At 41.8% G+C, this 72,089-nt stretch overlaps 1 protein-coding gene across 1 annotated transcript; it reads left to right on the forward strand.

Annotated features, from left to right (window-relative positions):
- Positions 1-12,022: 12,022 nt before the first annotated feature.
- Positions 12,023-48,511, forward strand: LOC124613067 (leucine-rich repeat extensin-like protein 2). Its single transcript, XM_047141651.1, has 2 exons — positions 12,023-12,108; positions 46,900-48,511. Exons 1-2 carry the CDS (start codon positions 12,030-12,032, stop codon positions 48,135-48,137), a joined length of 1,317 nt encoding a protein of 438 aa, XP_046997607.1. The 5' UTR covers positions 12,023-12,029; the 3' UTR covers positions 48,138-48,511.
- Positions 48,512-72,089: the final 23,578 nt, after the last annotated feature.

Genomic DNA, 72,089 nt, shown 5'->3' on the forward strand with positions numbered 1-72,089 from the left:
AAATTTACGGTTTTCAGCCCAGGAAAGTCGCTGCACGTGAAAATCGCATCTAATCTCGTCCTTTAAATACCTGTTTACAAGTTCTAGCCACCATTGATCTCGTAAGAGGAAACCTAGACGCATACCTCTTCCCTAGCTCAGTGGAAACGTGCCAACCTGTAAGAAAGCGTCTGCTATGGTTTTGCGGTTCCAGACTTGCTGACTGTAACGTTTTTATCCCTTCTGTGAAAGAGCTACAAGCAGTCAGATCACACATCGATAAGAAAATCACAAGAAAATAATTCCGGCTCATACTGCAATGGTGAAAAACTTACAATGCTGCACAACAGGTAACGCCTCTTTCCGCTACTGGCAAGCAAATTTTGGGTTTCTAGGAATACATAACTTTATTTATGAAATGCCACATCTGCATACCACTTGAGTATGACACAGCACACTAATCAAACAAAGATCCAATCGAAATCTAAGTGATTAGTATTTTACTAATTCATGCCGATAGAGGCACGCTTGTGAATAGTTTTATTGAAACAGACTTTCGCCGTAAGGTTATCGTGGGTACTTTTATTTCATTTCTTATAATACAGTGCACAATCTTCGAAAGGTTTCTTTTAGTGTTGTTAAAACATTAGTTAACATGAGAGAGAAATTAGTCATCAACGATGTAAGTGAATTTTCTGATGTTATAACAGTCTGACAATGCACACGCAGTTTATTGGTTGGTTGGTTGTTGGGATGTTTAAGGGGGACTATGCAGTTTATTGATTACATGCATGTAGAAAACTTGTTCTGCGTTAAAGCTGTCAAACAAGGTTTGATGAAGAATAAAATGCCACTGACACACGACAGCTAATGTAGAAAATACTTTTCTGACGTATTTTGTCACGATGCGCTCTCCCCATACATAATACAGGAGTTTCGAGATGCATCTGCAGCCTGGCCGTCTATTAAACCTGAAAAGAACAAAATGTCGCAGAAGTTAGGCCTTTTTCCACATGCGACAATTTTGGGTTGAGAAGTGAAGGGAATTATGTTCAAAGTTCCATTAGATCGATAACTTCAGCAGACAGCAGTATTGCGTTTTAAAAAGTGTAGCAGTGAATGCACCGAAACTCGTGATGTCTTATCAACAGCGCTATACGCTTACCGTTATGCTACTAACTGACGTGAAGCTAGAGCCCCTCCAGAAGTCAACAACTCCTCCAGAACTTCCGCATTGAACAGTGCTGTGAGATAATGCATGTGGCCGGATCTAGATTTTTCTTTTGCACTGCACAACGTTTTCAACAAACAGCTAATGCAATAAAGTAGCTCAAGTCGAAAGGAACACTTCCTGTTTAAATTTCTGCATCCTACCCTGTTGGCATTTCTGTACAGGTGTCAGTTGCGTGATTTTATTTCGGTGATTACAAAATAGAGTCGAATGTATGCACTGGGTATCCGAAGCAGCTAGTTCATGGCGATTTGGTCAACCAAGTAACTGAATGTACTGAACATGCTGCAAACCACTACAGGGAGCCTGTGTGTCAGAATTCTCATCCAGTGCGGGGCAACATTGTTATGATAGAAAAATGAGGGCTTGTGCAGAGAATTTGGTTTTCTCTTGGATTGATGTGGGGTTCATATACTTATGGTCAGGGTTCGATTCCAACTTCTGCTGGTGATTTTTGGTAAGGAGAGACATTTTCTGTTCTGTTCTGCCAATGCCAAGTGAAGAAGGTTGTAACCTCCCAATAATAAATAATAGGAATAGTATTCACATTTAGTGTAACCTCCCAACAGCAATAGTTCCGAAACCTCCCAACAGTAAAAAATATAACTATAACATTAACATTTAGTGTAACCTCCCAACAGAAAATTGGGTAACCTATCAATGATAAAAAAAGGACTAATCTCTCAATAAAAAATTGTGGCTCACTTATAACCTTTCAACAACTGACTGTGAATTTAAACTGGTAAATTTTGGTCGTCAGCAGTGCTGCGTCATGGGCCTGAAAGAACATTAAGAAAAAATTGAAAATTCTTACCTGAATAAGGTCGCCGGATAACGCATCTATATCTGCTCCTATAAGAAATAATTCTGGCACAGCCGAGTAGAAAGCTGGCCGATAGATTTGTCATGTATAAAAGGAAACAACTGATTTTTCTTTTCAATAATCGGAATGACCAAGGATTGGAGAAATTAGTAAATTCTTTAAATTGAAATGAATGATTGTCAAAAGTTACTTTTTATGAGAAAGATTATTATTAAGAGATTTTTTTAAAACATTTACATGGGACTTGATATAACAATACTACATATGCGCGAGGCTGCTTTTACCTTATATTATACCGCTCAGGCTCCGCCATCGTTCCGCACGACCGGCCCAGTCAACCGACACCCCCGGGATAACAAGGCCGTCCAGCAGTGTTAGTGACGTTACACTAAGCGGCCCATAGCCGACGCAGCAGTCCACGGACACCTCCGTACAGACGCGCCTGATGCTAACGATCTTCTGTCCGTCATACAGAAAGGAGCGAACTAATCGATAATTCGAACCAAAGACCAAATTATATATATTCTTGTAAACAGCATAAAGGTTCATAACGAAATACCGATTACATATACGGGCAGGAATAGGTTCTAGAACTCCTCTGAAATGTGTATCTTCAGTACCAGAATGAACATCAAATTGTCAGGTTTTCTAAATAGAAAAGCACTTTGTTAGTAACAGACAGCAATAATGAGACTTGCAGTTGGTGATTTCTACGTGGAAAATCTGTAGAGAGATTGAAAATGGTAAGTAAAGAGAGCCTCAGCCTTTTGCTCACATTCTTACATGTAATGCACTTGGTTGTTTTTCATTTCCTTACCTTTCATAACATTTTTAATATTGTTTCAAGAAGTGTATCTTCAATAGCAGAGTGAACTTCAAATTGTAAGGCTTTTCTTAAAGGAAAGAGCAGTCCCTTAGTATCACAGTGCGAGACAGAATCTTGTGTTCAGTGATGTCTATGTTAAAAGGAGAATATTTGATATCTATCTTTTGTTTCCATTCTTTATTACTGGGGATACATTTGTAAAAATTCTTGAAAAGAGCTGTCACCATGAACATGAGTAAATTCACAATACTCATGTGTTTTATGAGATAAAGCGAACTCTTGTTACCTTATTGTAAACGAAAGTTGTGCGGGTTTTGCTATGTATGACAGTGTTTAAGATAATTTACTTTCGGTGTAATAGCTTGAAAATGTTAAGTCCTGCTGTCAGTTGGCATTTGTCACCACCTGTATGCGAGTTTTAAAGCTAAATAGTGGCAAAGTTCCTCAATCGATTAAACTTATTCCTGCCCGTATATGTAATCGGTATTTCGTTATGAACCTTTATGCTGTTTACAAGAATATATATAATTTGGTCTTTGGTTCGAATTATAGTTCGCTCCTTTCTGTATGACGGAGAGAAGATCGTTAGCATCAGACGCGTCTGTTCGGAGGTGTCCGTGGACTGCTGCGTCGGCTATGGGCCGCTTAGTGTGACGTCACTAACACTGCTGGGCGGCCTTGTTATCCCGGGGGTGTCGAGTCAACTCCATACACACGACTGCTCGCTACTACTTACTGCTACTAACACAGTTCCTACTGCAAACAACACTGTTCTCTGGCCTGAGATTCTCTTACAGCTTACATATCGCAGGCATCGCGTGAGCAATCCATCGAAATTACATCTGCTCGAGTGCGGTAGCAAGAAATCCTTAATCATGGACCTCTTACAAGGTATAATAGCATTGTGGTCTGACATTCAAGTTGTTGTTGTTGTTGTGGTCTTCAGTCCTGAGACTGGTTTGATGCAGCTCTCCATGCTACTCTATCCTGTGCAAGCATCTTCACCTCCCAGTACTTACTGCAACCAACATCCTTCTGAATCTGCTTAGTGTATTCATCTCTTGGTCTCCCTCTACGATTTGTACCCTCCACGCTGCCCTCCAATGCTAAATTTGTGATCCCTTGATGCCTCAAAACATGTTCTACCCACCGGTCCCTTCTTTTTGTCAAGTTGTGCCACAAACTCCTCTTCTCCCCAATCCTATTCAATACCCCCTCATTAGTTATGTGATCTACACATCTAATCTTCAGCATTCTTCTGTAGCACCACATTTCGAAAGCTTCTATTCTCTTCTTGTCCAAACTATTTATCGTCCATGTTTCACTTCCATACATGGCTACACTCCATACAAATACTTCAGAAACGACTTCCTGACACTTAAATCTATACTCGATGTTAACAAATTTCTCTTCTTCAGAAACGATTTCCTTGCCATTGCCAGTCTACATTTTATATCCTCTCTACTTCGAACATCATCAGTTATTTTACTCCCTAAATAGCAAAACTCCTTTACTACTTTAAGTGTCTCATTTCCTAATCTAATTCCCTCAGCCGGCCGCGGTGGTCTCGCGGTTCTAGGCGCGCAGTCCGGAACCGTGTGACTGCTACGGTCGCAGGTTCGAATCCTGCCTCGGGCATGGATGTGTGTGATGTCCTTAGGTTAGATAGGTTTAAGTAGTTCTAAGTTCTAGGGGACTGATGACCACAGCTGTTAAGTCCCATAGTGCTCAGAGCCATTTGAACCATTTTAATTCCCTCAGCATCACCCGATTTAATTTGACTACATTCCATTATCCTCGTTTTGCTTTTGTTGATGTTCATCTTATATCCTCCTTTCAAGACACTGTCCATTCCGTTCAACTGCTCTTCCAAGTCCTTTGCTGTCTCTGACAGAATTACAATCTCATCGGCGAACCTCAAAGTTTTATTTCTTCTCCATGAATTTTAATACCTACTCCGAATTTTTGTTTTGTTTCCTTTACTGCTTGCTCAATATACAGATTGAATAACATTGGGGAGAGGCTACAACCCTGCCTCACTCCCTTCCCAACCACTGCTTCCCTTTCACGCCCCTCGACTCTTATAACTGCCATCTGGTTTCTGTACAAATTGTAAATAGCTTAACGCTCCCTGTATTTTACCCCTGTCACCTTCAGAATTTGAAAGAGAGTATTCCAGTTCACACTGTCAAAAGCTTTCTCTAAGTCTACAAATGCTAGAAACGTAGGTTTGCCTTTTCTTCATCTTTCATCTAAGATATGTCGTAAGGTAAGTATTGCCTCACGTGTTCCAACATTTCTAGGGAATCCAAACTGATCTTCCCCGTGGTCCGCTTCTACCAGTTTTTCCATTCGTCTGTAAATAATTCGCGTTAGTATTTTGCAGCTGTGACTTATTAAACTGATAGTTGGGTAGTTTTCACATCTGTCAACACCTGCTTTCTTTGGGATTGCAATTATTATATTCTTCTTGAAGTCTGAGGGTATTTCGCCTATTTCATACATCTTGCTCACCAGATGGTAGAGTTTTGTTATGACTGGCTCTGCCAAGGCCGTCAGTAGTTCTAATGAAATGGTGTCTACTCCCGGCGCCTTATTTCTACTCAGGTCTTTCAGTGCTCCGTCAAACTCTTCACGCAGTATCTTATCTCCCATTTCGTCTTCATCTACATCCTCTTCCATTTCCATAATATTGTCCTCAAGTACATCGCCCTTGTATAAGCCCTCTATATACTCCTTCCACCTTTCCGCCATCCCTTCTTTGCTTAGAACTGGGTTTCCATCTGAGCTCTTGATATTCATACAAGTGGTTCTCTTCTCTCCAAAGGTCTCTTTGAATTTCCTGTAGGCAGTATCTATCTTACCCCTAGTGAGATAAGCCTCTACATCCTTACATTTGTCCTCTAGCCATCCCTGCTTAGCCATTTTGCACTTCCTGTCGATCTCATTTTTAGGTTTGTATTCTTTTTTGCCTGCTTCATTTACTGCATTTTTATATTTTCTCCTTTCATCAATTAAATTCAATATTTCTTCTGTTACCCAAGGATTTCTATTAGCCCTCGTGTTTTTACCTACTTGTTCGTCTGCTGCCTTCACTACTTCATCCCTCAGAGCTACGCATTCTTCTTCTACTGTATTTCTTTCCCCCATTCTTGTCAATCGTTCCCTAATGCTCTCCCTGAAGCTCTCTACAACCTCTGGTCCTTTCAGTTTATCCAGGTCCCCTCTCCTTAAATTAGCACCTTTTTGTAGTTTCTTCAGTTTTAATCTACAGTAGATAACTAATAGATTGTTGTCAGAGTCCACATCCGCCCCTGGAAATGTCTTACAATTTAAAACCTGGTTCCTAAATCTCTGTCTTACCATTATATAATCTATCTGATACCTTTTAGTATCTCCAGGATTCTTCCATGTATACAACCTTCTTTTATGATTCTTGAACCAAGTATTGGCTATGATTAAGTTATGCTCTGCGCAAAATTCTACCAGACGGCTTCCTCTTTCATTTCTTCCCCCCAATCCATATTCACCTACTATGCTTCCTTCTCTCCCTTCTCCTACTGACGAATTCCAGTCACCCATGACTATTAAATTTTCGTCTCCCTTCACTACTTGAATAATTTCTTTTATCTCATCATACGTTTCATCAATTTCTTCATCATCTGCAGAGCTAGTTGGCATATAAACTTGTACTACTGTAGTAGGTGTGGGCTTCGTGTCTATCTTGGCCACAATAATGCGTTCACTATGCTGTTTGTAGTAGCTTACCCGCACTACTATTTTTTTATTCATTATTAAACCTACTCCTGCATTACCCCTATTTCATTTTGTATTTATAACCCTGTATTCACCTGACCAAAAGTCTTGTTCCTCCTGCCACCGAACGTCACTACTTCCCACTATATCTAACTTTAACCTATCCATTTCCCTTTTTAAATTTTCTAACCTACCTGCCCGATTAAGGGATCTGACATTCCACACTCCGATCCGTAGAACGCCAGTTTTCTTTCTCCTGATAACGACGTCCTCTTGAGTAGTCCCCGCCCGGAGACCGAATGGGGGACTATTTCACCTCCGGAATATTTTACCCAAGAGGACGCCATCATCATTTAATCATACAGTAAAGCTGTATGCCCTCGAAAAAAATTACGGCTGTAGTTTCCCCTTGCTTTCAGCTGTTCGCAGTACCAGCACAGCAAGGCCGTTTTGGTTAATGTTACAAGGCCAGATCGGTCAATCATCCAGACTGTTGCCCCTGCAACTACTGATAAGGCTGCTGCCCCTCTTCAGGAACCACACGTTTGTCTGGCCTCTTAACAGATACCCCTCCGTTGTGGCTGCACCTACGGTACGGCCATCTGTATCGCTGAGGCACGCAAGCCTCCCCACCAACGGCAAGGTCCATGGTTCATGGGTGGGGGGGGGGGGGGGAGGGGCATTCAAGTTAAGCATGATATTCCTTCTCTACCAAGTAGACGTTAGGACGCAACACGTAGAAACTCTAACAAATGGTTCAAATGGTTCAAACGGTTCTGAGCACTATGCGACTTAACTTCTCAGGTCATCAGTCGCCTAGAACTTAGAACTAATTAAACCTAACTAACCTAAGGACATCACACACATCCATGCCCGAGGAAGGATTCGAACCTGCGACCGTAGCGGTCGCCCGGTTCCGGACTGAAGCGCCCAGAACCACACGGCCACCGCAGCGGGCAAACTCTAACAACAGTAACCTTTCTCATACTAGTTATTTATTTCTAGTGACGAAACAAACGCTATGTAGTGCCTCAGGACACTTATTACATCTTTTATTTGAGCTTCTATATGTCGATAAAATTGATTCTGAACTGGGAATGAAACGCAGACCGCCCTTAACGCGGAATTTGATCCCTCCATGATAATAGAGCCCGACTGTATTTTTTTGTTTGTTCAAAACTGCAGATTCCTCAACATCGTCACATACTGCGCGTGAAAAGGTTCGAATCCTGACCCGGCACTAAAGCTTTCATTATGTATTATCAAGGTCTAGCATGGGAACACCTATCTGCTGGTGGATAATAATTTTGATTTTTAATGTATTTTCATTCGTTGTCAATGCTAACGGTATCTGACGTTTTTGAGTCCTAGTGCGACAGATCTGTTTGCGAGATCACTGTAAGTTCAAGCACGTTATTCCGAGCTGCTGGTGGAGAAAAATTCGGTAGCTGACGTCTCTTTGTGTGCAGTCAATAACGATATGTGTGGGGTTCGATTACCAGTCAGCACTGAACTCTTCGTCATATTATTTATAGTTCAAATATGCTCACATGTCGCTGCTGGTGTAACAAACCCATTTTTAACGTTCGTTTTCTCTAGAATATAACAGCGGTAGGTGCCAGGTTGGAGTTCTGGAAAAGAAAATATTAATGTTTCGTCTCGTCATTTCAGTTAAAACATCTAGCTACTGCCGAAAAATCCGATATGTCACAGTTGATTGTGCTTCGATGACAATCTAATCAGGTTCTGGGTTCGAATCCCCGTCCAACTCAAAGCTATACCTCACGGCATTTCAAGTAAGTTGCTTGTTAAGAAGCAATATGTAACATCTCTCGTAGTTCGTTAACAAGGACAATAGATGCTTGGTAGGAATTCGCGTCCGTTAAAAATGTTTACGTTATGTAATTTAAAGTTGATATTTGCTAACCGATACTGTCTAAAATCGAGTTATATCATTCTCTGTATGCCTAGTCAGGAATGACTGTTAGTTTCCGTCAGTCACGAGGTCTTTGCTTAGTCTGCTTGACCTGGGTTTGAATCCATATGCAGAACGAGACTGTTCGACGTGTAATTTGAAGTTCATACATATTCTCAACTAGCTGCTCGTGAATAACTTAAATTTTTAATGTCATTTTGTGATAAATAATAAGTACGGTATGTTACTTTGAAGAGAAAATCATGAATACGACGAACTAAGTGAATTACTTATCTGGCGTAGTAGTGAGAGTGGTAACATTTCAAGTATGTTATTTATTGTAATAAATGTGAGCTTACAAGCCTTAAGGACCGTCTTATCTGTGATAAGATGTCCCCTGATATTTGTAGTACCTTGGTATTACTTTACATCTTTAGTTATTGTCATACAGAACAGTGTTTTCTAGTGGAGACTTGTTCGAACCATTTTCAATAGTCAAACGACTGTACCGAGGAGCGATTAGAGGACCTGCTAGACAGCTGCGCTATGTGGGTTGCACTCGAATTAGGCGAAATGCAATTCAGGTCGTTCGGATACTTTTGAGCACGACTGTACATTCTGTGAAACTGTGGATAGTATCTGCAAGAGAAGTAGTAAGTTATACGTCATGTCTGATGTTGAAATTTTACTGTATGAACAGGGGAAATGTGATAAACGATAAACGTTTTCCCTTGCGTTGCGGGGGAGGGAGGCGGGGGTTCAGCGAGAAGAAGTTTCGAAAAGATTTGAACTTACGGGTAAAATTTGCTGGTAGTAGCTACATGCTTCCATTCTAAATTACAGAATGATTGTAGCGTCGATAATTTGTGCACGTGTCCATATATCAACGCCTGATCTGCTGCCCAGGGAGAAATAAACATTTATGGCTTGCCCTCTCCGCATGTACTTGCAGATACTAACAAACCTAGAAATATGATACTCATAATTGCTACAGTTTTTAGTTTACAAATGAAGAAAATACTGATGTAATGTAGTATAGTACCCGTCCTCAGTCACCAATAGAAATATCTGCACTACCCTTTACACTCGTTACATATAGTCTCCAACTGCAATAGTCGGCTTGTACGCGTACATACATGCATATGCCGTATGGTGTGTTTCTGAGGGTGCCCTGTACCACTGCTAGAGTCCGCAGCTCGTGGTCGTGCGGTAGCGTTCTCGCTTCCCACGCCCGGGTTCGATTCCCGGCGGGTTCAGGGATTTTCTCTGCCTCGTGATGACTCGGTGTTGTGTAATGTCCTTAGGTTAGTTAGGTTTAAGTAGTTCTAAGTTCTAGGGGACTGATGACCATAGATGTTAAGTCCCATAGTGCTCAGAGCCATTTGATCCATTTTTGCACCACTACTAGACATTTCCTTTTCTGTTCCACTCGCAAACTGAGAAATGGAAAAAAAAGCTGTCTGTATGTCTCCATACGAGCCGTAATCGCTGTGAACATATCTTCGTGGTCCATAAACGAGATGTACATTGGTGGCATTGAAATCACTCTACAGACAGCCTCAGACGTCTGTTCTTTAATTTTCTCAATAGTGCTCTTCGTAAAGAACGTCGTCTTCCTTTCACTGATTCCCAACTGAGGTCCTGAAGCATATTTGTAATACTTGCAAATTGTTCGAACCTACAATAATAAATCTAGTAGCTCGCCCCTGAATTGCTTCCATGTCTTCCTTTAATACGACTTGTTGCTGATCCCAAACACCCGGACGGTACTCAACATTGGGTGGAACCAGTGTCCTATATGCGATCTCCTTTATAGATGAAACACACTTTTCTAAATTTCTCTCAGTAAACCGAATTCGACCATTCACCTTCTGTACTATAGTTCTTACATGCTCACTGCATTTCATACTGCCTTGTAGCAGCGGTGCGCCTAGATATTTAAAAGACGTGACTGTGTCAAGCAACACACTATGAGTATCATATCCGAACATTATGGATTTGTTTCTCGTACTCACCTGCATGAATTTACATTTTTCTACATTTTGAGCTAGGTGCCATTTATCGCATCAACTAGAAGTTTTATCTAAGTCATCTTGTATCTTTGTATCTTGTATCTTTCCCGTGGACAGCATTATCATCAGAAACGAAAGCAGATTGCTGCCCATCATGTCTGACAGATCATTTATGTATACAGAAAATAGTAACAATACTATGATACTTTCCTGGGGCACTCCTGACGGTATCCTTGTATCTGATGAACACTCGCCGGTCCTTGTGGCCCAGCGGTTCTAGGCGCTTCAGTCTGGAACTACGCGACAGAAAATAGTAACAATACTATGATACTTTCCTGGGGCACTCCTGACGGTATCCTTGTTTCTGATGAACACTCGCCGGTCCTTGTGGCCCAGCGCTTCTAGGCGCTTCAGTCTGGAACTACGCGACTGCTACGGACGCAGGTTCGAATCGTACCTCGGGCGTGGATGTGTGTGACGTCCTTAGTTTAGTTAGGTCTAAGTAGTTCTATTTTCTAGGGGCTGATGACCAACAGATGTTAAGTCCCATAGTGGTCAGAGCCATTTGAACCATCTGATAAACAATCGCTTTCGAGGACAAAAAGAAACGGCTCTGAGCACTATGCGACTTAACTTCAGAGGTCATCAGTCGCCTAGAACTTAGAACTAATTAAACCTAACCAACCTAAGGACATCACACACATCCATGCCCGAGGCAGGATTCGAACCTGCGACCGTAGCGGTCGCTCGGTTCCAGACTGTAGTGCCTAGAACCGCACGGCTACTCTGGCCGGCTTTCGAGGAGAAAATACTGGGCTCTGTCACTCAAGAAATCTTCGAGCCGCTCAGATATCTGTGTGGGCGTACCTTCGGTACCAGTGTGCAGTGTGGCACTGTGTCAAATGCTTTCGGAAATCCGGGAATATGGACTCCGCCTGTTGCCCTTCACCCACAGTTCGCCGTATATCACGCGAGAAAAGGGCAAGCTGAGTTTTGCACGAGCGGCGCTTTCTAAAACCGTGCTGATTTGTAGACAGAAGCTATTCCCTTTCAAGAAAAAATTTTATATTAATTATTGAGTTAAACCTTTAGGTAAAATTACATCTCTTAATGAGTAGATTATGACACCACGTTACATTGTTAAATTCGGTCAGTAATTACATGAAATACTGAAATTCCATGTTTTGTTGCCCCTGACGTCCGTTAGATAGGCAACCCGCAGCTGTTTTTGAGTACCGTTTAGTAAAGTAGGTGGAGATGTTAAGTGCTGAATGTAGAGCGTGTCTGATGGAACAGTTACTAACGCTGTACTTGTACTTTGGAAGAAAAACCAAATAATGAAAAGAATCGTTCGATGGTGTCGATTGAGATGCGGGCCTGCAGCCTATCTGTGTCGAGATAGGCAGAGCAAACAGCGGCCAGAGGCGCGGCTGTCGGTGATCGCTTTATCAGCGCCAAGTCGGCCTCTCAGTCCGCCAGACGCCGCCATGGCCGCCGCCGTCGCGACGCGCGTCGTCCTTGCTTGCTGTCTGTGCGCCGTCCTCTTCAGCTGCTCTCTGCCCACAGGTGAGCCAGAGGCCCCGTTATGTCCAGTCGCAAGCCGCTTCATCGTCCGTTCATTCGTAACGCATTTGTTGAAATAGTCTACGATAGCTACGATGGCTACGATAGTTTTGCATTGCTCTGTACAGCATGATACCAGCTTCTCAATCCCGGGACATTTTCTTCCGTATCAGATTAACGCACTTCGTAATCTTTTCTACTTGTAAGGGAAGACCGAGGAGTATGGGACATGTAAACTATTTCGAAGCTATGTTTTCCTGTAGTTTGCGGTGGAATATTCTTCCCACTAACAATGCAGAGATACGTTACTTCTTAAACTAAACTACTGTTTAAAGACAAACTGTTGGTTAACATTGTTACCAAATATTTTCAAAAGTTCAAAATGGTTCAAATGGCTCTGAGCACTATGGTACTCAACTTCTGAGGTCATCAGTCCCATAGAACTTAGAACTACTTAAAACTAACTAACCTAAGGACATCACACACATCCATGCCCAAGGTAGGATTCGAACCTGCGACCGTAGCGGTCACGCAAATCCAGACTGTAGCGCCTAGAACCGCTCGGCCACTTCGGCCGGCTTTCCAAAAGTACTTGCTCAATTTACATAAAATTTTTACATGATACTCTAGTGAACATTTGGGTGGACTTAGGCTAATGGCTCGCCGCTGTGGCCGAGTGGTTCTAGGTGCTTCAGTCCGGAGCCGCGCTGCTGCTACGGTCGCAGGTTCGAATCCTGACTCGGGCATGGATGTGTGTGATGTCCTTAGGTTAGTTAGGTGTAAGTAGTTCTTCGTTCTAGTGGACTGATGACCTCAGATGTTAAGTCTCATAGTGCTTAGAGCCATTTGAACCATTTAGGCTAATGTTGCGAATGCATATAATAAATAAATATACGTCTAACATACACTGGTGTCCAAAATTAAAGCAACAAACCACTGTTTCCCCGTCCTGTGTCTAATTCACAATATAACAAAGTTCATTGCATCTGTACTTCGTCCTTAACCTTCAAGTTCAAACGCTTCAGTTACGTGTCCTGATGTACAGATGCAAAGACAGCTCGCGCTAAAATCTCCGCTCTTTTCAAAGTTTCCTAAATTAAACAATATATCAGAGTGTGCTCTATAAAAATTTAGCTGTACGCAAATCTGAAAAATCACAAGTCCAAAAACGTGGCGGACGGAATCTGTGCACATACCGATATTGTTGTTGGCTTCAAACACAGCCGACAAAGTACCCTTCTTGACCATTCCCGCCACTCCTTAAATACGCACGGCAGTCCCCTTCTCGCAGTGTCTTAAATATCACATACCTTACTGCAGTCAGTTCATGAAATGTAAATTAATTAAGCTACAGATAATATAGAAACAAAATCGGAAGCTTCTTCTGGGTCGGCACCACAGTCTCGACAAATCTGAAGAAAGACGTCGTTCTACCAGGCTGTACGTGGAAATTGTACCTCTTGAAGCACTATTAGTTCCCAGGATGACTCATTCTCAAGGGCAAAAAATGGCTCTGAACACTATGGGACTTAACTTCTGAGGTCATCAGTCCCTTAGAACTTAGAACTACTTAAACCTAACTAACCTAAGGACATCACAAACATCCATGCCCAAGGCAGGATTCGAACCTGCGACCCTAGCGGTCGCGCAGTTCCAGACTGTAGCGCCTAGAACCGCTCGGCCACTCCGGCCGGCATTCTCAAGGGCATCTAAAGTAGATGTTGATATAGCACCTCTGTCAAACAGGAATCGCTAGCCATGCACATCTGAGGAAAGCATGACCATCCGAGTGTCCCATATAAAATACTAAATGGATCATGTAACTGATGTCCGTACTATCCTGTTCTGCACCAAAGATGGTATTCCCGTCAACGGACAATCACGGCAACGATGACGTCAGGACACCTATCAAACAGGGTTATGTTTCCGGAGGAGCCCCACATCCACAATCGCTGCTACAATCACAGGCAGTGCAGTACGGTACTGGGAAGACACCTACCAGACTCTCTGTGATGGAAGAACATAGACAGAAAGGAAGGAGGACAGTAGGAAATTATTTGGCCCCGATGGCTTAATGTGAATAGTTCCGTTGTTTCTAGGAGGTTTCGACACTGTATCCCGAAGACCAAGGCAGGGTTGACACTTGTGACACCGGAAAGAGAGGACCGTTGGTTGCCTGTAAGGGCACGACAGAACCATCTTAGTACGGCATGGCAGTTGGCATATGACCTCGCAGTATCCACTGGACGTGTTGTATCGAGACAAACGGCGTACAGAAAGCTTCTGCAGAGTGGCCTTTATTGTCGGAGACCTTCTGTGTGTGTACCTCTGACGCGTCCTCACAGCAGGATATGTCTAGAGTCGAGTCGTTGACATGCCACCTGGACGACCGAACAGTGGGACAATTTTCTTTTCACAGATGAGACCCAATTTGGTGTGAAGAGTGATCCTCCAAGGATTCGCCTCTGGAGCGAAAAACCGATATCGAGGAAGATCCCTAATGGTGTGGGCAGGCATTGTGTGGGACACTTGAACACCTCTCCAAGAAATTATATGGATGACACAGCAAGGTTTAATTGCTGTCAGGTACTGTGATGAAATCTTGGGACCTCATCTGCACTTGTTGCTAGATGCTGTAGGACCAGATTTCGTACTGATGGACGATAATTCTCGACCTCGTAGGTCACAAGTGGTTGATGTTTTCTTGGAAACGGAGGATATTGCACGTGTGGCGTGGTCTGCTCGCTCTAACATGTCTGGGACGCACTAGGGTGACGGGCTGCATCACGTCAATATCCACAACCACTCTCCAAGACTTTCGAGCAGCTCTGCAGTAAGTATGGCCATTATTGTCTCAACATGAGATTGATGACATCATTCACAGCGTCCCCCGTCGTTGTCTGCCCTGTTTTGCTGCCACAGGTGGGCACACCCCATACTGAGTGAAAAAGACGAAGATCGTTATTGTCTACTGTTATGTGTGTTGCTGTTCTTTAAGTTCTGTGTCCTTTACTATGTTTCCACTTTACTATCACGTGTTTATATTATTTTGTTGCAAAATAAACGCAAACTTGCACAAATTCTGTTTGTTGCTTTAATTTTAGACACCAGTGTATAAGGGTGAAACGTCGTTAGCAAAAACCCTGAAAAGTTCTTGACCAGTTTACTTCTAATTTATACGCGATACTCTAACACAAACATTCGAACGGACGAAGGTTACAACAACGTACAGGTTTTCTGTTAAAACCGACTCGACAAAGAAAGTTCTATGATGTGCTCTGATTGAAAATGTGCTTTTTTAATGTTTTCTTTCTTACAGTCACTTTTAGCGACGATAGCAGGGCATTTCAACCATTAGAGAAATTGTTTCTTCCATAGAAATCCTTTCTTGCTATACATACTTCTAAAGGAAAATTGTACACACAGTAATGTGCTGTTTTGTTTTCTTGCTCGCAGTTGGTTTTCGCAAAAAAGGAAAGTTTATTTATGGCTCATCGACTTATGGTTAGAAATGAACTACGGAATTTTAATTTGAAATAGCAAGAAGCAAGGCTCAAGGTCAGGGAGAGGGAGTAAGCGGAGGAAAAGAGAGAGGAAAGGGACAGAGAGGAAACGAGGAGATGGTCAGCGAGTCAGGGGAGGAGGTGGTGGAGAGAGAGTGGGGAGAAAGAGAGGGGAAGCAGGTACCCACAGAGAGAGGGGGAGGACATGATGGACAGAGACAGGGGAGGAGGAGGAGGAGATGGATGAAGAGAGGGAGTCGGGGTGATAGGCAGAGAGAGGGGGTCGAAAGAAGTAGATGGGGGGTATCCAATTCCTGTACATATTTAACAATTGCGATGCAGGTACCCACAGAGAGAGGGGGAGGACATGATGGACAGAGACAGGGGAGGAGGAGGAGGAGATGGATGAAGAGAGGGAGTCGGGGTGATAGGCAGAGAGAGGGGGTAGAAAGAAGTAGATGGGGGGTATCCAATTCCTGTAAATATTTAACAATTGCGATGCATTGCCAGGTTCACTAATAGAATTATAAAATAAGTTTGTTAAATTTTTAAATATTTTTTTCATCCCTACCACCTTAAAGGTTTAAATTTTTGGAGGTTTGCATTGGACATAGAACTATTCGGTTTCAAAAAATTTTAATTGGACCTTATATACATCTTAGTACTAAATTTCCGTGATGGGAGGTAGCTCACTCAGGTACGTAAACATTATAACAAAGTTATTAAAGTTATGAACACAATACTCCGAAATCCAGGTATTGGTTTAACCCTTAGTGAGACATAATTCACGTGTAGTTCATAACCAAGTTATTAACGTTTTGAACAAATGTTGATTTGTTTCCTAGATTAAAAAAGGCCTTTCCTTGCGTCGAGTGGGACAGTTACGGCATGTGCTAACAGCTAGCGTCAGTACTTCAAAATGGTTCAACAGACTCTGAGCGCTATGGGACTTAACATCTGAGGTCATCAGTCCCCTAGAACTTAGAACTACTTAAACCTAACTAACCTAATGACATCACACACATCCATGCTCGAGGCAGGATTCGAACCTGCGACCGTAGCGGTCACGCGGTTCCAGACTGAAGTGCCTAGAACCGCACGGCCACACCGGCCGGCTCGTTTAGAACAAAATAGGCCTGATTCCGTATATTATTTTAACCTACAGTGAAACATTTATCACACGTACGATAAATAATGTTTAAGCTCTGTATGGGCAGAATTTTCATGGGCCCAACGGTCACAAATTTGACATTGGATCCTTCATCGTTCGTAGTATATTGTTCCCTGTGCATCACTGAGTGTTCTCGGAAAAAAATTGTTATTTTATAAAAGATGTTCAGTGACGACATCGGTCTTTTACCTTATAGGTCTAAGAGTGTCACCTAATGTACTTCTTGGAAATGAGTACTTCTACTCGCTTCCCTGAAAAGTAATTTTTAGAAGTCTGACATTTTTACGATCTCCTTCATCACATTCTTGTAGTGACTTCTACGTACGTACTTGTTCAAGAAAAAATGTCAACATTCAAGGATTTGTCATATATGTTCCGTACAGTCAACTCGGAATTGCTTTTATGATAAATTTAGATCACACCGCTGTGGTAGTTCCCATGGTTACTACTTGCACTAGACTTTGTCACTTCTCACAATATATAGAATATAAATTGCATCTAAACATAAAATAAAAGTGTAATATAACCTAGCTGTAAACAAAACGCAACACTCCAGAGTTCGTGCATGGAGAAACTTTGGAAAAGCATGTAAGTTGTCGCTCCGAAACGCACTATTGTTTTGATTCAAAATCGCGTAAGTGATCTTCTTCCTCTATAATTCACACTGCTGTGGCGCTTTCGGTTCTTTCGCTAGCGTTGAAGTTTAGAAACAGTTCTTGTCCGATACAAACCGCTGACCTATACTGTCCGAACTTTCCCCACTGAAAGATTTCGGAAAGTCTCTGGAGAGACTATTGCTGTGTAGTCCGATACCTTAGAGACTCCAGAGGAAGTGAAAGGACAGGTATGTCCTCACGGTATCACCACGGCTTGGATGTACATTTTACATGTTGCATTACCCAGCGACCCACACATATACTTACGGAAATGGGAAACATTATACCACAATGCACCAGTTTTCTTGTGCTGTTGTCTTGGGTAGCCATGAGAGACTGATCAAGTATGGCTGCCGGTAATGCAGTTGAACATATTGTTAGAGACTGTCCTCAGAGGATGTATCCTGGACCATATAGTGACTTTATTAATGCTATTCGCTCTGCTGCTAGTTGGCTTCAATCATTATATATTGAATTATGATTAAATGTATTTGAATTTTTCTTAACTTGCAATTATATCGGTTAAAGTAGTCAGTAATATTAAGTTAGTAATTTTCAAAATTTAGAAATGTGCCAAAATGTAAAACTAAACTATATGTAAATACTTAACTAGATATAAATGTGAAATTAAACTTGTCAATTTTTGGTGTTGTTGCCGTAAGATAAATCAAATAAATGAAAAACAATGCCTCAGTCTGATACTATCATTGTTAAGATGCTAATGACATAACAGGTGTTACATGATTAAACTTTCGTCCCATTCAGAACCGATATCGATCATCAACTTTTATATGAGGTTCATCCCCACTAGCACAAATACTCTCTTGCATTTGACTGTGAAGTGGAACCAAACAGCTGTCACTCCCCCCCCCCCCCCCCCCGCCCCCTTTTCCAGCTCAATGCAAATCGGAGAAATTTCTCGTCATAGCTAAATGTCATAAGGGAGCCTGGTGGTATCGCGTCTCAGACACGCTGTATCCGTATTGATTAAGCCGTTTGTGGTGTGGTATCTTGCATTATTCTGCTGGAATATGCGATTTGATAGTCTGGTAATGAAAGGTACAACAGGTTTTACCACTCTTCCCACTAACTGGTGAGTATCCAGCTACAGTCAGCAAATCGATCTTGCTATCATATCCAGTTGCTCGTCACATAGTGATCCCAGGAATTCGAGAGGTATGGGCCAAATTTTCAGCAGGTCGACCACGTTCGCGTAGACCGCTCAATGTTCAGTTGACTTAGTCTCTACTTCGAGTAAATATCTGTTGTTTTTGGAATGGTATCAGCGGTAAACACGATAGACCTCAATCTAGCATCCAGTAATCTGTTCCCCACGGTATACAGTGACTCATTACCTATATTCCATTCGTCAGAGCTATTCAAACAATCCTACGTATTTCTCATGGTCTAGTCCTTCTGAAAGTACACTTGGCTCCATATTGTTGTCCAGCAGTCTTGGCATTACAGATAACTGTGTGTGCGTGCGAAAGACGGCAATAATCCTCGCATGCTGTCGACTATGCATGCTGTGTGGTGATCTCCACCTGAGAAGCTTCAGGAGCATTAGAAACACCCGATAGTGAGATGCTGATAGTGTAAAACTTTCCATTTATGTCAGAGGAATTGTTGATAGAAAAGCTTACGTTTGTACGTATTACGCTTGTAAACGGAAAAATGAATTGTTCTCAGTAAGAAAACAGAATGTTAACTCCAAAGCCACAAAGTTTCTCCACTGAGATGTGACAATACGTAGCCTATAAAATTTCTTGGCTATGATGTAATTGTAGGGAAAGGAACACACCACAGTAATGTGTCTTAACTAAACTGGCCAATCAGCTACGCCGCAGAAAGTTAGTTAAATAGAATCTTCAATGACTGAAACATCCACGTACTTACGTGTATTGACCTTCATGTGATTGAACGATTTACTCCTCAACTCCTTCAGGAAGCTAAAATTACGAAGTTGTACGTGACCAAGTAAGCAATGAACGGCTTAGAGTACTCATAAATTCAAGCATTTAAACATGCAATAATGTTTTGTCAAATCACAATTAAGTACGAAACGGCACCAAAGTTCATTGCATCTGTACTTCGCCGTTAACCTTCAAGTACAAACGCTTCAGTTACGTGTCCTGATGTTCAAATGCAAAGACAGCTCGCGCTAAAATCTCCGCTCTTTTCAAACTTTCCTAAATTAAAACAATATATCAGAGTGTGCACTATGAAAATTCAGCTGATCGCAACTCTAAAAAAATCACAAGTCCAAAAACGTGGCGGAAGAAATCTGTGCACATACCGACATAGGTATTGCCTTCAAACACCGCCGACAGACTATCCTTCTTGACCATCTACGCCCCTCTTTAAATACGCAATGCAGTCCCCTTCTCGCAGTGTCTTTAATGTCACATACCTGACAGCAATCAGTTCATTAAATGTAAATTAATTAAGCTGCAGAAAATCTGGAAACAGTTTTGGTAGCTTCTTCTGGATCGGCACCACACTCTCGATAAATCTGAAGAAAGACGTCGTTGTACCAGGCTATATTTGGAAATTGTACCTCATCAAGCACTATTAGTTCCCAGGGTGACTCATTCTCAAGTGCATCTACAGAAGATGTTGATAGAGCATCTCTGTCAAACAGGAATCGTGAGCCTTGCAAATCTGTGCAAAGCACGACCATCCGAGCGTCCCATATAAAGTACCAAATGGATCATCTAACCGAACATGACTTCAAACTGCGCATCGAATAAACTTGGCACTGCTTGACAACAGCAACTTACATTTCACTCGCAGGTCGTTCAGAAGGGACACTGAGTCGTGTATTCAGGAAAATGGGCACTCATCTGAACACCTCTCTCAAATGAACATCCCATCACCAGTAGATCGATCTGAATACAACCAATTATGCATAGCATGCTGCATTTACTTCTAAAACTTTGAACGTTTCTACTTCCATAACTAAGCCGATTTTGGAGGTGACGACTTTGGGTTCGATGAAATGTAGCAACACGAGAGGCGATACTGTTTCTAAGACGTGTCTTAGATCATAGGTTAGAGGAAGGCAAGCCCGTATTTATTGTACTAGTAGATTTAAAGAAAACATCAGTGCTGACTGTAATACAGTCTTTGAAATATTGAATGTACCCTTCAGCAGGAATACAACAACGCGAGCTAAAAGTTACATACAACTTGTATAGAAATCAAACTGCAGTTACAAGAGTCGACGGATATGAAACGGAAGCAGCTGTTGAAAAAATATTGAAACAGGGTTGGAATGCTCCCCGGTGTCATTCAGTGTGTATAGTGAGCAAGCAGTAAAGAAAACCAAGGAGAAATTTGGAGACGGAATTAAACTTCAAGGAGAAGAAATAAAACCTTTGAGGCTTTCCGATGTCATTTTAATTCTGTGAGAGACAGCAAAGGACTTGGAATAACAGTGGAGTGGAATCAATAATGTCTTGTAAAGTAAGACAACGATAATAAAATGTATTCGAACTGAATCACGTGATGCTGAGGGGATTAGAATAGGGAATGAGATGCTAGAACTAGTAAACACGTTGCTATATTTGGGCAGCAAAATAACTGGTGACAGGCGAAGTATAGTGCATATGAAATGCACAATGGATATGGCATGTAAATCATTTTTGAAAAAGTTGAATGTGTCATATCTAACGTAAATTTAAGTGTAAGTAGTCTTCTCTGAAGGCATTTGTCTAGCGTGTAGACTTCGACGGAAGTGATAGATAGATTATACGTTGTGTTGACAAGAAGGGGCTAGAATCTTTTGGAATGTGGTGTTACAGAAACATTCTGAGGATTTGACTGATAGATCGAATAACTAACGGGGAAGTAATTAAAGGAATTGGTGAAAAGAGTACGAATAACGAACGGGGAAGTAATTAAAGGAATTGATGAAAAGAGAAATTTCTGGCACAACTTGACTAAACGAAGGGATCGGTCGACAGGACACATCCTGAAGCACCAAGGAATAGTCAGTTTCGTAGTGAAGGTTGGGGGATAAAATCTGTAGAGGGACATCAAGGAATGAATACAGTCTTCGGGCTCAAATGGATGGAGGTTGCAATGACGCATACTGTAGAGCGGTGAGCTACGCGAGACCAGTTTTGAGGCTGAAGACCACAATAACTACAAAAACTAAAATTATAAAAATGTGCATTAAATTGTTTGTATACAGTTGGTTTAAATTCGTCAACTACAAAATAGAAAAATAATACTCTTTTTAAATAAAACACAATTCGTTGTTGTAACTCGCTGGAAAATAAATAAGCCGTGTTCACAACTCTGCAGAGAGAGTAACATTCAGGCTGCTGAAGATCCTTCACAAATAAACTAGGCGAAACACGTATGGCTGAAAAAGAATTGCCTTTGATTTAAATGAAATATACCTCCACGAACGTTTCTTACGTTTGCTCAAGCAAATGCATATTTCTCTCACTTATTATTTTGCAAGCTAGAGAGACAAACGCTTTATCCGAATATCTCTGTGTAAATTATTTCCTACATAAGCGATAATCTATGAGCAGACAGAAGTATTTGTTCGAAATAGGGTAGATGAAATTATTCAGCTTCTCGAAAAACTGATGGCTTGAAAAAGTCATGAGAGGAAACATAATGTTGTGGAGAAGTATCATTCTGAGTTTCCATTTTAACGACAAATGCTGTCTTCACAAGGCACGGAAGTCATTCGATCGGCGACCGTTAACCTAATTCTAAACAACGTTGTATTCCTTGAGACCCGTTATAAAATTACCGACTCGCGAAACTGCAACGTAATTCAATAGTTATAGCGTTATGGCGAGGACTAACATACAGAAGTGGTTTACTAGATAGTTTATAATGAAAAAATCGCTTTTGATTTTGTTTCAAAGTGGACCTAGAGGCAAGTCTACACTGCAGCAAGCGTAATATCTCGCGATACGATCGGCCATCGTAATTCGGCAACAGCTCACGTATCTGCCTGGGGCTTTTGCGTTATCTACTTTGCAATCACCATTTGAAGGTCCATCACGTCACTGTCTACATTCTCCATTAGCAAACAAGAAACTTTTTGTCTGATGTCGTCTCATCTGGTCCAGCACATTCAGGTTTGCATTAAACACAGCACAGTGTATTGTCACTGTATATGGCAGGTGAAATAGAGTACACGTTAAACGGAAATCTACTAAGCAGCCAAGGAAGTTCCCCCCCCCGTTTGGAACAGACAGAACAGTTATGATTTCAGTGCTCACACAGTAGATTTGTGATCGCCCTGTATGTGTCCGTAGAGGCGACACGGTGTCAGCAAGTCACACATTTGTAGACATCCTGTGGGGCGGCTTACGCGTGTGTAAACATTTTCTCCGCGAACTTAAAGATCCACCCCAGAATCGATGATTTCGAAAACCCGAATTCTCGTGTAATTTTAAGATATTCTGTGATTCATGCGTCTTGTACCGATTATCACCCCACGTTCAAAGTCGTTTAACACGCAACGAGCGCTCTTGTTCACTACTCACCTGCTATAACTGACTGCTCAGATATCGTGTCACCCCTCGGGATGTACGCCGAGTCTATACTCTGTTCATCATAAGAATAAACCTGATGTACACATAACGCGGGACAACAGCTTCACAGGCGTATTAAATTTTGACACTACTGGCCAGCCGGCGGTCCAACTATCCTGCAATGGTGTGAGCAGTTGCAGTTTAGATGTAAAAAGAGATTAGCAAAGAAACAGTATAGCTTCGAATGTCATTTAAATTTTAAAGAGAATGAAATAATATTAGGCAAAACTCCAGCAATACCGCGCGCTTCTTAGGTGACCAGACGGAAAGCATAAAATGCTCTCCTTCTCCTCTTATGTAGTATTCTAATTAGAAACAAGTGCGACGAAATTTTCTACCTTAAATACAGGGTAATATTTCTGAGCGAGCTATGTGTGATGCAAATGCGTACTGCAGGTATTTCACCGTACTTTTGAATACTGAAGCCAGTGAAGGTATTAATTACAGTCAGTCGTCAGCTAATCTCTTAGCTCCTTCCTTACCCGAAACCGAGAAATAGGTTTCAGTTCTGGAACTGTCAAAAATGTTAAAATGTGTGTGAAATCTTAGTGGACTTAACTGCTAAGGTCATCAGTCCCTAAGCTTACATACTACTTAACCTAAATTACCCTAAGGACAAATACATACACCCATGCCCGAGGGAGGACTCGAACCTCCGCCGGGACCAGCCGTACAGTCCATGACTGCAGCGCCTTGGACCGCTCTGCTAATCGCACGCGGCCTGGAATTGTCATCTGCTACGTTGATAACGAGTCTATCAACAACAGAATCCACGAAGCCATCCAGCGCCGTGTTTTCTCCTCTTCTTTCATGACGTGCCGTTTTTTATCCCGCCAGTGTTCGGCTGTGGCATGTGAAAAAGCTACGGTTGTTAGTTCCAGGATGTCCGGTATCTTAACTGTTTTGTTATTTCTCGGGCCGGACCCCTTAACTTCGCTCCAGATCAGTTCTGTTGGGTTCATATTGTAATGGTACAGTGGCAAATGTAAAAATTCAGCAATAGTATGGTGCGCTCGACGCAGAGAAAATGAGTGTTTTCCATGTTTCTACGACACTTATCTACATCTGTGTATAAAATAATGGACGTAGTCCAAATAAAGAGTATTTGGTTTTTCATTTTTGCCTTCAAAAATTAAACTGTAATGTTTTCTTAATTTAAGCAAGCTTTATTAATAGTCTTCCATAAAAATGATGATTAGTTGTCAACTACGAGATGTAGGTACTTCAAAATGAAGAAGGAAAAAAATGACTCTGGTAAGACTTGAACCAGCGACCTGCCAGTTACAGTTAATTACCATTCTACGACACTGCCGACACTTCTGTATATCCTGCATGAGCTGCTCCCTCAACTGTATGTAATACAGACCCTAGAAAAACTTCAAAGCCGGTTATCTCTGTGAATTTATGATAAACCTCGAGAACAACCGATTTCTCTGCACTTTTTAACCGTGTTCCACTCGCGTGTTTCGCTGCAGAACAGAAAGCAGCCTCAGCCACTTTCATACTGCGTTTTAACAGCGCGACAATCAGAGCACGACAGTGCAGAGACTGCGACTACACACGGTTTTCTGAACAAAAGCTACGCAGCTCAAGTGTGATTAAGGAATACGTTGATGACTGTTAATACATTTGAATATCTTAATGTTTCATTTAACATAACTTTTAATATATCTTGTACATAAGTAGGACGTACTTCCAAGAACGTAACAATAACATTGTACGTGTGCTACAGCTTCTGACCAATCATCGCGTTTGTGTTGTATACATCAGGTTTACTCTTATGATGAACGGAGTCTAGCTGCGACGTTTGGGCGTCATAACACGTCATAGCGACGCCCACGAGAAAGACAGGCCGCGGCGCGTACATCACGGAGGTAGTCCTGAACTCGCTCGATCGCTCAGACCAGCACACAAAACGCTTTCCTAAGCCTGTTAACTCGCAGCTGGGCGTGTAAGTACTAACGAGAATTGCATCTTCCACTGGAATCTGCTGTTATAAAGTCTTACTGATTAACAGTACTACATCAAAATTTAATTTAAGATCTATACTCGACATAAATGGTATAACTCCTTGTTTATAGCATTTAGTCTCTTCTGCTTAAAAGTACTCATTACATGCAGGAAGTGGTGCCTTATGCAACTTATAATAACTTTAGTATGATTTTATTTTATTGTATGCCAGTACATCCGTAATAAATTATAAGTAGGCCCATGGGCTTCCCATCATTATAGGACTAATAACAGTAAGATTCCATAATAGCGGATTCCAGTAGAAGATTCAGTTTTCGTTTGTACGGACACGCCTAGTTACGAGTTAACAGGTGTAGAAACGTAGTTTCTTTGCCTTCGTAACGTACGCATCGCGGCCTATCTTTCTCGTAGGCCTCGACGATATCGATATTGGCAAGATATCGGTCCTGGGAATTCAAAGACCGTGTCCAAATCTCTACAGCAGTTCCAACAAGTAGCCCGGATATACAAAAGGAAGCGAGCGGGGGCTGTCAGTTTATGTATGGAGAGACAGAAGATTTAATGAAATATTTTTTATTTTCTTACTGAAACATGACTACTATTTACAGTTCATGTTTTCCTGCAGTAATATTTGCTATTATCTTTTAAGGACGAATAATGCAATGTATGTTGTAATGGCAAAAAATATTTTTAATATAGTATAATAATCGTTTCACGATTTTCGAATTTTTCACCTTTACTTTTGCTGTGAAGCCTTGCTTCTTCTCAGTTTCGTGATTCAAGGTTAATGGGATATACCCTACAGGATTTGATGGGTGAGTTTGACGGGTATCGAAACATGTGACATATATGGCTTCATCTTAATTGCATTCTCTTATAAGCTTAAACTTTTGACACCACTAAGGGGCGATAGACATTAATATGGGACACAAATATGAACCTGATACGCCTACCTATGCCAGAGAAAAAGCAATCTTGAAATGGACAAATATTATTTTCGTGTGATGTAATTGCAAATTAACATTCTCGGATTTTTTCCTTTACTTGTACTGTGAAATCTTACTTCCTGCCAAATTTCATGACTGGGCGACAGAAAGTACCCCACAGATTTTGATGACTCTGTATGCATATATCAAAATATATGACGGACGTGGCCTTCGCACATCACTGCATTGACTTATATATGGTACATAATTAAATTTTCATTGAGACGTATGAGTCTCAAATTTACCTACGATAACGATGGAAGCTGAATAAATGAATTAAAATTTACGCCACTGCCGGGACTTGAACCCGGTTTTAATTCCTGGCCATGGCAGAAATTGTAATTAATTTATTCAGCTTCCACCGATTCTATATGGATTCCTTTTTACTGACTGAGGCACATTATTCTAAAAAGGATTCAAAATCAACTTAACAGCGATTTATCCTGTTAAATCAGTCAGTTGAAAACAATGCCATAACTTATAAAAAGTCGAGATGGAGAGTATTCCTAGTATTGATATAAGAAACTAACTTTCACCATAATACTCCCAAAACAGAGACGTTTGCACCTACATATAAATGCTCATAATGGGTGGTTGAGCAAAAGTATGGTGCATAGGCGCTTGGCGTCATATGGAGTCGTAACGTGATGAGAAATGACATCCGTCAACTTCGACCAGGAGCTTCGAATGTGGTTGATCCTAAACGTCCCTGTGTCAGACATAGCTCTTGGAGACAAAGTCAAATACTGTCAAGTATGATCGTCTGGTAGACACAGAGAGGCTGCATTTATAATGAAGCCTGGACCGTACACAGCCCTCACAAAATTAAGTGGGGGGGGTTTGGCTCTCCTTCCCCTCCATGTACAATGTACACTGAATTTTAAAATAGAAAGCGTTATCAGCGACTAGTTTTTCAGATCCCTCAGGCGCGGAAGCCACATAATTTTATAGCGAAATATTTAAAACTTTCCATGTTGCTTCTGTTTCTACGTTCAAAGACTCTGAACCACGTTGGGAACGGCTTAAAGGAACACGCGTGGAATTTTCTGTGACACCGTAAAACCAAGTTTTATTGTCCTCTGTTCCAGCGTACTTTGTGGTCTGCATCTCAGGTGTGCGTTCAACGCTGCGGGTAAAGAGTTAAAAATGGAAAACCGCAATAACATAGAGTAGTGAATGGTGCCACACACACAGAAGGCTACAGCGCCACTCACTTGCAAAATGTAAATAGTGAAACTGAGATAAAGTTAGAAATGATGAAGAGCAACTAATGCTACTCCGTTTCCTTCCACACTTATTTTACAAATTGTAACAATAAGCTACAAGATTTCCGGATTCCATAAACGGGAAATCTGTCTTGTTTCACAAATCTCATAAACGTAGTTTTCTACAGAGGCAAAGGCATTGCAGTCTGTATGCACGTACTTGCCACAGAAAGTGCACTTCAGTAATTTTAGACGCGAAATCCAACATACAAGCAGGGTCACTATAGAGAGAGAAAGTCGTATTGAACTATTAAGCTTCATAAATGGCAGCAACACAGTCCTACTATGATTCTCACGCATTAACTCACCTGGAACGAGTACTATCTGTGCGAGTCGAGAAGGTTAAACATCTATCGAGGCCGTCCAGTCCAGATCGATATCATTGTTCACGGAAGAAACACATCTTTGTTAAGCCTCAGTATTATAGTGTTGTTCATAGATGATGTTTTTAAGAGTTACAATGAGAGATCAAAACTTTATTACCACCACGTTAATAGCGTACCGTTCCACAACTAGAACGCAGTACAGTAGCGGTTGAGAGTGCTATGTATTCAAAAAGTCCTCGGTATGTTATCAGAGGAATGTGGCAACATGTCCATGCTAAGGTCGCGCCAATTACGTAAATTGTGGGATGCTGGCCGTGGGCTCGGGTGTGGTGCCCGATAGGGTCACAAGTGTGCTCCATATCATGCGAATCTGGTCGCCAAGAGCCCAACGTGCATCTCGAATAACTGTAGCACAGTTCTGGCCTTGTGAAAAAGTTATACTACTGTAAGATGCAGTCGGCGTGGGAGAATACATCAGGCATGAAAGGATGCAGGGTGCCCGCAGTTACGTTCAAGTAGTTCACGTGTGTCACGGTATCTTCAATTATTAGTACAGGTTCAAAGGAATCCAGGTGAATGTTCTCTTACTACTTTTACTTTTTATGGGCTTCTCCATTATTAAACAGTTGCCTTGTATTCCTATTCGCCAGCTTTCACAATCGTGGTAGTCTTTCTCTCTCTTTTCGCCATTCCCTTTACTCTCGCTCTGCTTGTTAATCTCGGCCATCGGCGCGTCTTGCTCCCTGCTGACGACGATTCCAGGGTTGCTTTTATCCATCGTCGTTGCTCCATTCTACGTATCTGGGCACTGAAGAACTCTATCCTCAATCCTTTGCCCGACTGGTCCCTCCGTATAAATTATCTCCGTAATTCCCTTTCCTCCGCTCTGTCGTGTATATCCTGGTTGCCCTCCTTATTCCATCCAATCTTACCACCTATATTGTGCTTCTCTGCCGCTCCACCAGGATCCATCGTTCTACGCTATATATTACTATACGATCCAATACTGTTTGAAGAATCTTCTTCTTCGTTTCTTTTGATATTGCCCACCTCCACAAAACTCCGTTTAGTGTTTTAATTGCTCCTCTTTCCTGCTGGATCTGCTTCACAGCTTCCCGAGGAATGCATAGTCGACCTAAGTATTTAAAATGTTTTGCTCATATTTATTCTAAGCCCGCCTCGCACAGATGCTTCCGTTAACTTCTTTGTCATAAATTTGACACCCTCTCCACTTTGTGCTGTCAGTACCCGACCGTCGGCAAATAATAATGAGTAGATATCACCACGCTGGAAATAAAATCCCATACCAGTTCCAATATATAAAGCATATATATTTTAAACAGGGTCATCTCCCTGTAGACCTGTCTAAGTTCTTTGGATGTTCGGAACATCTCACTGAACTTTCCCCCTACTTTGCGTACAATTGGAGATTCTTTGAATTTAGGATACCCTCTATGCTTCTACGCCCTAATATTCCATCGCTTCTGGTAGTCCGTTGAGGGGAAAAGAATCGTACGCTTTTTCTAAATCCACAAATATTAGGTATACCTTGTGGTACTTAGAACATACCTTCTCACTTATTTGTCTAAGGCTGAAAATATTATCCATACAAGATAGCCCAACTATAAAACGTACTTGTTTCTCTCGCATCTTTCCTTCAATCTTATCCTCCAATCTTTTATTCAGTTCAGTTCTCCACAGGTTAATACTGGACCAACCGACCTGCGACCGTGGTGCAGTGGATGATTCGATCACCTGTTAGCCTAGACGTCGGTGTAAACGGAGAGGACTATGGGCCAAGCATACACCAGAAACATTATTTATCCAACCAGGTGACAGGTTTCCATGATTAACTGTCCAATGCACTTGATCCCGTGGCAACTACAGTCTCAAGTGCAGAGCTGCATGTTCAGTAATGTGGTCTGAACAGTAGACTCCGAAATACCTTCACAAGCACAGGCACTAACAGATTGCCGCCCGTCCAGCCTTCGACATCGGGCAAGCCTCCGATGTCCACGGCCTGTGATGGGGCGTGAGCGTCCAACACGTTGTCGCTCGCTCGTGATTTAACCGTCTTTCAAACACTTTCCATAGATGCTCACAAGAGTACCTGGCGAACATCTGACCAGTTTTGGATTACATGATCCTCATTCATACGCACCGATGCCATAAAAATCTGCACTTTGTCAAACTCGCTGATATCAATGGATTACCCTAGTTTTGACCCTTATTGTCGCTAGAATAATACCCTATTCGTACCTGCACCGATAATTTACATTCCTTACCACGTCCAGTGCCCGCAGCACTAATCCGCAGCATTCAGTCTGGCGTGGCGAGTTGTCATTATGGTTTCTTTCACCAGAATATTTGGAGATTTGTTTTACGAAGTGCTTGACTGCCACAGTTCTCTTTTGGAAACCACATTTTAACCGCGTAGTAAGACCATCTGTGCGTATAGCACAAAAGTACGTTCACCGCTTCCACAGTAAGTCATATGTAGCAAGGAACATAAAGCGATCACGTCCGGGCTGTGGAAGCGTTTTCCTACTGCAGTCACCTCTTCTTATCACAAATGCGTGGGTTTTGGAGGCAGGTCATATGTTGCAAATGGAGTATTATTTTGCTCATCATATTTTTTTCATGATTGTTTGTAAGTGTTGATTACGATAACAGTACTTTTTGTCATGTCAAATTAATTTTCATGGGTACAACGGACACAAATCCTCATTAGTAGATCGGAGTAAAATTTGAAACAGCTCAAAAATTTTTGCTGCAGTAATTGAAAATTTGTTTTTTTTTCTTACAGTTTGGATGTATAGTCCGTTATGTAAGAGCATGGTCGGAATTACAAGATACCGCCTCAGTTCTTTCACAGCCCAACAGACAGAGTCTTTGTCCTCCATGCAATGTCCATAAACCATTAATTTGTTTTCATTCTTGACTGAAACACACAAGAAGAGACATGAGTGCAGCTTATGCGTCGCTGTGTTCTTCTGTAGACATCCCAAAGATCCGAAAATAAGTAATGCCGTGGCGTCTAAATATATGGGGAATTCAGTAATTTGTACAAAAATGGGTAACATGCTATAAATTGGTTAAAAACGTGAATGACTTTGAAAACATGGATCAATCGGTAAAGTGACGACAAAAGTGGAAAGAATTATTACCACCCTTTTTCGGGAAACCCATTCTTAACACTGCGTCAAGCGCAATTCACTTTGAAACAGCTGTTAACGTAAATTCGGCTCATTTGGAGGTCTCTTCCACGTGAATACGCGGAAAGCTTGGTTTCAAGGATTCCCCTGCGATGGCAAGCAAATATCGGCGCTTTGGGTAGCTGCGTTTTTCTTTTGTCCATATATGATGTATGAATATGTTTTAGTTTATTTTCTAATACATTTTTCTACGGATTAACTCTACCGCGATGTTACTCAACAGACTGTAAATGAATAGTATTAAAAGGAAAAAAATTTCAAAAATAAATTGGTAGATACGGCTGGCATTTCAGTTTAGTCATTAAATCGTGCTGATTTTCAATATCTTAACGGGATTAACAGCTATATGTCTCACATCTGTGACTATTCCAGGGGATGTAACAACCCCAGAAGTGGCCTCCCTGGCAATAATGCCATACAAGCGTTTCATTTCGTTCATGTGGAACAACATGACATAGAAATCTAAATCGCTACTGGCCTCGACTTGAAAAGAGTGACACAAAAAATAAGCAGCATATTACCGGAAATCTTACACTAAAGGTTAATAACGGCTATCAGTTAACAAAGAAAATTAGAAAACAGCATTTTATGCAATAGTTGATGCAATAGTTGACGCACTGCCTTAATGAAAACCTGACCATTTTATGCAATAGTTGACGCACTGCCTTAATGAAAACCTGACCAATCTGTGACAGGTTGTGCTGCCTGACTCGTTAGAGCGCAAGCCTAATCACTGTCTCCCCAAGAGCTAAAATTTGTTGTTTACGTTGAGACTCCCATATGGCACCTTACCTCCGTTCTCACTTACTTTGAGAAGTTCAGTTCTGCTGTATACAACGATCATCTACGATAGTACTGCCTCGATATTCAATGTAACAAAGCGCGAAAGAATACACTTAAAAAAAAAAGGCCAGTGAGAAAGCCCGATGAGTAAGGCTGTCCAACCGTATTACTTCTTCAAGTAGTATTATGAGCCTTCTTAAGGTAAAAAAATACTAATTAAGGGGTGCCTACATCGGAACGCCCATTGTGGAGTTGCATTCGTAAAGTCCAGGTTATCGTTAACAGATTTGTATCCACTAAACCCACAGCGAAAGCAGCTAATGAACGTCTGGATCCTAAAATTAAGACAAGACTTCAGTTGACTCTCCACTCCAAGTTCTTGCATACGCGGTAGTGAGGGAAATCCTAAACAGTTCTTCGATCATCGCTAACTCTAAAGAGGGGAATCAAATACACTACTGGCCATTAAAATTGCTACACCAGGAAGATGACGTGCTACAGACGCGAAATTTAACCGACAGGAAGAAGATGCTGTGATATGCAAATGATTAGCTTTTCAGAGCATTCACATAAGGTTGGCGCCGGTGGCGACACCTACGATGTGCTGACATGAGGAAAGTTTCCAACAGATTTCTCATACACAAACAGCAGCTGACCGGCGTTGCCTGGTGAAACGTTGTTGTGATGCCAAGTGTAAGGAGGAGAAATGCGTACCACACGTTTCCGACTTTGATAAAGGTCAGATTGTAGCCTATCCCGATTGCGGCTTATCGTATCGCGACATTGCTGCTCGCGTTGGTCGAGATCCAATAGCTGTTAGCAGACTATGGAATCGGTGGGTTCAGGAGGGTAATACGGGACACCCTGCTGGATCCCAACGACCTCGTATCACTACCAGTCGAGAAGATAGGTATCTCATCCGCATGGCTGTAACGGATCGTGCAGCCACATCTCGATCCCTGAGTCAACAGATGGGGACGTTTGCAAGACAACAACCCTCTGCACAAACAGTTCGACGACGTTTGCAGCAGCATGGACTATCAGCTCGGAGACCTTGGCTGCGGTTACCCTTGACGCTGCATCACAGACAGGAGCGACTGCGATGGTGTACTCAACGACGAACCTGGGTGCACGAATGGCAAAACGTCATTTTTTCGGATGAACCCAGGTTCTGTTTACAGAATCATGATGGTCGCATCCGTGTTTGGTGACATTGCGTTGAACGCACATTGGAACCGTGTATTCGTCATCGCCATAATGGCGTATCACTAGGCGTGATGGTATGGGGTGCCATTGGTTACACGTCTCGGTCACCTCTTGTTTGCACTGACGGCACGTTGAACAGTGGACGTTACATTACAGATGTGTTATGACCCGTGGTTCTGCCCGTCATTCGACCCCTGCGAAACCCTACATTTCAGCGGGATAATGCACGACCGCATGTTGCAGGTCCTGTACGGTCCTTTCTGGATACAGAAAATGTTCGACTGCTGCCCTGGCCAGCACATTCCCCAGATCTCTCACCAATTGAAAACGTCTGATCAATGGTGGCCGAGCAACTGGCTCGTAACAATACGCCAGTCACTACTCTTGATGAACTGTGGTATCGTGTTTAAGCTGCATGGGCAGCTGTACCTGTACACGGCATCCAAGTTCTGTTTGACTCAATGTCCAGGAGTATAAAGGCCGTTATTACGGCCAGAGGTCGTTGTTCTGGTTACTGATTTCTTAGGATCCATGTACCCAAATTGCGTGAAAATGTAATCACATGTCAGTTCTAGTATAATATATTTGTCCAATGAATACCCGTTTATCATCTTCATTTCTTCTTGGTGTAGCAATTTTAATGGCCAGTAGTGTAGCTTCCGTAATTAGTAGGTTAATTTTCTTGGTTTCTAAGTAATACCATTAGGTTCCCTTAAAATTCCTAGTGAGTAGCAACAGCACTCCCTTACGAATTTTGTTTTTTCACGTCATTTCACGTGCCCCAGAGGCAACGAAACAAGGTTCCACATAGAAAAGAAAGTTTCATCTTCCATTGTTGATGGAAATTAAAGCCCTAACGCGGCTGTGGAAATCATAATTCTGACCTTTTGTTCTAGTAATTAGATCCAGCGTGACGTGGCCAATATCTCCTCTGCTTTTAAGAAGACTAGCATTCCTCTGTGCAGCATGCCCCTTATTGTAGCCTGGCATCCATAATTCCACGAGAGGACAGGCTGATCATGCCGCTTTTCCGGTTAAGATAAGAATAGGAAGCTTTGTTTTTGGAGTTATGTATATTTTGATAGATTTTTACATGTTTCCTATACGGTAAGTTGAGTGTGATACTTGTAACAGGTAATACAAGTATTTTTGAGTGTTTTTGAAGTTTACACACACACACACACACACACACACACATATATATATATATATATATATATATATATATATATATATATATATATATACACTCCTGGAAATTGAAATAAGAACACGGTGAATTCATTGTCCCAGGAAGGGGAAACTTTATTGACACATTCCTGGGGTCAGATACATCACATGATCACACTGACAGAACCACAGGCACATAGACACAGGTAACAGAGCATGCACAATGTCGGCACTAGTACAGTGTATATCCACCTTTCGCAGCAATGCAGGCTGCTATTCGCCCTTGGAGACGATCGTAGAGATGCTGGATGTAGTCCTGTGGAACGGCTTGCCATGCCATTTCCACCTGGCGCCTCAGTTGGACCAGCGTTCGTGCTGGACGTGCAGACCGCGTGAGACGACGCTTCATCCAGTCCCAAACATGCTCAATGGGGGACAGATCCGGAGATCTTGCTGGCCAGGGTAGTTGACTTACACCTTCTAGAGCACGTTGGGTGGCACGGGATACATGCGGACGTGCATTGTCCTGTTGAAACAGCAAGTTCCCTTGCCGGTCTAGGAATGGTAGAACGATGGGTTCGATGACGGTTTGGATGTACCGTGCACTATTCAGTGTCCCCTCGACGATCACCAGTGGTGTACGGCCAGTGTAGGAGATCGCTCCCCACACCATGATGCCGGGTGTTGGCCCTGTGTGCCTCGGTCGTATGCAGTCCTGATTGTGGCGCTCACCTGCACGGCGCCAAACACGCATACGACCATCATTGGCACCAAGGCAGAAGCGACTCTCATCGCTGAAGACGACACGTCTCCATTTGTCCCTCCATTCACGCCTGTCGCGACACCACTGGAGGCGGGCTGCACGATGTTGGGGCGTGAGCGGAAGACGGCCTAACGGTGTGCGGGACCGTAGCCCAGCTTCATGGAGACGGTTGCGAATGGTCCTCGCCGATACCCCAGGAGCAACAGTGTCCCTAATTTGCTGGGAAGTGGCGGTGCGGTCCCCTACGGCACTGCGTAGGATCCTACGGTCTTGGCGTGCATCCGTGCGTCGCTGCGGTCCGGTCCCAGGTCGACGGGCACGTGCACCTTCCGCCGACCACTGGCGACAACATCGATGTACTGTGGAGACCTCACGCCCCACGTGTTGAGCAATTCGGCGGTACGTCCACCCGGCCTCCCGCATGCCCACTATACGCCCTCGCTCAAAGTCCGTCAACTGCACAAACGGTTCACGTCCACGCTGTCGCGGCATGCTACCAGTGTTAAAGACTACGATGGAGCTCCGTATGCCACGGCAAACTGGCTGACACTGACGGCGGCGGTGCACAAATGCTGCGCAGCTAGCGCCATTCGACGGCCAACACCGCGGTTCCTGGTGTGTCCGCTGTGCCGTGCGTGTGATCATTGCTTGTACAGCCCTCTCGCAGTGTCCGGAGCAAGTATGGTGGGTCTGACACACCGGTGTCAATGTGTTCTTTTTTCCATTTCCAGGAGTGTATATAAAGGGATGGAGAAACAGTTACTTTAATTAATATTTTGTAAGTGAAGGCGGGCAGTATAAGACTAATTAACGTAATATTTTTATTAGTTAGGTGCTACGATGTGATTGTATTATTATTCGTAATTTTTCACAATGCACAGATGACAAAGCTATGAGCGACGGAGCATTGGTTTGGACTGGGGAGTATGGGTAAGAAAATCGGACGATGTTTTTTGAAGGAAGGATCCCACCTTTCACCGCAAACGATTTCAGAAAACTATACTCTACATGGATCAATAAGTTTTTACGAAAATTTGTACTGACCTGTTCCCAGATGCACTTGTAGTGACTTCATCACTGTTCCGTACAAATAACTGTACGTGTTGGTGGTATCGGTATGTAGAACATAGGAAATATGCTGAATTACTTGAAAGGGAAAAAAAACTAACTAAACGAAGTCTCAGTTTACACATTTAAAGTTCTGAAAGTTTAATGTCCCAGATGAATATTGCACATTCCTAAATCTATTTGGTTAAAATACAAGGCTACAGTAGTTAACAGGAAAAGCAGTTTGTTAATGCTTGGTTCATATTTCCACTGAAGCATAGGAAATAACTTCCATTTGAAAAGATTTCTGAAAAAGTAAATAGTGGCAGCACACTATTACAGTTCTCCAAACGTGTTTATGTGTCTTAAATATTTACCTCAGTCTCTATTTCCAACTTTTTACTGCTCTTTGTGGAACACGAGTATTCTCATATATGTTTTCAGGTTCTTTTTGGTGCTAAATGTTCGCTGCTCACTGCATCGTCCAAGACGTCTAAGGACACAGTCCGATAACAGAACTGTAAATCGTTTAATCGCGACCCACATACTTATCTTCTATCTCTCGAAACCGTGCGTCATGACACAGGCATCAAAGAGAAATAAAAATTATTCAACTGCGAAATTTCATTACGATGTTGAACACCGAGGACGAGAGTATATTGCCATTTATTTTGGTAATTCTTGCTGCAGTAGGCCATTGTTAAAATTTATTTAGGACCTAACAATTCTCAATTTCTTCAGGCTTTTATTGATGTCATTGTATTCAGGCCATGTGACGACTACTTCAGGTCATGTAAGCTACTGATTTGTTGTTGGCTCTAATTAGACATATGTCTCATACTGGTTTTGTGTTGTAATAATACGCTGACGAGCCGAAACAATTCAACCAGCTGGTGTTGCCAGTACATGACACGGCAAGGAAAGCTTAGAAGCGGAGCAGAGGCAAGTGAGATTCTTTCTAGCGATGATAGAATGTCGGAAGGAACTTCGACAAAAGGCCTGTTGTTATGGCTTGATAACTGTGAACGAGAATTTCGAAAACGGTGTAGACGATCGGCTGCGCGCGTGCCGCTTACACGAGCTTTTGTGGAAAGTGACTGAAAGAGGGTGAAATGACGTCACAGAATGTGGAGAGCGGAGGAATAACCCGCTCCATAACGCATCGTAGGCAGCGGGGCGGGTGGCAGGCACGGAAGTTTCGGAGCAAACCGTTCAGCGCACTTTGATGAACATAGTCCTCCACAGTAGACGACCCCTATGTCTGCCCTCATTGACCCGAGGACATCGCCAGTTATTATTTCAGTGGACATGAAGTGATCGAGATTGGACTGCGGATCAATGGAAACGTGTCGCCTGGTTGAACGAATCTAGTTTGTTGTTGGTGGTCGCTCCTGAAAAGCTGTCATTCATGCGTGCGCTTGCTCTAGAGACGTACTGCACATCGGAGGGACGCTGGTGGGGGCATCTGAGCTTCCATGAGGCTTATGTTAGCTATGAACTATGTGAAATTTATTGCGGACCTCTCTTACCCATTCATCTTAGATCTGTTGCCCGATCGCGATGGTATCTTCCAGCAGTAAGGTTACCAGTGTTACAAGACCAGAATACTGTTGACCTCTAGGCTTGATATGAACCCGATGGAAGACATCTAGATCGATGTCGGGAGCCAGATCAGCGCCCACAAGCTATCGGCCTGAATTTTTTGGGAATTAAGAGACCAGTACGTAGACATCTGATGCCACCTGCTCCTAGAAACCTAACCACTATTTTTCGGATCCGTTGCACCCAGAATGGCTGCTGTATTACGTTACAAAGCAAGCTATTTAAGTAGATGGTAATAGTAATTTGATCGATGAGTGTGTATTTCTTTTTCTGTTTACGTTACTTTTCTATAAAATCAACCCAGTATGGAGCTACTCTGATCTTGTCTCACGAGTTGCGATATACTCGAAATAATGTTGCACAGCGATCCAGGAAATATTTATTTCGTAATTAATGCAGTCGCGGACCACAAAAATTTTTTAATCGATTAATTTCGGTCAGTGATGACCGTACTAAACATGACAACGTGGCTTGATGTACAATGTCTCCAAATTACATAAGACACAGACTCAAAAATTGTTATAAACGAGAATGTCATGTCTAAATGTCAACGTGTAGGGCGCAATGATGTCAATGGTAGTGAATTTTTTATTTTTTATTTTTTTATTTTGTGACTAACCTTGCACGTCTGATTACTGTGACTGTACCGCCTACATGCACAATGACACGAATTATGTAGTAAACTGGATTTATTCAGATACGGATATGTCATCATTTTTGCTAATAATGATTTTTGATTCTGTATTTTATGTTATCTGGAGAAATTGAGAAATTGTACATCGAACTACCTCTCTATGTTTATTTTTTTGGTTTGGGGATGGTCATCGTTGACAGTAATTGATTACCTAATTAATAAACTATTGTGACCGAATTTCTAATAAAATGAACCTTCTTTGTTGTCTTCTGCAATGGTCAAAGAAATTAGAGGATTAGCCGAGATACTAAACTACTTCGAACACACTTCGTCTGCTGAGAACTGAGAAACGAATACTGAAATTTACTGTGGATATTCAAATAATTTTCTTGTTTTTTTTTTTTTTTTTTTTTTTTTTTTTTTTTTTTTTTTTTTTTTTGAGGTACGATTTTCATTTCTACTCGAGATTCAACCCATTATTCAGAATAATGTGGTAAATCTTTGTTCTTGTCAAACCGAACACGAGGGATGCAGTCCCAGTTCTAGAGTATAGCGGCACTTGCGACTCGCGTGTCTAGCGGAGGTGCAGGTGAACTGGACAGCATTTTTCATCAGCCTGTACGATTGATGAGCTTAGTAGCGACCCAGAAAAAACGCCGTTTCAGAGTAAATCGAGAAATATTAACCGATCAGCTGATTATGTATAAAATAGTCCGGGAAGCAACTGATTGACGACATGAGAGCATGACATGTAACTTAAATGGAAACACCGTCCTCAAATTCGCGAGGCTGTGTTAAATACATACACAAACATTACCGATAAACTGTCGATAAACAGAACACTGCGCTCGTGAAGAATAAGATAAATTTTTAATTCGACCACCTGACTTCCGCAGCACGGATCAACTCATACACGCAGTCAAATAGAACGGTATGCAGTACAAGAAAGATCGAATGAATTGATTTATTATTAGAAGTATATGGGAATATATGTTCCGACAGAACTGTAAATGAACACGTAACTCCCGCAAGTCGTTTCATGTGGTCTAAAGCTGAAGTCGTTAGTATACACTATCTTGCGCAATATTAGCTTTCTATATTCTTGTTTTTTTCTGTAAAAGTGAAAAAAGGAAAGAAATAATTTTAAGATTAAACATCATTTTGAAGCCAAATCTTCCAGACTGTTAGGCCGCGTCACGATCATCTACAGTTTCTTCTACACAGTCGACGTTTGGACCACAATGCTGGAACCTTATTCAGGGTCTCACAGTGTTCGCGGTTAGGTAACTGGGAACATCATGCTGGTAACATCCTTTCACAAGGACACAGGTAATTTTCACAAACTGCTACAGTGATCCAGATTTTATTATTTCACATCTATGATCAATCTCTTTCAAATTCTGAAGGTGGCAGGTGTAAAATACAGGAAGCGAAAGGCTATTTACAATATGTACAGAAACCAGATAGCAGTTATTAGAGTCGAGGGGCACGAAAGGGAAGCAGTGGTGGAGAAGGGGGTTGTAGCCTATTCTCGATGTTGTTGGATCTGTATATTGAGCAAGCAGTAAAGGAAACAAAAGAAAAATTTGGAGTGGGCATAAAATTTTATGAAGAAGAAATAAATACTTTGATGTTTACCGACGACATTTTAATTCTGTCAGAGACACCAAAGGACCTGGAAGAGCAGCTGAACGGATTGGACAGTTTCTTGAAAGGAGGGTATAAGATGAACATCAACGAAAGCAAACGAAGATAATGAAATGTAGTCGAATTAAATCAGTTGATGCTGCGGGAATTAGATTAGGAAATGAGACACTTAAAGTAGTAAATGATTTTCACTATTTGGGAAGCGAAATAACTGATGGTTGTCGAAGTAGGGAGGATATAAAATGTAGACTGGCTATGGCAAGGAAAGCGTTTCTGAAGAAGAGAGATTTGTTAACATCTAGTATACAATTAAGTGCCAGGAAGTCGTTTCTGAAAGTATTTGTATGGAGTGTGGCCTTGTATTGAAGTAAAACATGGACGATAACTAGTTTAGACAAGAAGAGAATAGAAGCTTTCGAAATGTGGTGCTACAGAAGAATGCTGAAGATTAGATGGGTAGATCACATAATTAATGAGGAGGTACTGAGTAGAATAGGGGAGAAGAACAATATGTGGCACAACTTGACTAGAAGAAGGGATCGGTTGGTACGAAACGTTCTGAGGCATCAAGGGATCACCATTTAGTATTGAAGGGATGTGTGGTGGGTAAAAATCGTAGAGGGAGGCTAATAGATGAATACACTAAGCAGATTGAGAAGGATGTAGGTTGGAGTAGTTGTTCGGAGATGAAGAGGCTTCCACAACAATGGAGAGCTGCATCAGACCAGTCTTTGCACTGAATGCCACAACAGCAACATGATCAAATACTTATTAGGTCTTCAGATTACCAGTTTCGGTCTGTTTTTAAAACAGTTCTGAAGATGACCGTTGTTGACCGAAGCCGGTAATCTGAGGACGCAACAAATTTGAGATCACAGTTGTGAAATAAAAAAAAAAATATTCTACAGGTAATTTTCTTTCCAGGTGTTTGCCAACGAGGCTTCTTGTCCGTTTCTAATAGTCTTGACCTCCATGGCGCGATAATCATAATGTTCCATCCTTGTAGCCCGGCCCCACAGCCCTCCCTCTGTTCCATACATGATTCACATACTATTCCGCGCTGAAATGTGTAGACACTTAATGGGACACTTCCCGAGCGATTAGAGGATGATTTTGGCCCTGTGCTAAAAAATCGTGCAGAAGAGTAACGCCTCCGAATTTTTTATGCGAAAATTCGTAGAGCTTCTGAAATAAAAAAAATTCATTAATGTTCTACATCATTATTCTTCATGTGTACAAATTTATTTCTGAATTAATTCATCTGGCGACAAACATATTTCTCCTACCGAGAGACCAGTTTGTTGATAGCGTCACTGTTGAATATTTGGCTTTGTTGATGAAGCCACGACATCATCTCTGCTTGCATCGCTTCACCACTATCAAAGTGAAGATTTCGAAGGTGTTCTTTGATTTTCTGGTAACTATATGGAAGATGAGTTATGAGAGAGAAGCCAAGGCGTTGGGTCGCGGCAAATGTCGCACCGCTCGTGTGTGGTCTGGCATCGTCACGCTGAAGGAAAGCGTGCCTCATGTGTGGAAAAACGTTTCCTACGGTTAGAAAGTCTATTACAGCACGCCATTTCTCACACACCGACACAGTTACGTAACACACCACCATATTAGTCGCTGCCATTCGGAGCCCTCGTTTGCGGGACAGTGGACCGAGTAATATATAAATGAAATGTAATACCTCAACGGGTATTGAGAACCGAACAAAAAATTCGGAGACATTACTTTTCAGCACGCCGTCGTATGTGACTCCGTTTCAATGAAATGATGCACGTCCACCTTCTTAGCCGAGTGCTCAACGCGTCAAATCTTCCTGCAGGGGAGACAGGTTCCTTTCCTGAAACTGCAAGTGATTCTTGGTGAGAGGACTTTCCGGGTTGAATTCAACCTCGTGATGCAAACTCAGGAGCTACCTGATGGATAAGGGGCGTCTCCGTGGTCGAAACGTCAACAACGGCCGCGAGTGTGGTGTGCTGACATCGTGCTCCTCCATACCGCATCCTATGATTGAGGATGGCACGGCGGTCGATCGACTATATCGTGGTCTTCAGGGACTGATCGCGGGATTTACTTTCCTTTTTTAAACAGCAGTACGTTCCAAGTTACAAACGTTGCTTAGTTTGATGACCATATGTTTTGTGGCGGCGTTCGTAGCGGACAGCAATTCGCTGTAGAAACGGCTTACGAAGTCACCGCCACACTTTTAATAGCGGGCCGACCGGTCTGCTGGAACAGTGAACAGAAAGATGAAAACCTAAACACTCTGATTAAATAAAAGTCGGTACTTATCTTTATTAACGAAGATACAGCAACACAGTAGTGAACTCCGTGTCTACAGAAATCTGTCTAGTTCGAGTCGGAGCGGCTAGGTCAGCGTCGGCTGACGACAAACAACAACTCTGCTGCGATGAACACACAACTGACTAGCAAGTACACAATTCGGTGGCGAGTATACAACTGAGCGGCGAATACAGAACTGTCCTAGCGCTCGCGACTCCAACGCTTAAGAAGCCAGAAGCCAGCGGTGGCGCGCGCAGACTTGCGGCGATTTCCTGTCTCACTGGCGCTGCTTATGCGGACGGCGTCCGGACTTTGATGCTGCCAACCTTTTGGCAGCGGGCTCGGGTGGCAGTACTGGCTAGGATACAACAATATGCATCCACGATAGCTTGGAACTTCGCCAGAAATTGCTCTTCTGCTGCCCGAAACGCCTCAGTTGAGATGATGGCTGCCTCAGTCCCTATGCTCATCATCAGCCTCCAACGAGGGTTAGTGTCCCGTTAATAATCCTTTCCTTCAGGTAACCCCACAGCCAGAAATCACACAGGATCAAATCTGGTGATCTTGGTGGCCACGAAGTTTTTAACCATCGGCAATTAATTCGGTTTTCTCGAAACGTGTTACGGACTAGCCGACCTCATGAGCAATGCGATGTGGAGGTCCATCATGCATTAAAACAGTTGTGTCCAAAGGACCTCTGTCCCGAAAGCCGTGGATCACATTTTGGCGAAGCTGATCACAGGAACGTGGGCCGTTCACGCTGCATGCCCTTTATCCTCGAGCGTCCGAGTTTCTCAAAGAAAACTGGACCAACAATGGACTCTCTCGTGAAGCCGCAACACACATCACGCGTTCGCTATGGAGGGGATCATCATGAAAGCTCGTTGGCGTTGACGATCGCCAGATGCAACAATTTTGAGTGTTCAAATGGCTCTGAGCACTATGGGACTTAACAGCGGAGGTCATCAGTCCCCTAGACATTAGAACTACTTAAACCAAACTAACCTAAGGACATCTCACACATCCATGCCCGAAGCAGGATTCGAACCTGCGACCGTCGCGGTCGCGTGGTTCCAGACTGCAGCGCCTAGAACCGCTCGGCCACTCCGGCCGGCCTTTTGAGTGTTCGCTGATGCACTGAGCGTACAGTGTGCGTCATTGCTCCACAAAACTTTCCAAGACCACATGTCATCAACTTCAAATCTTGCACGAAACGCAAGAGCCAAGTGTATTGGAATGTCTGTTGGCAAAAGTTGGCCAGCAGTGTGAAGTTTCTACAGCTACCACTTCACAACTGTTCGCAGCACCTTTCGAACAATGGACCATGCAATGTTCAGCTATCGTTACCCAGCTCGTGCACTACTTGAAGATCGCATATTGCGTCCAAAATTCTCAGTCTCGGCAACAGTAATTTCTTCCGTTGTTTGTGGCGCAACTGATTGTATGCCTCTCTCACGAGCAGTTACTAAATTGCCAATTAATTCAAATTTCCTAATCGTGTTCTTCGACCGCGCATTCCCTGAACGCATCGATGCTCGTGAGGAGCAGCAATATTATAGATGTTGTTTTGATAAAACAGCCTTACCTCATCCAGATCCATGTTGACTGTCTGCAACTGTAACGACCACTGATGTTTGTGAAAGTCCCACGTCGCCATACCACTACCGACGCCTAACGGCAAGTCATGCCACTGACACTACTACCAGAGTAAATCTTGCAGCGCACAGTTTGAGAATCATCCATACAATGTTGAGGATCCGTACAGTAAATACACTCCTGGAAATTGAAATAAGAACACCGTGAATTCATTGTCCCAGGAAGGGGAAACTTTATTGACACATTCCTGGGGTCAGATACATCACATGATCACACTGACAGAACCACAGGCACATAGACACAGGTAACAGAGCATGCACAATGTCGGCACTAGTACAGTGTATATCCACCTTTCGCAGCAATGCAGGCTGCTATTCTCCCATGGAGACGATCGTAGAGATGCTGGATGTAGTCCTTTGGAACGGCTTGCCATGCCATTTCCACCTGGCACCTCAGTTGGACCAGCGTTCGTGCTGGACGTGCAGACCGCGTGAGACGACGCTTCATCCAGTCCCAAACATGCTCAATGGGGGACAGATCCGGAGATCTTGCTGGCCAGGGTAGTTGACTTACACCTTCTAGAGCACGTTGGGTGGCACGGGATACATGCGGACGTGCATTGTCCTGTTGGAACAGCAAGTTCCCTTGCCGGTCTAGGAATGGTAGAACGATGGGTTCGATGACGGTTTGGATGTACCGTGCACTATTCAGTGTCCCCTCGACGATCACCAGTGGTGTACGGCCAGTGTAGGAGATCGCTCCCCACACCATAATGCCGGGTGTTGGCCCTGTGTGCCTCGGTCGTATGCAGTCCTGATTGTGGCGCTCACCTGCACGGCGCCAAACACGCATACGACCATCATTGGCACCAAGGCAGAAGCGACTCTCATCGCTGAAGACGACACGTCTCCATTTGTCCCTCCATTCACGCCTGTCGCGACACCACTGGAGGCGGGCTGCACGATGTTGGGGCGTGAGCGGAAGACGGCCTAACGGTGTGCGGGACCGTAGCCCAGCTTCATGGAGACAGTTGCGAATGGTCCTCGCCGATACCCCAGGAGCAACAGTGTCCCTAATTTGCTGGGAAGTGGCGGTGCGGTCCCCTACGGCACTGCGTAGGATCCTACGGTCTTGGCGTGCATCCGTGCGTCGCTGCGGTCCGGTCCCAGGTCGACGGGCACGTGCACCTTCCGCCGACCACTGGCGACAACATCGATGTACTGTGGAGACCTCACGCCCCACGTGTTGAGCAATTCGGCGGTATGTCCACCCGGCCTCCCGCATGCCCACTATACGCCCTCGCTCAAAGTCCGTCAACTGCACATACGGTTCACGTCCACGCTGTCGCGGCATGCTACCAGTGTTAAAGACTGCGATGGAGCTCCGTATGCCACGGCAAACTGGCTGACACTGACGGCGGCGGTGCACAAATGCTGCGCAACTAGCGCCATTCGACGGCCAACACCGCGGTTCCTGATGTGTCCGCTGTGCCGTGCGTGTGATCATTGCTTGTACAGCCCTCTCGCAGTGTCCGGAGCAAGTATGGTGTGTCTGACACACCGGTGTCAATGTGTTCTTTTTTCCATTTCCAGGAGTGTAGTTTTCCGTCCGTATCAAGTAGCGAAAATTTAATTACAAAAACCCTGGACAACGCGCGAACGCCTGTATCTGCTACGACCTTTCATGTCAACGTGCACATGCAGAATAGCCAGATCGCCAGAACAAGGCATAACTTTTTGTACCATTCATTTACGATTTCATAAAGCTGTTTCTTCATAAAGGCCAACTACCTTGCCCCAGTGGTACCACCGGTTCCCGTCAGATCACAGAAGTTAAGCGCTGTCGGGCTGGGTTAACACTTGCTGGGTAGCACTTGTATGGGTGACCATCCGGACTGCCGCGCGTTGTTGGCAAGCGGGAAGGACTCAGCCATTGTGAGTCAAACTGAGAAGCTACTTGATTGAGTAGTAGCGGTTCCGGAGTCGTAAACTGACTTATGGCCAGGAGAGCGGTGTGCTGACCACATGACCCTTCATATCCGCATCCAGTGATGCCTGTGGATTGAGCATGACACAGCGGCCTGTAGGTACTGTTGGGCCTTCATGGCGTGTTCGGGCGTAGTTATGGTTTCATATAAGCATTTTATGGCAAACCAGGAGCAATGGAACGTCACAAAAATCCCTAGAATCCTCTGCAAAGCCACTGTCAAGGAAAACGACGGAGTGATGAAGTTTAACATCTGGATTGAATCACTGTTAGATCCGGTATGGCAGTGGGACTTTGCTTAGTTCTAGAGATCGGGTCTGTAGATGGTGAAATGGAGAGAAGAGCTAGTCACGAGAGATCAGGAGACAGAACTGCAGCACTGTAACGAGAGATGTACGAACGGAGAATGTCTTGTGCCAGTCTTGAACCGAGCATGTTGCTCATTGTAGAGTCATAATCTGGGGTAATCACAGCAGTCGTCGTGTGCCACTAGTCACACTAGAGTCTTGGCACTCACTGGTCAGGGTGTCCTTCTGTGGATTTCTGAACAATGAGCAATGTAATACCTGCAGTTTCCCTTTGAACAGCTGACAATGCACTTAGGGTTGCCTTGCCACTGACTTTCGTCGTGTAAGTTTCCTTCCGAATGTATTGATTCTTTTGTGGCCGGTGTGGTTGATGGTTCTTCATATCCGTTTCAAAAAATAAAGGAGAACCATAATAAAGGAGAACCATAGCGCATGTTATTTGTTACTTTTTCAAGTTACCAATCGCTCCCATTATTACTTAACGCAATGTGGTAGCTATAGATTAGTATGTAGTTGGTACTTTGTAACTTGTTTTGGGGTTAGTTATTTACTTCAATAAAAGACATCAGCACTTGGAAGAAGGTCAGCAATCGTGTCACACGTGTTAATGCAATACATACAGTATCAGCCGTTCGGTTTATATTGTTAGAATTGGATGCAGTAAGACGTTTCAGGAGTTGTGTTGACATGAATTACTTAAAAGTTAGCGTTGGTACTGACAAGATATTTTTGCCTACCTTGTAGAAAGCTGTTGATACAGTGAAAATTTCATTTCCTTCTGCTTTCTATTACTCCAATATTCTTTCATGTTGTAAACGTGTCCCTATTTTCTGCCTTCAGACCACTTCACAGATCGTGTGTATCTACTTCTGTCTTGGAATTTTTCTAAATTTACCGCTTTCCTTCTCAAAAGACGTCTCTATTTTGTTTCTTCTGCTTTTATGTTGTGTATTCATAAATCATTTTCAGCTTATCGGATCCAGCGTGTTTTTAGGTGTTTTAACTAATATACATATATATATATATATATATATATATATATATATATATATATATATCATTTTCTACTTCTTACGTACAATGCATATTTTCTTATTTTTTTTAAGTGTCCGGAGCATGGCCTTGGGAAGTGGGTCTGCTGAAGAACAAGACAACAACAACCGAGGCTACGCCGTCCAAAAGTTCAACTTTAACGACGGGCGCACCAAGCACGACGACTTCCACACCGCCCACCCCAGAGTCAACGCCTCGTCCTCGGTCTCGCCCCAGGAGCAACTCTAAGAAGCATCATCACCTCCACACATCCACAACTCCGCAACCGACAACAAAGGACTACACCATTGGCACGACTACCACCACCGAAGCGCCCCCGCCTTCCGTCCCACAAGTCGTTGTCCAAACGGATCCCCAACTCTTTGCTTCTGTCCAGCCTCAACTCCCAGCGGTCCCTCCACCCGAAATGTCACCCATAGTTATCGTCGAGCCTGACTCCTATCCCGATGCTAACCGTGCTTACCGCTCAATGTACGAACAACCATACGGCAGCATGTATCCACCTCCAATGTCGTACGCACCTCCAGTTCCATACTATTCTCCTCCACCGCCACCGCCGCTGGCGCGATATCCCTCCCCGTATGACCCCTACGCATTCGGAGGGTATCCCAGCTATCAGTGGCCAGCGATCGAACCATCCTACCTGCGGCCTTATCGCTCATACCCCTTTGCACCTATGCCCTCTCTACAGAGCTATCCAATTGACTACTCACCATACCCATGGTGGCAGCCTCAGGTTCAGGGGATGATGGTAGGTGCAGATGGCTCAGCTGCACCAGCCATCCAAGGTGGATGCACCTCAGAGCCAAAACGTGACCGCGAAGAGTTGACACCTGCACTAAAGGACGCGCCAGTGGACCAGAAGGTTGAGGAACCTTCCCCAACATACGTCAGTCTCCTGCCCAGCTACACTGCCAAAGTGGATTCACTTGCCACCCCAACGAGGACGAGAGAGGGGAGCAATGTGAAGGTAGAAAAGCCTTTCATTGTGGAGGAAAAGGCAGAGCAACCTAACATTGCCCCAGGAAATAATGCTTATGGCATGGTTGATACTGTTGGGAAGGAGAACCACATTCTGAGAAACAATCCTTACCAGCCAGCGCCACCGAGTTCATATTGGCCCGGATACTACGAGCAGAATCAGTGGCCACAGTGGAATCAGTGGCAGCAGTGGCCGGGTTCTCAGCAGTCCCAGTATCCGTACAGTGTGGGACCACAGCAGCCATCAGTAGTGCAGTCCCAGAAAAGACAGGCTCCATTCTATGGGTGGGGAGGACGGCAGTACGCGTAAGTGGTACTTCTCTCAGGCAAATGACTGTCTCCGAGTGCGAAATACATTTTAATTTTCACCTTTAGTAAGTCTCTACCTTTAAAAAATTTAGTGCACTACTTCTTTGCCGTCTGCAGAGGGAATAGGCCAATCCGTTCGCCTAAGAAATCGTGGCAATATAATCGAATCTAAAACAGAACGGCATGGGAAGAAGATTACCGCCGCTGACGGTGGATAACGTTCAGAAGAGTCACTGAGGCTGCTGCTATGCTATAATGTCACTTTATCGCTTAGCTCAAGAATTTTTTTTATTTTTTCCAGGTCTTACCATTTCTAAGAAGTAATGAAGCACTGCACAACAAAACGACTTATATATCATTCATGTAGTGAAGTATATAGATGTATTATTTAAATACACAGACAATAATTTTTGTATGATTCTACTACATTTTTCTTTTTTTGTATCTATTTTACTCTCTCTCTCGAAAAATGTATAGAAAAAAAAGGATATCTTTCCCAAGTCGACGACTGTGTTGAGTACTCATGTAGCGCTGCGATGTATTTCTGTTGGTATGACAGGAAGTGAGGTAGAACATGTTGCCACCTCTCAGTCTTGGTTTTGGAGGTGGTGGCTGTGTAGTAACTGCCTAATGTGCTTGAGAGAGGTGACATGAGCTGACAAAATATGGTGAAAAAAAGGTTGTGGTGACGTGAAGATTGCGGCGTATTGCACTTTCGTATTGCACAATATTCTCACGAACATACAAAGCGTGTCCCCATAAATCGATTCTACTACTCGTCCGCAGAAGACACATTGCCGTACAAGATTTTTTTTTTAATAATGGACTTACAGACCTCAGACCATGAGAAGTATGAGTTATTGTGTAAGTGATACGTTGTTTCAATAGTGTGGATCTCAAGGTCCATGAAGAACATGCATTGTGAGAGACGAAAGACAAATAGTTTGCTAGAAATAGGACACTGACTATGAAATGAGCTCTGGTAGGAGAAAAGAGCTAACGATATTACACACCGGTGAATAGTATGTAGTGGTATACATATGGAGAAATAATTACACAAATGACACTAGGGACCGAGAGTGGAATCGAAATAAAATATTCTTAAAATGACAAACCAACAGATTTGAGAGAATGAAGAAGAAAAAAGGGAGTTACATAAGAGCCTCACTTGACTAATAGTGACAGAAATAAATTACTGAAGGATAAGTATTGTTATGTCACAGACCAGACGCATACTTTGCGACACAATTGATAATTAAAGTGAAACCTAGTGATACCTGTGAAATATTTCTTGTCATACTCATTCGCCTATGATCCATAGTACACCGATATTTACGCGTTTGTAGCAGATTAAATGGCAATCTTAAACTGCAACCGTCGAACTTTTTATTGGTGATAGCGTATTGGACTTTCGTATTGCACAGTATTCTCACGAATATACAAAGCGTAACCCTATAAATCGATTCTGGTACTCATTCATCAAAGACAGATTGTCCTACAAGACTTTTTTTTTTAATTATGGACATAGAGACGTCAGACCATTCAGAAACTGTATTTCCGGTGTAAGTTATATGTCGTTTCAATAGTTAAGGTGTTATTTCCGCAATAACTGAATCTGCATATTCAGTACAGTGCTTCATGAGGCATGGTCACACTGAAGAACGTATACCATTGCCTAGGCATGGTCACACTGAAGAATGTATAGCATTGCCTTCCTTCGACCTCGGAACTGCTTATCCCACCAAAACGGGAATTCTTTCATATACTCCAAAAATTGTAAGAGGTTTCACAAGCTGCGACATGGTCGCAAATAGAACAGAGATCCAGAAAGTGTAGAATAAATTTATTTCCGTCAGTGTTTACAAAATTGTTCAACCATTAGACTACCGGTTTCGGTCAGCGATGACCATCTTCAGATCTGCAGAAAAACACAGGAAAAAACAAATACAACTAGTGGACCGTCTACATCTTAAAACAATAAGAAAGGTCTGAATGAAAAGCATTGCTGACATACATGGGGTAAAACAAGCGCTTAAAATGTGATGACGCATACCTCTTTTAAAACATGCCGTAATATAATGAAACCATAGCGTCATCATCAAAAGATACACACAAAATCAACACAGCATCGTCGCGTATTTAAAATATGGGATACTCCTGTACTAGACCACAGTTTCTGCGGAATAATCTTGTTAACAGAGCTACTGTTCACGACAAAATGCAGTACAGTGGCTACAAAATGTTTGTGTCGTAAGCTCGTTAGATTTCGCTACTGTAAGGCTACACATATTCGTCAGTTATAAAATTGTGCAAAATGCAATAACAAGAAAAATACAACAGGTAAAGTCTATAGTGGGCTTATCAGATGTACAAGCTATGAAAAATACATCTAAAGTTACATTCAGATTGTTGGAAAGCAGTGTAGCACTGTTAACAAGATGATTTCACTGACAAAGTGGCCTAGTGTATACCATATTTTAAATACGTGTCCTATGCTGTGCTGATTTTGTATGCATATTTTGACAATGCCGCTGCGACTTTACTATATTAGGACTTTTTAAAAATTGGTATGCGTGTTATACTTTAAGCGCACATTTTCACCACGTATGTGGGTAATATTTTTCATTACGGCCTGTTCTGTAGTTTTAAGATGTAGACAGTCCACTGGTTGTATTTGTTTTTTATCATATTTTGCTGCAGAACTGAAGATGATCATCGCTGACCGAAACCGGCAGTCTTTCTTAACAGTTTTGTATCATAGACAGAATTAAAAGAAATGTATTGTCAGAGGTGATACTGATCATAGGTTTAACCGTTGATTTATTTCATTTAACCGTTGATTTATTTCGCCCATGGTCCTTGGAACTGTTGTTAATACTTATCCATGCAAGCAACAAGCAATGAATTTTCAAATCTTTCATCATAGGGAACTTGACATTCACTGCTGGATAACACCATCTTCATTATCATCATCATCAGTTTCAATATTGTTATGCATATGAAAAGCAGGAGGTAAGTTATAACGAAGGACGGGTATGTACAATATGTACGAGATCCAAGAGGGGATAATTTAAGAGTGGAAGCCCAAGAACGAAGTGCTCGGATTAAGAAGGTGTAAGTAGGCTGTTTAGGTTTTTATGTTGGTAACGCCACATAGCGCTCTGTATGAAAATCACTGGCTGTGCTGTGTGCAGTCTGTGGCTGGTTGGCATTGTTGGAATATTCGCTATTGTAGTGTTGGGCAGTTGGGTGTGAACAGCGCGTAGCCTTGCGCAGTTGGAGGTGAGCCGCCAGCAGTGGTGGATGTGGGGAGACAGATGGCGGAGTTTTGAGAGCGGATGATCTGGACGTGTGTCCATCAGAGACAGTAAATTTGTAAGAATGGATGTCATGAACTCCAAGCATATTAATTCATAAATTTTTCTAAGGGGAAGTTTCAAAGGTGTAAGACAAGGATGTACAGTAGTCTTTCGCCCCTACTGTTCGATCTATACATCGATGCAGGAATGGCGGAGATGAAAGAAAGGTTGAGGAGTGAAATTAAAGTTCAATGTGGAAGGATGTCAATGATAAGATTTGCTGATGACATTGCTATCTTGAGTGAAAGTGAAAAAGAATTACAGGATGTATTGCATGGAACAAACGGTCTAATTAGTACAAAATACAGATTAAGAGTTAATCGAAGAAAGATGAAACAAATGAGAAGTGACAGTAATGAGAACAGCGAGAAACTTAACATCAGTATTGGTGATAACGTAGCAGATGAAGCTAAGGAATTCCGCTACCTAGACAGAAAAATTAGCCAAGACGGATGGATCAAGGAGGACATAAAAGGCAGACTAGCACAGGCAAAAATGCATTCCTGGCTAACAGACGTCTACTAGCGTCAAATATAGACCGTACTTTGAGGAAGAGATTTCTGAGAAGGTATGTTTGGAGCACAGGCTGAGTAACGAAGAGTTTCTCCACAGAAGCGGCGAGAAAAGGGATGTATGGAAAACACTGACAAGAAGAAGGGACAGGATGGTAGGACATCTGTTAAGACATCAGGGAATAACTTCCATGGTGCTAGATCGAGGTATAGAGAGAAAAATCTGTAGAGTAAGACAGGGATTAGAATGCATCTAGCAAATAATTGAGGACGTAGGCTGTGCTACAATGACATGAAAAGGTTGACACAGGAAAGAAATTATTGGCGGGCTACAACAGACCAGTCAGAAGACTGATGACTTAAAAAATAAATAAATAAATAAAATAAAAGTGACATTGGGTATTGACTAGCACTTGTTCAGAATCAACAGAAGGGCTTCTCTGTACAGCATGAGTACCTAGAGCATTAAACTATCAGAAAAATGTTCCATCGCTCGTTTATGATTGCTGGCTGTGTTATTACGATGTAACTTTTCCTTCTGGATGCATTCTAATATGATAAATTACACATCGCACCCAACGTTTTCGCTGTTTCTCATTTGGAATCTTGTTAGTATAAACACGCTAATAACATCCGGTACAGATAAGCGATTTATGTTTTTCGAGTTGTTTACGAAAGCGTCCTCTTGTAAACTCGTAGAGGGTGAAACTTCCTGGCAGATTAAAACTGTGAGCCGGATGGAGACTCGAACTCGCGACCTTTACCTTTCGCGGGCAAGTGCTCTAGCATCTGAGCTGCCCAAGCACGACTCACGCCCCGTCCTCGTAGAGCGTGCATTATCTTTTAACTAGCATCTGGACGATCACCGTCAGCTAGTACAGCTACGACCCGGGGGTCTAATGTTTTGGAGAGACGCAGCGGTTTTACTCGTGGCGTCATCGTATGTGGAGACATTGCGTGCGACTTCAGCTCACGGTTGATAGTTACTGAAAGAACACTGACGGTACCACACAGACAACCTGCGTCCTCAAGTTTTGCCTCTAATGCGACAGTATCGTGATGCCACTTTTCAACAGGACAATGCACATATTGCACGTGTCTCTGTGAAACAGACAAGAAATAGCTTCAAGTACCTTCTCAATCTATGGAGGTTCTCTTCGTTCCCCCTGCTAACACCCCTTCTATGTGCTTCGCTTTTTTTGTCAGGCAGTGTTCTTCGTGCGACAGGTCTAGCGAGTTCTGCATTAGTTCGTGAACTTAGATAAAGTTTTCCACAATAGTTTTTTTCCGACTTAACTCTTAACTGCATCGTGATGATCCGAGCTTACTAACTTCCTGAATGAATTTGCATATCAGTATGTCGTTGCACTCATAGTATTTAAGCGAGTTTGAAATAAACACTTTTTACTGATCAGTACTAGTACTGCTTATTAAAGACGTTTCGCTAAACGTAAGTACAATTTAGTCGGATATTACCTGCCTTTTTCCAGGCTGAAAGTTTTCACACTTTGTCTTACAAGTTCACGCGAAACCGACATGCTACGTGTTCAGTCGTGCTGCCCTATTTTGTACATGCGCAGATGTCCCTGTTAGTGCACGGTGTTTGGGATCCTATCCACTCGAGAAGTATTCCAATATAGGGTGGCTGCGTACGAGCGTCCAAGAATTTAACACGACACTGGTTCCCTACCTCAAATTGTTCAGTGGAGCATTCTTTATGTTCTGGCACATTATTGCACGCTCTCACGGAAATATCCTGTATAAACTCTATACAGCTTTAACAGGAAACCTTTTCTTAGAAAAATTGTGGTTTCTCAATTGTTATCAATAAGCTGAAGCCTGTCTACTACGTTGTTCGCAACTTATATTGTGCCATTGTTCCAAATTTTCAATGAAGTGTGGCTTGCAGATGAGAACAAAGAACAATTTCATGATACATTGAATGGCACAGAAAATGTATCAGAGCAGGCTAAGATGATATCTCAGGTGGCATACCATTTATATTTTATTGAGATATTATTTTTCTAGACCCTTATGGAATTTTCAATAATTTACAGCAACGTCTCATGTATAGACATACCAGACATTTTGAAGAAAGAGGATGAACTCTGCCTCCAAATTCACACTTCCAGCGGTTCGTCTGGCTTAGAAATTATAAATCGAAAGAGACCCAGACGAGAAAACAAAGCAGCGTCGACTGCATGGGTTACAGATAGGCTGCAGATTCTCATTGCAACGATAGGAGCGCTATCATTTATTGTGTTTCACTGAATGCGTCATTACTGTGCTATTGTGGAGGAAGAGGGTTTCTACGTTAAAAAATCGGTCAAAACTTCTGGAAAAGAATCGTAGTCGCTTTTCCGGCTCTCTTATCTACGTCTCCAGGAAAGCCATAATAAGGTGTAGTATCTCTATCATTGATGATATCTTAGATTGTAAGATACATTGAGTGGAACGTAAGGTGTCCTGGCAGAAGTACCTTACGACGTCGCTATGGTCAAAATCATATCAAGATGATAGTGCGGATTACAAGGATAACACTACAAACTGCCTTGTGGTGCGCTAACAAAGTTGCACACGTTTTCGTACGTTCCTTGTTGTCCGATAACAAAGCTGACATTGGTTCCACACACTGATCTTCTTCCTATAGGCGGCAGTTTACTACGTACCTGCGAATACATGAAATATTTCAGTATATGCACAACAGCTTGTGGGACGAGAATCAAATAACAAGAGCTGTCTATTCACTGCTGTAGGAACTGTATCGTAGTTGCTTTTCTAAATATCTCTTTTATTACATTATACAGGCCATCTATGTGTCATAGCACTCCATGCATGCACACACACAACAGACACGCATATGTACATATATACGTCCATACACATAGTAGAAAATTTAATTAACTTTTGGCAGGGAAACTGACCGCCATTGCCCCAGAAATAAATTAAAATATTTCCAGTTCCCCGTTTCCAACGAAGGATTTTGGGACGTCTACAGAGGACACGAGGTAAGCGGACCTTTTAGGGTTTACCGTTGCAGTTTATCCGACATAGCTCTTCAGATGCTACTTCAAATAGGGAAAAAGTTGCGGTGTTAGCATGGTCAACACGGTGGTGTGTCGTCGCAGGAACGTCTCTCACTACGAAACTTACACGTTCTGTATTCTCATCTGATATGTCTCTTGCTTCGGTTCTCTGCATAATCCTGCTTCCTAGATACACTTCTTTTACATCTTTCCTTACCGTAATCCTTTTCATTTCACGATGTTAAGCAAGTCGTTAGTCTCTACTGCTCTTCTTCATTTACTCTAACTAAAACTTCTTTGTGTGAGCGAAACTACTGAGTGAAACTGCTGGTACTGAGTGAAACTTCTGATCTTTACCGCCAGATGAAACTTCCGGCGAAACTACTGAGTGAAACTGGACCTACTGTCTATTTCCTTATTTTTGTAATTTCAACACTGACCTACCGAATTTTCCCTGACAAAGACAACACAAACTTAAGCTATTCATTTATTACCCACAATATAAAAACCCAACGCAATTTGACTGCTATAGAATGACAATATGGCTTCGAATAAAAAAGTTCTCTTCACAGTCCCTAAAGACAGTTCTAAAAATTAAACAGAAGGGAAGTCTACGCCAGTTTTATGCACAAAGGCTGAGCAGTATACGAAAATGCGCAAGTAAGTAGAAGACCACCACGCAGTCTTGAAGAAGTAGTGTTGTCCTCCCCACGGAAACACAGTGCTGGCTGTTGACATAAAGATTTCAGTCGATATAGTAAGATTGGTAGTGGGCCGCAACAGAGCATACCCACTGTAGTCCTTGTAGAGATTATTGTAGTAATGGGCCACCAAAGGTGCAGACCCACTGCAGTCCTTGCAGAGATTACGGAAGCAATGGGCCACCAAAGGTGCAGAACCACTGTAGTTCTTGTAGAGGTGACCAGCAGCCATCCGTTGCGACTGTGTAGGTGCACAATCACAATTGAAGAGTCTTGAGGATAATATATCAAGCCGATGAACCACCACTTGTGCACTCCCTTTTTTAGCCAATATCTTTAAAACCTGCAATGCTGTTAGCCAGTCCCTCGCCGAATTATCAACACATGTGAAAGCACTAACACAGTTATATAATCTCTGAGATTTGATACGTATAATATAGCCAACAGACAAATGTGGGCAGTAAAATCAATCACTACTATTTACCTAACTTAAAGAACTGGTGTCTATACAATTACAATTTAACAGTATACAGATTCAATTACAAATGTAAAGAAAACATCATTATAGTAAAGGACATGATAATACAAATAAAATTTGCAGTAATACAGCTTTTGCAAAAAGAATAAAAATAAGCATACATACGAGTATTACAGAAGTTATGACATAAGTAAATAAATGAAAAATAAGACTATCAGTAGAAGCATAATAGAATAAATAATTTTTAAAGATCTTCCTAACGTAAAGAACATGGTACAAAAACATAGATTAGATTTGAGGATAACAGTATTCCTCATCATAATGAATGAAGCATAGAGAAGGAAAAAAATTCTATAAAATTTATCTTATCAGGTAAACACAAAGAGATACGAAGAACACAGAGACACAAATGTACACATAAACATAGCAGAATAACACAATAGGAAAGGACAGGATCTGTTTTCGAGTATAAGTGTGTCAAAGTGTAAGTGTAATCTTTGTTACTGCAGTACTTGTGGAGAGCACTTTGCACCTACTTTATGCTCACACCTGCTTTACGTTCAACCAAAACTACTTTATTTCCAACTAAAACTTTATTTAATTCTCGCAGACCTCTCTTACTTCAACATTTGTTTCTACAAAAAAACTGGTAACTGTATTTGTACTTTAATATACTTCTTACCTCATAATTCGTTTCCCAGAAAATCCTACTTAAACCTGTTGTCACTATACCCTACCTATATTTGTTCCTTTCCTCTTTCAAAATAATTATATCTCATTGTACAATAGTTTCGGGCCAGATCTTTTTTTCTTATAGCTTCTCAATGCATTTCTTCCCAAGTTATCATAACTCATTTTCTTATATAGCATGCCCCCTCTTAAATCTAATGAGCTCAGAGACGTAAGCTAGAGAATGAGGCAATGCAGTAGCACGAAACAATTAGCACGAACAACAACGAAAAATACAAATTGGCAAAGCAAGCAGCAGCATATCTAAATTAGCAAAGCAAATGCAACGTTACAACTAATATAAGGCAATATACAGCAAAGAAGAAAATAAATCAGTGGTAAGACTGGCTTATCACAGTAATACAAAGTAAACTTTAGTAGGACATTGCCTGACAAATAGCAGCAGCAAATGCAATAACTTTTACCTAAACATGAGAAAGCACAAGCAGAAAAATATTAAAGTAAAAACAGCAAAGCAGATAAGGGAAATATATGTGTAAGCTTACAATAGCATGTGTGCATCTGCGATCATCAAAACTATGTAAAGCGCTAGCACAGGGAACAAGATCTATCTCCCATGTGAAATGAAATGATTCTATGTCAGAACTTAACACTAAAGTAGTGCACCACAACAACTTATTCTACCTAAAAAAGTACCAAGTCCTTGAAAAGCAAATTATGTATGCAGTTCCTGTTACTAGTCCCCTCTTCTTCTTATTGGTCTTTCCTTTCCAATTGCGCCCTTTTTTTTAAGAAAATGGATCATAAGATTATTACTTAATAGATCTGTTAACAGAAAGTGTTCACATTAGCTTATGTACTGAATTTTATTTTATAAATAATGCAGCTAGAAACATGACATAAAAAATAAGCAAATATGTACAGAGCACAACATAAAAACATAATTCAACAATCTGTGGCAATTCATAAGTCAGTAGAAATTCTCTGAAACCTCGTAGAGAGACACTTGTCATAATCAAGTGCGTAAATGTAAGAATATATCTCATCAATTCATAAGCATTTCAATTAGTAGCACGAAGTTCAACTTCCAAAGTCTAATCATATGTTTACAAGCAATAGTGCACGTCGTGTTTGTGGTGTGTTCTGCAAAGAAATATCAATAGAAAGGTCAACGGCCTCTCTTTTCTACAGCTTTGCGAGCGCTTCCAGGAGTACAGCGAGCTTAAAAGCGTCTGAAGCGACCCATTAAAGTTGACAGGCAACACAACAATGGGCATTTCCCGCAGGCTAGCGCGCAGCCTAGTGCAGCAGAGCATTACGTCAGGTTCACAACAATATACATTACTCAAAGTTCTTCCAGTATCACAATATTCCGAAAATATATGTGAACAGTTCACAAAATGCAGACAACATACAATTTTCTAAATGCGAAGTAACCCAACTGCGTAATTACTTTGACATACATCAGAGACTTAGTAAAATGGTTTTTTTTTTCTCTCTGTTAAATGTCACATAGCTGTGTAATTTTGTGTTAGAGAAAAATGATACCAATGTACAAAACCGCATATGCTAAGGCACCTTGTGCTTGCCACACACATGATATACAAAGTAGATATACCCCCATGAGGGATAATGTTGAGAGGCACCCACATGCATTGCTGATATTGTGGCATCAAGCAGTCAGGCCTGCAAGATGAGTGGTCTGCCAAGCGAGTGGATTCATTCTTATTTATCGAGTAACATGAAGTCTCGTACTCACAATTAAGTTACTAATTAACCTCCTGTATGAATAATACGCAACGGAAACGCACATCTGACTATCAGTAATTTACAGAATTCTGACTGTTCACTACGTACTGGCAATACCACATTTTCTTTTTTTTTTTTTTTTTATTTAACGGGTTTTATCAACACGTGGCCACCGCACTGAATATGAATGGCGCACACATTATAAATTCGGGACATCATGACAACATACAATTCGAAGGAAAAGTCCACCAATCTTTTTCTTTTCACTATCTTATTTATTACGATAAATTCTATAACCTAAACACACAAATTCTATAACCTACAACAATAACACATGAGAAATTCCGCCCAGTGGGCATGGCTTTACATTGGTGATTCTCTACCTTATGGTCTCGTAATTATTTAACGCTACAGTGCACTTTCTGGATAGGATGGTGGATCTTTTATTATATCTCACACTTCGACTCTCACAATCATCATCACGAAACTTTCCTCCAGATCGAGCGGTACAGAAGGAACAAGCATAACCCACTAATCTCTTGAAACTACCTTGCTACTCTCCCATGCAAACCACACATACCCAAATTACATGACATACACCACACTACAACATGGAATACAATACAATAAATAGTCACAACATTATCACTTTCAGCTTTCCCACTGCAATTAGTATTTATCCCAGTTTTACACGACACTGCCCCACTTCGTAATTCTACTTTGCTACTATGAACTCTGGAGATATAAGCACGTCTTCCTGTGCAATGCAAGCCATGTGGCGTTGCTGGATAGACGGCTGACTCACCTTGCTTCTCTCTCAGAGTATTATAGTTTGAATCAAGCGTCACACGGAAACATATCTCGCAAAGTAATATTAAGAACATATTCATCACACACACGAGTCCTCAACTGATACCACGGACGAGTACTTCTCTTTATCCTTTGTCTCATGCACAGATTGAGACTCACACAGTACTCACCACGTGGAAGTACTCGTCTCTAATTTGAAGTCCTGCACACGCCATTTCTTAAATATTTCAACTTATAGTACACACGCTAGTAATTCAGCTTAACTTAAGCACATGGAAGTATTTCAACTTATTGCTACACGTGGTTTCATTGTGACCGTTGGTCACTTCCGAAGATTACTACGATCCCATTAATATTACCTGCCTGACATTTAATTCTCCCCACAAAAGTTCCTGAAATAGAGAAATTATTATTTCAATCTACTCTTAAATATTCCACATGCATACCATGTCTCCACCCTTTTGTCTTTACGGAGCACAACTAAGACAGGTCTTAACAGCACAAGGTCCAGCGGCAGAGTGCTGAAACATGGCCGTTCTGCGGGTCATCTCGCACCTCTGTTGAGGTGGGGAAGACCATGCTACCGTATTGGTCAGCCACATTTCAGGCGTTCAAAGCTCCGGTAAGTTTCATCTCTTTGGTTCCACCAAAGGTGGCCAAAGGATCGTCTCAAAGATGATCATATATTCACATTCACTACCTGCAGTTAGCAGACGACCATACATTCATTCATTTCACAGATCTCACCAAACTTGATGTGGGGATTTATTTTGTGGGTGTGCACATGTGATAAATTAAATAAATAAATCGTCATTCTTTCCAACACTGGTATCCAGCTTCGCTGTATTAATTGAAATTGAGTTATTTTACAAAAAAATGTGTTGTTCTGACAAAAATAATGAAGTATGTTGTACCTATTTTCAATGTCGGGCGGTACTGTACCCTTTCAATGTAATTATACCTCAGACCCTACAGATTAAAACTCTGGAATGAAATGTATCACCGAAAACCTTCTCTCTTTCATTGTAGTTCAAAAACATTTCTAATAATGTTTCGAGTACAAAAAGTCATCACTCAAATGCTTGTTATGTAGCGCTATACTGTACTTCTTGCTGTAAGAAAATTTCTGTCATTGCTTAGCGGTAAAAACGGGCCAAGTGTCGTAGTTATCGTCATTCATAAGCAAGGTTCTCCAAAAATCAATGTGCTTACCTTGTCATATACAAAAGTAAAGTGTTATGTGTGTAAACGTCGTAGTTCCTTTGCATTTCTGTTACGGTGTAGTTTTCTCCTTTTGTCTGCAGCTGAACTTATATTTTTAATAGCCAGATCAAATAAGTCTTTACGTCGAAGTTTACGTGTACTCAGAGAAGGTACAGGCTCTCTGATTCTGTTGGTTGGTTCCTCATTCTTCACTACAAGAATAGGTGGTAAAGCAGAGGAGTCATGAGGCATTTCATTCAGTACATTTTGAAATAAGTGTATGTGTACCAACACTGATTCTTCCTGTGACAATAAAGTCTGCAAAGCTTATTAATTTCTTTCATAATTCAGACGGGCTACAACGTGCAGAGTACAATGAAATAAAAACAGAATTGATTTTACGATTCCGAAGCATGCGTGACCAAATAGCACATCTGACTTGTGGTCCGTTATCTGAAATGACCTTAGCAACTTGTCCAGCTTCACTTAACAAATTTTTAACAAAGGCGTTAGATACAGAACGTCCAGTGGATTTGCGTAAAGGTGTGAAATAAACAAATTTTTAAGTAAGTTCAACAGCGACGACAGCATACGAAAATCCGTTCAGTGTTTCCACAAGGGGTCCCAGAATATCAACAACAGCTAATTCTTTTAATCTAGTAGGAAGAAAAGGAAACAATGGAGCACGATGTGAGATGGTAGACGGTTTAACTTTTTGACAAAGATCACAAATAGACAAGACTCTCCTAATTCTCTTTTCCATGTTGTTAAAATAAGAAGTCTTCCGAATAATATGATAACATTTTCGTGGACTAAAATGTGCGTAGCTGAAATGAATGTACCAGATGAGCTTATTAACATAATTAGGAATAAAAAGTACCCATAGCTTGTCATCAACAGTGCAACGTTTGAAGGGCATGTTATTTCAAATCAGATAATAATGACTACTCAGGGTGAGTGTCTTTTCATGCCATTTACTTTTAATAACTTTCCAAATCGGATCCTTGTCTTCCTCATGAGCAATGTCATTTGAAGATGCAAAGACGAAGATTTCAAAGGCTACTTTTCGATTGTAAAGAATACTGAAATTTTTCTCAAGGTTAGCTTCCGTGTTGCTTTTCTCAAGGCCAGCCGGTGTACCTGAGAGTGTGTCCGCAACAATGTTTTCCGTGAAAGGAATGTAGATTATTGGCAGAATTCTTACTGGAACAATGCCCAACGTTTCAATCTGTCATGATTTAATTTTGAAGACATAAGAAATTGTAATGCCCGATGATCACTATAAACTTTTACATATTTTCCAGAAAGAAAGACGCGAAATTTGTCAAATGTGCAAACGATAGCTAAAGCTTCCAATTCAGTGACGGAATAATTTTTCTCAGATTTTGTTAGCACGCGGCTAGCAAAAGCGATGGTTTTCCGAACAGTAATGTCATTTTCTGTAGATTCTTGAAATAAATGGGCACCAAGACGTCCATGCTAAAGCAGAAATCTTGTGACAGATCTGGGTGAGCTAAGACTGGCGTGTGAAGAAGCTCTTCTTTCAAAGAAGCAAATTCCAACTGTGCCTGTTCGTCCCAGATCCAAATAGTGTTTTTGCCAGTAAGAGAACAAAGTATTGGAGTAACAAGAATTTGCGTATTCAAAAAAACAACGGTAGAAACTCACGAGACCTACAAAACTGCGAATTGTCTTTTTGCGGATGGAACAGGAATGACTGATTGCTTTCAACTTTTTCGGATCGGGCTGAATGCCCTCAGCAGAAATAATGTGACCCGAAAACTTCACCTTTGTCCTACCGAATTCCGATTTTTCCAAGTTGACTGTAATTCCCGATTCACCAAAGTGCGTAAAAAACTTGAGGATACGATGCTGTTGTTCCCAAGATGAATCTGCTATTAAAATTTCGTCCACGTACGAGGTGATGTGTCATTTTAAGAGCTCATCTAATATGGAATTTAGCCCACGAATGAATGCTGATGAAGAAATGTTCAAACCAAAAGGAAGTTTCCGAAATAAATAACAAACACCGAAACAAAGAAAAGCCGTATTTTTTCTACATTCTGGATGAAGTTCAATTTGATAAAAGCTAGATGTGAGATCAATAGGAGACAATAATTTTACACCACTGAAATTTTGTAGAAGCTCTTCCAACGTTTGCGGTCTGTCTGTTTCAGGAATGATTCTGGTATTTATTTGTCTGGAATCTAAGACAAGTCTAATCGATCCGTTTTTCTTGTCAACAACATGTAATAGATTATTGTATGAGCTTACCGCCGGTTCAATAACGCCCTCGTCGAGCATACACTGTATTTCCGTTCTAACACGGTCCCTGTAATGTGCCGGAATTACGTATGATCTGACGCAAAATTTGGTATGCTCACAAACAGGAAATTTGTATTCAAATCCTTCAATTGTTCCTGAGTAAAAACTGTGGAATATGCCAAAAAGGTCCTGGCTATCAGTCTTATTACAGTTTCCAATTATTTTAATTTTTTGTGAATTAAAAGATTAGTATCTAATACGTCACCAATATCATCCATGTTAGTACTTGCAAAATGATTATCAATCTCAAGTTCCGTCAAAAGTTCCAAACTGTGATCTGACAGAAGGTAAAGCCGACTGATTTCCTTGTCATGGTTTGAAAGCCAATCTTCATATTTCAAAGTTATTGACTTACCTACTTTCTCTAAACTTATTTCAGTGTCGTGAAAGTTTAAAATTGCTTTGTACTCATTCAAAAAGTCTACACCGAATATAATCTCCGTCGACAATAATGGTATAATAAGAAAATTGATAATAAATTTGTGGCTTTAACAAAAGAATTCTAAGTTACTTTGTTGGCGTACATCTACACTTTGTCAAAAAATTGCACCTTGTAATTTAATTTTACGTAAACAAAGTGTAGGGCATTCGTTCGATTTGTTTCACTTACTGAAAGCTGTTTCACTAATAACGAAATAGGACTGCCGGAGTCAAGTACTGCCGTAAATTTTATGTGATATTCTGTGATGTTAATTACAGGATACGCAGTATTGTTCCGTTTCATGTCATGTTCCTGGAGTAAAATGTCCCTATTGTCTTCCATTTTCACGTAACTGATAATCATGGCACCTACGTCGTCGGCTTATAAGTACGTTTTGTGGGTGCCTGCTGTGCGAGTCATTGTCTATTATCTCTCTGTTGTCGCCTGTCGTTGCTGGGATTCGGAGGTCTAATTTCTACAATTTCAGCTTGTCGAGAGAACCCTGCCCTATTTGACTCACGCCAGTTCTGATTAAATGCGGGTCTATTGTCATGACTATAGCGTCTGTCGTCTTGTCGGTAATTTCTGTAATTTATTTCTTGTCGATTAAGTGGAGGAGAATATCTCCAAGAATCGTAATTACGAGGTGGACTGTTGCGTCTGAAGTCATTTTGTCTTCCTTGATAATAATTATTCTGGTTCCCATATTGTCTATTTCTATGGTTGTCTCCGTCATAGTCATTACCACGGAAATGTGATCTTTCTCTGTCATTATAGTTATTATGTCAATGGTTGCCATACGAGAGGTGTCTGTTTTGGTCACGATTTGCGTTACAGCAGTAGACTTGTCGTGTCCGGTTATTATTTCTGTCGTCACGAAATTGTGATGGATGTAACCTGTATATGCCGGCCGGAGTGGCCGAGCGGTTCTAGGCGCTTCAGTCTCGAACCGCGTGATCGCTACGGTCGCAGGTTCGAATCCTGCCTCGGGCATAGATGTTTGTGATGTCCTTAGGTTAGTTAGGTTTAAGTAGTTCTAAGTTCTAGGGGACTGATGACCTCAGCTGTTAAGTCCCATAATGCTCAGAGCCATTTGAACCATTTCTTGACCTGTATTTGTTGCCGTTTTCCTGTTTTCGTACTTCATTTCTACATCTACATTTATACTCCGCAAGCCACCCATCGATGTGTGCTATTGTCCTTGTCGATTTGCAGTTCTTGCAAAAGTCCTGAAAAGCTTCGTTATCATCTTTACAACGTCCAGCCAAATAAAATGTCTTAAGTGTTCAGACAACTTAATTAAATAAATGCGAATAAGTTCCGAGGGGCTGTACTGGTTTGACAAATACTGATTCTTGTGTAACATAGCTTAAAAGTATTTTACAGGGCTGGAAACTTTAGACTGTTCGAAATGTTTCATCATTATAATGCTGTGTTTTACTCGGATCTTGAGTAGCCTGATACCAATATGCAGAAAGGAAGGCATGATAAAAATCTCATTCACTGTGACAAATGAAATGATCGTATGGCATTGTTGGCCGGGAGACTCGTTTTGGGGAAGTTCCACTCCCACATTGGGCTACTTGCATGCCGGTGATGAAAATGAAATGATGATGAGGACAACAGAACACCCAGTCCATGAGCGGAGAAAATCTCCAACCCGCCCGGGAATCGAACCCGGGGCCGCTGCACGGAAGGCAAGCACGTTGCCACTCAGCTAAGCAGACGGACTTCTTCACTGTTACAGTCGCGAGTAACCGATCGCATTCTTACAGCTGGTTCATTTCGTAAATAGCCACACATAAATTCTTATCTATGCTCTGATGACCAGGTAGGAGGAAAACAGTGAGAAAATTGATGAAGCCAAGCTTCTGAATGTATGTCATTACTAGAATTCTTGACTGTTTTAAATTTACGCGTTGTGATGTAGAGCTTATAGTCAAAAGTCATCGTAGCACTGAGTCGCAAATCGGTCATTGTTAAGTCGTGTCCGCGGTTCCATCTCAAGGCTCGGTGCACCCCGCCGACTACTTTCAAAATCTTCGAAATAGCATGTGTTATTACTTTGTGACTTTTCTGTGTTTCTAAATCCCTCTTCCCTTGTCGGAGCGCGAGTATCCTCTGAAATATGTAATTCTTGTATCACCTGTGCCAACTGATCTTGTACTTCCCGCATTTTTCTTTTGTGTTGCGTATTGATTTGTTTCTGACTCTGTTTCAATCTCCTAATTTCCTTGTACTCCTCTGTGTCAGGAAAGGCTACCGGTCTTGTTTCATTCAAATTATCATCTGCCTTCGTCGATAAATTTGTTAACCGATACGAAAGTTCGGCTCCTTTTTCCGATAATGTGCTGATTTCCTCCGTGTGTTTTCCTGAAACAAGTTTTAGAGTTTCTATTTGTGGCGTAATCGTATCTACTGTGTTCTTTAAGTTTTCCTGATTTTTTACAAGTTGCGCGACGGTATCGGTAGATGCAACAGAGTCAGTTTTAGCCTGCAAGGTGTCATGATTTTCGTGTACAATCATCTGAAGTTCTTTTATGCTGCTTCATAATCCTGTAATGTGTTTTCAAAATGCTCACAAATTTGTGTTTTTACATATTCAGAAATTTTTTGATATTTCGATTCGATTTTGGGTATCTCAGCGGTTAAATCTTCACGTGTTTGTTCAAGTGTTTGTTTAATTTCGCCAATTATGTCTAACTTTTGAAGTTGTTGTTGTATTCGTTCCTGATTTTGTTCCATTTATGTTTGTTTCTCTGCTTGATCAAATTTTTGAATTAATTGCAATAACAATTCATTAGCGACTGAAACTTGTTCCTTTGTGGTTTTCGTCAGTGAGTTTGCACCAGCAATATTCGTATTTTGAAAAGCAGAGAGTGCAACTTGACTTAATTGAGAAAAGGGTATTGATGCAAAACCTGAATGTACAGTATTTGCAAGATTTTGTTCTGTTATTTCACATTCCTGAGGCGAATTGACACCGACCGATCGATCGACAATAGTTCCCTATTCATTGATTGCTTCAGTTACTACACTGTTATTTACTCTCTGGTCCATGTCCCCATGCAGTATTACTAAATTATTATCATGAACATTTGTCAGTTCGTTACTAAAAGGTGCTAACCAGCTTCGCTCGTCATCACTGTCATTTTTCAATTTCGTTTGCAGCCTAGTTTTACGCTTTTCACTCAGCTTGATAATCAGACTATTTTGCACAATAACGCACAAATAACAAGTTTAAAAGCAAAAATACGAAGACACGCCAAAATAGCACTGAAAATAATATCTAATTAGTTGCAAAAGCGACTGCGAGATACTTAGCGGAAATTCACATTCATGCCACAACTATTTTGTTCATGACGGTCCTGTGCAACAATAAGAAACTACAACTACAAAAGAAATTCCATTTATACAATTATGCGCTAGCAATAAACGATAACTAATTTCTAATCATACACTAATTATTCAAACTGCAAGAAAAATCAGAAAATTCCAGTGAATTATTCTCGGCTAAGGGTCGACAGGTGAAACGTCTTTGAGTCAGTGAGAGTACTGAGTGAAACTGCTGCTAATGAGTGAAACTTCTGGTCTTTATCGGCAGATGAAACTTCTGGTGAAATTACTAAGTGAAACTGAACCTACTGTCTCGTTACTTATTTTTATCATTTCAACACTGACCTACCGAATTTTCCCTGACAAAGCCTACACAAACTTAACAAGCCGCCAAAAATAAGCTCAATGCGTTCCTTTGAGTCGGAATTACATTCACTTCAATGTCAATACGAACATGTCATCGTAATGGGTGACATGAACATAGACCTGCTAAGAGACACTCCCTCCGCAAGAAGATTGTTTATTACAATAGCATGAACATTCTTTCATTACAACCTACACACCATACGGCACATAGTCATACTCTTATAGACGTAATCTCAACGAAACAGACACAAAGTAAGAGATGTTGGTCAAACCTCGGCCCCAGGCCTCTCAGCAAATAATGTAATATTCCTGGCCTACTCTGTGCAGCTCCAAAAAATCAAATCGCGTTGCATAGCTTGTAAGAACATGAAACGTATTGATCTTGACGCTCTAACAGCCTATTGCTCAGAAATCTCATGGCACCAAATAATCAGAGAACCTACAATCGATGGCAAAATTAATTAACTTGGTGATAAACTCACTGCCCTCTATGACAAACATTCACCTGTACGCACAATACGTGTAAGAAAATATCCTGCTCCATGGCTGACAGTTGATTTACGTCAAATGATGAATAATAGGGATGCTGCCCACAGGCGCTTCAAGGCAGATCCGAAACCCGAGCGTTTCGAAGAATATAGAAAGCTACGGAACAGAGTGAAACAATGCATTCGCAATGCTAAAATCAGGTGCGCCCGCTCCCTTGTATGTAGCGATTTGACGCCCACGACTCTAAGGAAGAATCTCCGTAGCTTGGGGGTCGGAAAGGCAAAATCGGAAACTGATTTTCATTTCTCAGCTAACGAGTTAAATGAATTCTTCTCTGCACCTCTGAAAACCCATACGGCTGATAATTACCGCCCACAAGAATCCCCTAACTGGATAACTAACAACGATACCTTCCATCTAAAACACGTAACTATAAATACGGCAAGAAAAGCAATAATGAGAATCCCTTCTGATGCGATAAACAATGACAGTATCAGTATAACCGTGGTACACATCTGCCGGGACGTAAATAACGGTTGAATTATTCGAACTTTACATGCAAATGGGGCATCTATGTTCTTTATTTGTACTTATTTGCATGTAGAACGAGTTAAAAATGTTGCCAATATCTTAGTACCTGTCTTAACTGACATATTTAATTTTTCCCTCGTGAACGGAATATACCCCACATCATGGAAAAGAAATATAATGCGACCCATCCCTAAGATCGAGAACCCGCAACTGCCAAGTGATTACCGACCAATTAGCGTACTGCCTGCTGTTTCCAAAGCAATTGAATTTGTTGTTCATGATCAAATCACTGAACACCTGTAAGAATTCAGCCCATACGACAAATTTCAATCCGGTTTCCACAAACACCAGAGCACAAACACTGCTCAAATTAAAGTAACTGATGACCTGAAATATGCCATCGACAGCCGAAAGGCCACAGTATTGACGCTACTAGACTTCAGCAAAGCTTTTGACACTGTTAACTTTGACATATTGCTCAGAAAAATGCAACAGCATAATTTCTCAGATAGTGCAATGAGATGGTTTGAAAGCTACTTGAAAGATAGACAGCAAAGTGTTGCCTGTGTAAATGAAAAATCTTCCTGGAAAAATGTCTCCTCGGGAATGCCACAAGGATCAGTCTTAGGACCACTTTTGGTTTCTTTATACGTCAACGATATTTCGTCGGTTCTGTCCTCCTGCAAATATCATTTCTATGCCGACGACCTCCAGCTCTAACTAAGCGTCAGATCTGAAGATATAAATACTTCAATCACTCAGATGAATGATGATCTGTCTTCAGTAGTGACATGGGAGAAAAGCCTGGGGCTTAAACTAAATGCAAAAAAGACACAAGTAATCTTAATATCCCATCAGAAATTAATAAGTTCAGATTTCCGCGAACAGCTGCCTCCTATTCTGCTCGACGGTATTCCAGTACCATATCAGGAAACAGTTAAGAGCTTATGTGTAACTTTGGATGAGCATCTCAACTGGGCAGAGAATACAGTCGCAATGTGCCGGAAGACGTCCGCTTGTCTCTATGCTCTCAGAAAGTTTCGGAAAGTATTTCTACAGGACGTGAGACGCCAGCTCGTGCAAGCACTCGTTCTACCGAACCACCACTATTGTGATGTAATTCAACAAGGCGTGAGTAGTGGAAACAATAGACGGTTAGAACTAACCATGAATGCCTGCGTGCGTTACACCTGCAACTTTCGCCGATATGATCATATTAGTGCTTCATACTCTTAGTGCTTCATACTCCCAGCTAGGGTGGCTGCGGCCGGACAAATTGTGTGACTACCACACTCTATGTCTCCTTCACCGACTCCTCGTCGCGCAACTACCCCAGTACCTTGCTTCAGAGATTAAACACCTTTCATGCCATCATAATAGAAACAATAGGTCCCTGTTATTTGGTATCCTAAATGTGCCCACTCACAAAACAAAAACTTTTGCAAACTTCTTCTCAATTGTTGCTATCCGCCTCTGGAACAAACTGCTCCTTACCTTGCGCAAAATTCAATCCCCTGCCGCTTTTCAGAAGAAGCTGAACCATTTCCTACTATCATCCTCATAACTTTTTCTAGAAAATTAATGTAAAAGGCCAATCCTCCCCTCTGTCAAATAGCAAAGCTAGTGTCTCCTGTCTTTTCCTTTCTCTTCTTCCTCTTCGTCTATCTCTATTAGCCACGCGATCTTCTTTTCCCTTATATTTCCTTAATTATGTTTCACCATGTCTCTATTCTTCTCCTCCCTTCACCATCAGTCTCCCTCATACTCCCTGCTGCTACCACTCCTATCTCTTTTATAATGTCTAATTATAGCAGTACTTATCATCTACGAATGTAAACTGTATATGTATGTATTTTGCCTAGTGTGCCTTTGTAATTATTTATTTCACTTTTCGTACTAGGTGTAGTTTAATATGCCTACTAAAACATATGACAGTAAAATAAGGAGAATGCCTGGTTAGATGTAAGAGAGGCAAAAGTTTGCCATGTCGAATAAATGAATAAAATAAAATAAAATTAAAAACATTCTTTTATTACACACAGTACACAAGCCCAACGCAATATGACTGCTATATAATAACAACATGGCTTAAAATAATTAACACAAAAGAATGACCCTGAATTGGAAGAAATCCTAACATTAACCCATACTTTTCATAAGTCACTTACCTCACAGAAAGTATTCGTAACACGAACTGTAGCAATTACAGAAAGCAGCAGCTACAAACAGCTGTGGTGTGCGTACTGTAAGACCTTCGGTACACACACCATCAGATTAGTTGACTTGTCGCTCTAGCCAAGTAGGCGAGTGTCAGCAATATGTCTCGTGGTCTTATTCTGGCGTGTTTATCTTCTGCCGTTAGGTCAGACGATAGAAATGCCACTTGCACGCTTAGAGTAGCAGATTGACGGTGACCAACTTTAAACAGAACTTGATTAATTTTCACACACATTTATTAAAATAATAAAAAGCATAGAAATAACTTAACTTGGTTCTGGATGCTATTTACAATTGACAATCTGAAGTTCCTTTGGTCTTGGTGCGTTAATCTTATTCTCACATATCTCTGATACTTGACAAAGTGTCTGTGCATTTATCTTCATGGCTATGTACAGGAATATGGTAACCTTATTAGGCGCAGACTGAAACTTGACTACAGACTAATGCAGACTGACTAATCGGAGGTCTGTACACTCGTTATAATACTTCGAGCGTTCAGGTGTCACTGCGCGAGTCTGATCCGCGAGGAGAAAAGGTTCTACGTTAGCAGCAATCTCATTGGCTGCGTTACATATTAACACGCGAATCGGCGGAAGCAGAATTTGGTCCGTCTTTATGGCAGCGCCATCTCGTAGTGCGGAGAGGGACGAGCGCTGCGCCTGCGCTGTTGTGCTTAGCGGGGCGCGCTCTAGTGGGAAAGTTGTGTACGCGCTGACTACGCGGAACTATGTACACAACAACAGCTAAATAAAAAGATTCTAACTACTATAGCCTCTAACTACTTGGATGCCTATGGTTAGCAAAAGAAAGATTTTGTTGAGGAGCAAAGAATGTATTTACCTTATTCATGTGACATCCAGTTCCAAAAATTGTTGTCAATAATTCCACTACCCAAACATTACCAGCCACATCCATCCTCATTTTACAATGCAAGTCCTACCAATACTGAATCTCCATGAGCGACACATGTCCAAGCCATGCGCTCGCCAACTGCTAACTGCTAGTCCGTTCGACCACAGAGAGCTGTCAGCGATGTTAATACAGTCTATAGCACTGCCAACATACAAACATATCGACAGGCTTCTTACATAACTTACGCAGTTGTAAATAAACCATACGAAAATTGGAAAACAAAGAAAGAAATGTGAGTACAGTCCATCTAGTAGTGAGGATTCCAGTGACATGAAGGTACTGAGAAACCACTCCACAGCAGGTTTCCCGTGCTCTGAATGTCGCATACTTGTGGAAGACACTCTTGCGCTGCATCTCTGTAACGTGAATTCTTGCGCAGCCTGGCGAGACTCAAAGTTCAGCCCTGGAAGGGTTCCAAGTGCGACTTTCGGCCAGACGAACTGCAGACGGTAACTCGTCTGGGTAAAACTGTGGACGTGTAATGGATGTCTGTGAGAAAAGCAGTAGTCTTAAAGCTCATTCCTTCACTAAAGTCATCTGTTCATCGGCTGTCCCACATCTCTTTTCCTGTAGGTTTGACAACTGACAGTTTGTATAACTAATTTGTCTTCCCCAATCCTGTTAATATGTTGTTTCCATTTTATGCTCCCTTGCACTGTTCTTCCATTTATACAGTATACATCAAGTCCTTTTCTTACAATATTGTTCTGCATTTGATATCTGAGGATACGGCTTTTTAACTTCTCTTAAAAATTGTATTATTCCTCTGCATTTCTAAGTTATCGCCGTAGATTCGATTCCATACTGGAATACTGGTAGGCATTC

The sequence above is a fragment of the Schistocerca americana genome, chromosome 4 (assembly GCF_021461395.2).
Source record: "Schistocerca americana isolate TAMUIC-IGC-003095 chromosome 4, iqSchAmer2.1, whole genome shotgun sequence".
In the NCBI taxonomy this organism is placed as follows: domain Eukaryota; kingdom Metazoa; phylum Arthropoda; class Insecta; order Orthoptera; family Acrididae; genus Schistocerca; species Schistocerca americana.

What these genes read in the sequence shown, in the direction of transcription:
- LOC124613067 (XM_047141651.1), top strand. Translation starts at nt 12,030, where the DNA reads ATGGCCGCCGCCGTCGCGACGCGCGTCGTCCTTGCTTGCTGTCTGTGC. An exon ending in CAGCTGCTCTCTGCCCACAG is followed by an intron (nt 12,109 to 46,899) that starts GTGAGCCAGAGG and finishes ATTTTTTTTAAG; the next exon opens with TGTCCGGAGCATGGCCTTGG.